The sequence below is a fragment of the Brassica napus genome, chromosome C2 (genome assembly GCF_020379485.1).
Source record: "Brassica napus cultivar Da-Ae chromosome C2, Da-Ae, whole genome shotgun sequence".
Taxonomy (NCBI): Eukaryota; Viridiplantae; Streptophyta; class Magnoliopsida; order Brassicales; family Brassicaceae; genus Brassica; species Brassica napus.
In genome coordinates this window covers 31,699,658-31,769,548 of record NC_063445.1, presented here as the reverse complement: position 1 = coordinate 31,769,548, position 69,891 = coordinate 31,699,658, and the positions used below count along the sequence as shown (strand labels likewise).

The window sequence follows — 69,891 nt, the reverse complement described above, 5'->3', positions numbered from 1 at the left end:
AAATTATCGAACGTTTTACAAAACAGCCCCAAATGTTTTGAATAGAGCCAATTGAGTCCTCTGATCCTTTTATCTTCTTCAAATGGGAAGTCTCTCCATCTCCACCGTGCCTCTGTTGCCGTTCCGGATTCAGACTCAGACCCGACTTGCTGTAATCAGTACGCGAGCGAATACCCGATCATTCAATCACAAGCCGACAAGGATTTGCACGAAAGTTAGAGGTTTGGGAGGAAATGGAAGAGGGCAGAATGATTCGAGGTTCGTTGATGAAAACGGCGGAGTTGAGGACATGGAAGGTTACTTGGATCATCTCTCTCTCGAATACGACTCCGTATGGGACACAAAGCCCTCCTGGTATGTCTCAGTTACAGTTCTCTCATCTTCAGACAGCAAAGCTTAGTTTCTTGTCAATCCAAAGTCGTTCGACTTCGAAATAATTACTGGTCTGAACTCAAATTACGGGGTTCTAGCATCTTCAGACAAAGCTGGTTTCAAAGTCGTTGACTTTCGGACAAACATTGGTCTGAACTCAATTACAAATTCTAACATATTCAGACAACAAAGCTGGTTTCTTCTCGTCACCCGAAATCGTTTACTTTCGAACAAATATTGGTCTGAATAAGTCAGTTATGAGTTTACTAAATTTGGTTCTTTCGCTCTCTAGTAGATGATCAGACAGATGTTACTATATGTTTTTTTCAGGTGTCAGCCATGGACGATAGTGGTGACGGGTTTATCAATAGTGGCATGTAGCTGGGTGATTTTACATTCGGTTTTAGTTTCATCGCTTGCCGTTGCTTTAATTGGCGCTTGGTGGTACATTTTCCTTTACAGCTACCCAAAGGTATGCTTTTTCTTATTCATCACAGGCAATGAATCCGAGTTACACTACTACTACTACTTGTTATAACATCTTTGGACAATGCTGGTTCGGTTCTTTTGAACAAATCTTTGGTCTTGCGTCTGATTGGTTTATGTTCTGTCTGGTTGTTGAATTTGGGTATTTCAGTCTTACTCAGAAATGATTGCTGAAAGAAGGGCAAGAGTAGCTGATGGCTTTGAAGATATTTACGGCAAAAACAAGAAGACTCTGTAGACAAATCCCCACTCCTAATGTTGGAAATGACATTTGCTTACCTGTCGCTTGAACCATGTATCTATTGGCTTATCTCAATTTCATTCACATATATGTTTGGATAACAAAGCTCTTGAATTTTGAAGATCATATCAAACCAAACAACATAAGTTTATAATACTGAAGTGAAAACAAAACAGAGAAGCGAATGATAGTTGATTCCGAGGTCTTGTAGATGATGGAAACGAAACGAATTACATAAGCAGAGAGTCTAATTTGATTTACTAGAAACCCATAAAAGATGAGTAGGAAGTAACCTTTCTTCTCAAACTGACACCAAATGTTTCCCACGGATGATGTGGATCTTAACTGCGTAAACCAAATCTTTGTTACGCAAGAGCTCGCACACGACGCGGTCTTGTTTCTTCAGTTTGTTCCTATCGCAGATCTTTACCCATTTTTTGATGCACACACGTTGGTCCTTCCACTTGGCTGTTTTGGCCTCTAGTTTCCCCTTTGGGTCCAAGTAGTAAATGTAGTCTTTAAACCTTAGGCAGTAGTCTTTCACCAGCTGTGCATGAACCAACTTTGGTATTGAGAAAGCAAAACAAAACAAAATAAAACAAACGTCAAGTTGTTGTTATTATATAACAATAATAATAGCATTGAAAGAGAGAGAATCTATAGGTCTTTACCAGCTCGTATTTCCTGTTCTTCACGCCTGTCTCAAAATGTATATTCGTTGGATCATCCAGATACACCTCCGGGTTTTCGATTATGGCCTTTACTGTAAAGGAGAAAACGTGTCTCAGTATTATTAATCACACAGATTAGTAAGCTAATTTACCTTTCTCCCTTGTCTTTGGGACTCGTTCCACAGCACAAGAAGTATCACCAACTTCAGCCACATCTTTTATCACTTTGGACTTTCCTTGAGAACCTCAATAAGACAAAATAAAAATAAAAATAAACAAGCGTTACACAAAATTATCAAAGTGGTGGGTGAATGTATGTATATATTTTTGTACCTTTCGTCACTACTTTTCGTTTGACATGAGTGGCTGTGTCTTCATCACTATCTGGAGCATAAGAACTGTCACTGCTGGTGGAGTCCTCTTCCAAATCCAAATCCAAGCGACCAAAATCTTCAGCATAATCACTGTCAGAACTCTCCACAACTTCCTTTTTCTTCTTTCCTGGAAGATAGATTCTCAATGTCTATACATAATAGACAAAACAACTCAAGCCATGTACAGAAAAAAAAAAAAAAAGATGAGCTAAACCTTTGTTCTTGGGTATCCTGGATTCAGAACCAGTGTCTGTCTCTTTGACTTCACTGTTTAGAGAATGATCACTGTCCTCTTTGCCATCAGATTCCTCCTTAATCACTTCCTCTTTCGACTTTCCTGTTCAAGAGAACATTTTGTTAGTCTTATATCACATCTAACGAACTAGTGAATGAAGAAAAAAAGCTAAACCTTTGGTCTTGCTTCTGAAGATTGTATTGGCCATTTCGAATTCAGAAGAAGTGCCTGTGTCTGTGTCTTTGCTGTTGCTGAGAGAGTAAACACTGTCTTCTTCTTCTTCATCATCATCAGCTTCCACTTTTGCTTTTCCTGGAAGAAAAAAAACAAGTAGTCTATAAAAGAAAAACCACATAAAAAGACGTCTGAAGAAGGAGGTAACCTTTGTCATTGCTTCTCTGAACTGTATTGGCACTCTCAGACTCAGCATTAGTATCTTCTGTGTCATCGCTGCTTAGAGCACAGATACTGTCTTTTCCTTCTTCTTCTTCTTCAGCCATTGCTCTAGCCTGTTTACATCCATCAAGGCCATAGATGCTGACCTCGAAGATGTTGTCTCCGTTATAGACAAAGGTCATAAAGTCTCCATCGACGAGAGCATTATCCTTAACGAATTTGGGCCACCCTTGTTCCAAGTACACTTCCTCTTCCTCTTGCTTCAGCCTCATGGCTACCTTCCAAAGGCATCCACCAGTGCCCTGGAGAATCACCGTCTTGGGCAGATGACGTGGAAGTTCATCGTAGTAGGAGATGGGGATAAGCTGCAGCCAACAATAAAAATGTATGTTAACTTGAGACTTGTGAGACAAAAAAAACCACAAATCTGAGTTATCAACATATGCTACTAATCTCGAGTAAAACAACTATATTCAAACTGATTTTTTTTGTGTAAAGGTAGAGACTTTACATTCAATCTCAAGGAAAAAAAGCATCTGTCTACAACACAAACCATCCTATCCTATCCCCACACACACAAAGGAGGTGCAGCAAATATGCTGAGTAAAACAAGTCTGTTCAAACCTACATCTCTAGTGCAAATTTACATAATATGAAACTGATTCACATGTAAAGCCAACATCTTTACGTCCGTAAACAGCAGAGGATCTAACAGCTATACCATTCAAAAACAGAGTAAAGAGAGGTGAAACAGAAGAGCAAGAGGCTTTCGCAATTAGCTAGAAAGTATGTTAGTTACCATAGAGTCTGAGCTAAAATGGGAGATGAAAACTTTGAAGAAACGAGGAAGACTATCAGTGGAAGCCATTGCAAGAGGAACTCTGTCTGAGGGAATGAGAGAGAGAGAGTGACAAGGAGAAGACAGGATTTCTTGAGGGTAAAATAGATAGGGGACAGAGAGAGAATGAGAAGAGAAGAGACAAATTTCAAAAGGAACGGAACTCTTTCTTTGGGTCAAAAGAAAAGTACTTCTTTCTATCTCTTCTCGTCATTGATTCGTTGTTATAACTGAAACGTACATCAACCTCTGCGACCCGATGAAAGGACGGTTCAGCCTTTGTGCTATTGAGTATTGACTTAAAGAGTACACAAAGAAAGGACAGTGTCACACAGATTTGGCTCTACAACCGTGAAAGTCTCGTCTCATTTTGTGTAACGTAAACATCAGCCAACCCGGTTTAGTAATTAGTAGGATGCCAAAGCAAGAACAATTCGGTTTCACCACCATCCGGTCTCACTCAAGATCTTCTTATACCTAACCGAACTGTCAATTTCAGAAAAAAAAAAAAAAAAGTTATCTAATTTGAATTGAAACTAAACCGAACTCTATCAAAGTTGACATTAATCTGAATTTATTTATATATAAAGAAAAAAGAGCATTTAATTAGATTTCTGAACATAAATAAATAGTCTCCACGTTCCAGGGAGCGATGCCTAGGGTTCTGGAGACGACTTTGGCGATTCTGGATCTGTGATACGTGCGCGACGGAAGGAAGGAGAGAGGGAGACTATCGAACACTCCTCTCTACCGTACGGAGTCCTGTATTGCATACAGTGTTTTTCGCATTCTATACGATACTTTCCACCCCTGTGGTGTGTTCTTTACGTAACTATCAAGGCTGATCAACGCAACGAGCAACACCATCAGCACCATGAACCGATTGTCAGGATCTCATACAAGAGGAGGAAACGATAAGATGGTAAGACGTCGTACCCAAGAGGATGAGGAAGAGATCATTAGGGTACCCGCTTTTGATAACTCGGATCTCATTGCAAAGTTTAAGCGAACCCTAACTGGAAGGTTGTTCCATCCAGACGGCAGAAGTGTGGATGCGTTGCTCAAACATATGCCCAAAAGACGGATCTGGGATGTGGAGGGTTGAGTTCGTGGAACAAACCTAGGAAACAACAAGTTTCTTTTTGACTTCGATAAGGATGAAGATCTGGAGAAAGTTCTGCTAAAACGCCCATGCCACTTCAATAAGTGGAGCTTCGCTTTAGAACGATGGACCCCGACAATCAAGGAAGATTTTCCAAACACAATACCCTTTTGGGCTTACGTTGTGGGTGTTCCGATACACTATAGGAAGCTGGAGACCTTTGAGAGCGTGGGAAAGGCACTGGGAGCTTTCGATAAGGCTGATATGGAAGGAAGTCGGGTGGGAGTCTTTCTTAATGGAGATATACCCCTGAAGTTTGAGTGTAAAGTTGGATTTGATAATGGGGACGTGGCGAAAGTGACAATACAGTATGAAGATCTCTATAGACATTGCTTCTCCTGCAAGCGAATCTCACACGAAGAGGGAACATGTCCAGAGCTAAATGAAGAATAGAAAGAAAAGAATCGCTTGGCAAGAACTGCGCAACACGAGATGGAGGAGCGAGCAACGAGGGAAGCCTCCTCACAACCCTAACGTCAAAACTTGGGCTCGACCACAGAACCGCAGCATATGCGAAGCAAAGGAACAGAGTACCGCAGGAAGGAAGTAGGTCCTGTGGAGTCCCAGAGAGAGATCAGAAGAGACTAGCGAGACGCTCACGACCTAAGGAAAAAGCTCATAGAGAAGCGAGACTCCATAACGAAGAATGTTTGGAATAGGCTTGATGATGCCAATGGTAATCACTCTGAAGTTCCCCGAAGTCGGGAGAGATACCATCCTTACCAACGCGACTCCGGCGTATATATTAGAGAAAAGACCAGGGATACTGCTTCATCATCAGAATGGAGACCCAAATCTGTGTATGAGAACCGAAATGAGAAGCAAACAGTAATGAGATATGAAAGACAAACGGAGAAGCACTAGGAACGTTCCAGGAACACTAGCTCAAGGAACCGGGCTTCACCGGATTCTCAAAGAACTGTATCTGATGCCTCACGAAGGGCAGGTATCTCTGCTTATTACAGAGGCCGAAACTCCCGAACTCCACCTTCGAGAGGTTACGAATGGAGACCGGTAAACAGAGCTCGTGAAACAGAGGTATCCCATGGCCTTCTGAAGAGAAACGAGGTCTCCAAGGATCCCATACGAAGCTCGGGAGAAAAAATCCAAGGAGACGAAACAACTAGAAGAACCCGTACCGAAACTCGAGGACATGAACTGGAAAATAAAAGCTCAACTGGTCAAGAAGCGAGTAATCAGGATAAAGAGAAGAGCTTAGACACAACTCCACTATCTGGAGAGGTGAATGCGATACTAAATGAAAGCCAAGATACAGGCCATGAGCAGGAGAATGAGGTAGAGAAAGAGGTGGGAGAGACACAACAGGAAAAAAGGAGAAGAGAGGATATGGAACTTGAAAAGAGCATCGAGGAATACGCAAATATGGCGGACTTGGCTATGACTGAGGATATGGTGAATGATGATGATCTGCTGGATGAACACCTAGAGCTAGAACATCCTAGAGACGAGGATATGGAAGATGAGAGAATTGAAGCTATCTCACAACTGTCTCCGGAACCGCAAACTACCAAGTCTCTATCTCGCGCGAGGAAACTAACAGGAAAAGAAGCCCAGACAGGGATTAACGAGGACACAACTAAAGACGCTTCAAAGACAAACCCTGAGAAAAGAGCTTCAACTCAGAATGCAACAGTGGGAACTAAGAGAGGAGCGTGCAGCCCGGACCTTAAAGGAGCCGCAGCATCAAAGAAGCTAGCCAACCAACGACGATTCTCTCCAAAAAGTAAAATGCTGAAGCCTCCTCGAGATCAGGTGATTGCGACTCGGAAAGTCCCTCGACATGAGGTGTATCCTTCTGTTATCAAAAGCAGGAAACCAGTGGCTACTTCAGGTTCGGTGGTGTCCTAGAAACCACCCAGTTCTCATATATGAATGCAATTGCATGGAACTGTCAGGGGGCTGGTGCATACCTGACTAAGCATCACCTTCGAAAGCTGCACCGTTTTTTTCATCCTCGTTTTCTTTTCCTTTCTGAAACAAAAAAAAATTTTAATTTTTTGCAAGACTTTAAATTTGAGTTTGGTTATGATAATTTGTTCACCGTGGAGCCGGTTGGGCTAAGCGGTGGACTTGCTTTGTTTTATATGAATGATGCTGATGTGGAGATTGAATTCTCTAATGCAAGAATGATAGATACTACAGCAAAGATTGAAGGACATAAAGTGTTTATTACCTTTGTGTATGGCGATCCGGTTGTTGAATACCGCGAACAAGTTTGGGAACGGCTAATGAGGATCAGCTTACAAAGATCAGGAGCGTGGCTTATGGTAGGAGACTTCAATGAAATCACTAGCAACTTAGAAAAAAAGGGAGGAAGAAAACGCCCAGAATCCTCATTTCTCCCCTTCAAGAACATGATCTCAGCATGTGGAATGATCGAGTTCCCACATTCTGGGAATATATTTTCCTGGGCAGGAAGAAGGAGGTCAGGTAGAGTTCAATGTCGACTAGACCGAGCACTTGGTAATGAGGATTGGCACCAAGTGTTTTCCCATACAGATGTGGAGTATCTTTTGAGATGGGGGTCTGATCACCTTCATGTTCTAGTGAGAATCAAATCAAAAGAATCCAGTGGACGTAAATGCTTCAAATTTGATAAGCGTTGGTTCGGCAAGGAAGGATTCTATGATACTGTTAAACAGGGATGGGGTCAGGAAGCACCCTCGGTTCCCTTATGTCTACACGAAAAAATTGGTCGATGCAGGAGAGCCATCTCTCGCTGGAAAAAAAGAAACCCTTCTAATAACCAGAAGTTGATCGAGAAGCTAAAACTGGAGATAGACAGAGCTCAGAGTGACGATAGTATCTCATCAGAAGAAGAGCTAGAGCTAAAATGGAAGCTTTGTGAAGCATACAGGGAAGAAGAACTGTTCTGGAAACAGAAAAGTAGAACAATTTGGTTACGGGAAGGAGACCGAAACACAAAGTTTTTCCACGCAAAAATAAAACAGCGAAGAGCTCGTAACCGTATAACGAAGCTGATGGATTCGTTAGGTAATTGGGTGGAATCTGAGGAGGGTATAGAGGCGCTGGCCTCGGAATACTTCGCTAATCTTTTTGCTACCTCAAACCCGAGTGACTGTGAGGAAGCCTTCCGGTTTACTACCGCGAAGGTTACACAGGAGATGAACATGAGGCTGATAAGAGAACCTTCGGAGGTGGAGATAAAGGAAGCAGTGTTCGCTATACACCCAGAAAAAGCACAGGGACCGGACGGAATGACAAGTCTCTTCTACCAGCGTTTCTGGAAACTTATCGGACCAGACATTGTGCGAATGGTGAAAAACTTCTTTTCCTCAGGGGAGCTAGACGAGCAACTAAATCAGACAAATATCTGCCTGATACAGAAGACGGAAAGACCTAAATCCATGAAAGAGTTCCGCCCAATTAGCCTATGTAATGTGAGCTATAAGATCATATCGAAGGTCCTTTCCGCAAGACTCAAACAGGTGCTTCCGAAGCTAATCTCAGAAACTCAATCGGCCTTTGTGGCTCGTAGACTTATCTCAGATAACATCCTAATCGTACAAGAGATGTTTCATGCCCTCCGCACAAATCCAAGTTGCCAGAGTAAATTTGTGGCAGTAAAAACTGATATGAGCAAAGCCTACGATCGGGTGGAGTGGAGCTTCCTGGAAACGATGATGCTCAAAATGGGGTTTGATGAGAGATGGATACATCTGATCATGAGATGTGTATCAACGGTCTCGTACCAAGTCCTCATCAATGGAGAGGCGAAGGGCAAGATTGTCCCATCCCGCAGACTGCGGCAGGGTGACCCGTTGTCACCATTTTTATTTGTTCTTTGTACGGATGTGCTTATCTCTCAGCTTAAGCAATCAGAAAGAGAAAAGAATCTCTCCGGTCTAAAGATAACGAGATCAAGCCCACCAGTCTCGCATCTTCTTTTTGCAGATGACAGCTTATTCTTCTGTAAGGCGACTCAAGAAGAATGCAGCGAACTAATGCGGATCATAGACGTTTACAGCAATGCCTCACGACAACAACTGAATAAGTCAAAATCTTCAGTTCTGTTCGGTTCTAAGGTAGTAGCGTCCTCAAAACATGACCTTAAAAGGTCACTCAACATAAATCAAGAAGGAGGAATGGGTATGTATCTCGGCCTTCCAGAGACGATTTGTGGTTCCAAAAAGCAAGTCTTTAGTTTTGTACAAGAGAGACTAAACGATCGCACGAACTCATGGTCGTCAAAGCTTCTATCGAAAGGGGGCAAGGAGATTCAGATCAAGGCGGTTGCACAAGCAGTTCCATCCCATGTTATGTCGTGCTATCTCCTGCCACAAGGAATAACAAAAAAGCTTACTGGTGCAGTCTCACACTTCTGGTGGAGCACCAAGATAAATAACAAGGGCCTCCATTGGGTGGCTTGGGATAAGATCTGCGTACCCACAGAAGAAGGAGGTCTGGGATTCCGAGATTTTCATGATTTTAACCTCACCCTTCTCGCAAAACAGATGTGGAGACTTCTCAAGTACCCTCAATCCCTTCTAGATCGAGTCATGAAAGGCATATACTACAGACATACAACACCTATGAATGTAGAAAGAGCAAATAACCCATCGTACGGCTGGCGGAGCATTGTAGCATCGAAACAGGTCCTAAAGCAAGGACTCCGTAAGAGAATAGGGGATGGACATGACACAAAGGTGTGGGAGGAACCCTGGCTTCAAACAACTCCGGCGAGACCTCCTAACTGTGTGGGGACTTGGTGGGATGCAGAGTTAAGAGTCCACCATCTAATCGATCCCGAGAGACACGAATGGAAACAAGAGTTGTTGAAGGAGATGGTCGCAGCAGAAGATATCCCCTATATCAGCTCGATTCGAGTGAGCAGAACAGGCCGGCGGGACTGCTACAGCTGGGAGTTCACCAAGTCGGGCCTATACACTGTAAAGTCTGGCTACTCTATAGCACATGACATTCGAGTTGCCGATCAAAGGGCATTGGTTTCAGAACCGAGTACGATAGGACTTAAAAAAGAAATTTGGAAGATCAAAGCCCCAAGAAAACTCAAACACTTCCTATGGCAAGCTACGGCTGGCTTCTTGGCTACGGCACATCAACTAAAAGAGAGACACTGTGCCAGGGAAAGTACATGTATGCGCTGTGGTGCTGAGACGGAATCTATAAATCATACCCTATTTGAATGTCCTCCAGCACTCCAAGTCTGGGCCCTATCTCTTATACCGACTTCTCCGGGAAGATTCCCGTGTACATCACTATATGCGAACATTGACTACCTTCTCCTACGTACAAAGGAGCAAGGGACGAGCGCTGCAATGATGGCCTCAGTTCCGTGGATTCTTTGGTATCTCTGGAAAGCACGAAACGAGAAAATTTTCAACAACAAAGATATAACGTCACTGGATACGATACAACTAGCGGTGAAGGAAGCGGAGAGCTGGACTTTAGCACAAAGAGTACCCGACACAGAGGTGATTATGCAGGAGGAACCGCAAACTACGGCGCCCATACCTCCGACTACGACCCCTCTACAATGGAGCTGCCAATCAGATGCATCCTGGATAAGCAGCAACGATCGAACTGGTCTGGGTTTTTTGTTGTTAAATGCAGGATCCCCATCTTTGTTTGGGGCAGGGAATACCAACCACGACATCCCCTCTCCACGCATAAGCTAAGAGGGTCTTATATGGGCAATGCAAGAGGTACTCAAGACAGGGAACAGAGAGGTGCGCTTTGAACTGGATTGCGAACAACTCGTCAAGCTAATAAACAAAAATGAAGATTGGCCATCAATAACAGCTGAACTTGATGAAATTAAAGCTCTCTCTATGGTACTTCTGGAAATCTCTATCATACATATTCCGAGATATTTGAACATCTGTGCAGACTGCCTTGCCAAAGGCGAAAGATCACGAGTCCTGAACTTCCCTTACATCGAATGCTCTGCTCCAAACTGGCTGGTTGATTATGCTAGCCAAAATAGAGCATTATAGTCTTTACTTAAGCTTTATCGATGTCAAAAAAATAATAATAATAGTCTCCAGAACCGGAGAACCCAAAATTTACAACTGATTAAATATGTTAAGGGACCCTCCTTTGCTTTAGTTACCGAACCAATTAACGAGAGGAAAGAAGAGGATAAGAAAAGTAATTCAACAATAATGCAGAAATAAGAACAATTTGTTATAAACGTGCATGAATCAAATGTCAAAAATGACAGCACCAAATAACGAAAACTTCGTGTGAATATAATAAATGTGGAGCCCACTGTCACTATGCACGCACAATAACTTTATCTTTTTACTTCTATATATACGAACGTTTTGGTTCGATTGTAACTCGTCCCACACACTTCTCTTCTCTCTCTTTATAATAAACTCTCTCTATCATATATTTATCTCATATCAGTGTTATTTCTTTCTTCGGGTATAAAATTTTGCCTTTATTTAAATTTCTCGATACTATAAAATTATAAGTTATTTTATAACACGTTATCTGCACGATCACTCTGCGATTCGAAAAATTTATATGTATCATATTTACTCTGCTATAATGGCCGGTATACCGCCTATATTATTAATAATTTTTATAGTGGACGTCTTAATTATTATTATTTATCTATATTAATGCGGGCGGTATGTCGCCTCGTTAATAAACCTTGATTGCTAATTACACTATAATTATTGGCTTGGCCGTGCCGCCGCATAATTTATTTAATGTTATAATTTTTATATCACCATAATATGATTGATATTTGTTTGTTTATTATATTATTGTTATTATATAAATGTTTGGTCACCTATATCAAATATTATGAAATTTACGGAATTTGGTTGATTGATTATTATAGTATTTTCAGATTGATTTTTCGGTTCATACGATTTAATCCCAACGTTCACAAAGAAAGATTTTCAAAATTTTTCCCCTTTTCAAACGGCTATGAACAATGTTTTTTATCTATAAATACACTCATACTTCACTCATTTACTTCATCCAAAATATTTCATCTTCTCTCAAATATTTTCAAATCGCTCCATTCCGGTTTTTCATTGCAACAAAGATGATTCGCATATTTTTGGTCTTATGTGCAATTTTATTTTTGCTTCTCTGTACGGTCTTTTTATTGGAGAATTTTCTCCTGAAGAATTTACGCTTAATGTCGGTATACTTTTCTATGCGTTGTTTCTCCTTGTAATTGCGTGTATTATTAATATAAATGGTTCGTTTCAAAATTATGAAATTCTAATAAAATATATTATTTTGTGTTTTAGAAATACAAATGGCAAACATCGAGAAACTCTAGTTCCTGGCTCTGAAAATAACTGGTGAAAATTACGTCGGATGGGTCACAAACGTGAAACCATATCTGGTGATGAAAAGATAACCGAAACAATTGTAATCGGTAACAAATCGCCACCCGAGCACATATCCGAAGCGATAATCTTCCTGAGGAAGCATTTAGATGAAAATCTAACGCACGACTATGCAAGCGTAGCAGACCCAGCTGAACCGTGGCAAGCTTTAAAAGAAAGGTTCGATAACCAGAGACAAGTCAACCTCCCTCACGCTCTAGAAGAGTGGAAAAATCTGAGGTTCCAAGATTTTCAAAAGGTTGAGGATTACAATTCCGCTGTCCTGAGGATAGTTTCATTCCTGAAGTATTGTGGTAACTCTGTCTCTGAGGCAGAAATGATGAATAAAACATACAATACTTTCCACAAACAGCTTCACTTCTTGCCCGAAATTTACAGAAAATGCGGGTACACGAGATTTTATGAATTGATGGTTGCGCTCATGTTAGCTGAAAAGAACAATGAGCTCCTAATCAAAAACCACAATGGGAGCCAAAGCATTTCCTGAAGTGAATGCTACGGCGATAGAAAATTCGGAAAGGAGAAACCAGACCAACCGAGGTCATGGTCGCCGTTTCAACAACAAACGTGGAAAAACTTACAATCCCAAATGGAAGGGATCTAACAAGTGGGTAAAGATCCGGACATGTTACTAAGGGTAAAAAAAACCCAAGAGGATATCACCCAGAAGCGTGAGACAGTGTGTTACAGATGTGGCTGTAAAGGACATTGGTCTCGTACCTGTCGTACTCCTCCACATCTCTGTAAGTTATATCAAGAGTCCACGAAAGGCAAAGCTAAAGAAGTGAACTTCACTGAAAACTTTGAAGGGACATCGTACCTCGATGCATCCGACTTCGCAAATGAGCTGGACTAGATTACTCCTGAAGAGAGCCGAAATGCTTATAATAAGACTATTGAATAGTTTTCAATATTGTCATGTATAATTATTACATTTCCTGTTTAAAACAAATAATGATGTTTTAACATCACCTTAATGTATAATTATTGTGTGTTTCCTTATATGATTATTATATGAATGAATTTTATGTTTTCTTTTATTAATGTTTATGACAATTTCAGAAATGGATCAAAATGCTAATGGAGCAAAATCCAAGAAACGGATTCGTGAAATATGCATACCAGATAGTGGAACAACGCACACTATTCTGAGATAAAAGAGATATTTCTCCGATATAGAACTGACAAGAATTGTCGTCAATACAATATCAGGTCCTGCAGACGTGATTGAAGGAACTGGTAAAGCAAACTTTACGTTGCCGAATGGAACAAAATTTTCCATAAATAATGCTCTATATTCTCCGAGTTCTAAAAGGAATTTGTTGAGTTTAAAGACATATATCTTCACGGATATGATACTCAGTCTGCAACTGAGGATCAAAAGAAATACATGTATGTAACTTCTGAGAAATGTGGCAGAAAACACATATTGGAAAAGTTTCCAGAATTTCCTTCGGGGCTACACCATACTTATATCGATGAAATTGAATCAAATCTTGTAGTAAAACGGAACCCAGAAGAGTTCACATTATGGCATGATCGCCTCGGCCATCCAGGCACTACAATGATGCGTAAAATCATAGAAAGTTCACATGGTCATTCACTGAAAATCCAGGAGATTTCTCAAGGGAATAAAATGACATGTGTTGCATGTTCTCTAGGAAAATTGATCGTAAGGCCATCGCCAACCAAAATAGATAAAGAATCACCAAAGTTCATTGAAAGAATTCAAGACAATATATGTGGACCTATACACCCACCTTGTGGACCATTCCACTATTTTATGGTATTAATTGACACATTCAGTAGATGGTTACACGTTTGCCTATTATCATCTCGAAATGTGGCATTTGCGAGATTTCTAACTCAGATAATCAAACTGCGAGCACAGTTTCCTGATTATACTATTAAAAGAGTTAGACTAGACAACCCTGGTGAATTCACATCCCAAGCATTCAATGACTGTTGTATGGTAATGGGAATTAAATTTGAACATTCGGTTGCTCATGTTCATACGAAAAATGGTTTGGCCGAATCTTTAATTAAGCGTCTGCAATTGATTGCAAGACTATTGACCATGAGATCAAAACTTCCAACCTCTGTATGGGGACATGCCATTTTGCATGCAGAAGCACTCATTCGGATCAAACCGAGTGCATACCATAAGTATTCCCCACTACAGTTAGCGTTTGGTCGAGAACCAAACATTTCCCACTTTAGAATCTTTGGTTGTGCGGTATATGTGCCTGTAGCACCACCACAACGTACAAAGATGAACCACAAAGAAGATTGGGAATATATGTTGGTTGTGATTCTCCATCAATTATACGACATCTAGAACCACAGACTGGTGACGTCTTCACGACACGTTTCGCCGATTGTCATTTTGATGAGAAAGTATTCCCAGTTCTAGGGGGAGAAAACAAAAATGTATAAAATGATATCAAATGGAATGTACCTTCGTTATTATATCTTGATCCTCCTACTAAAGAGTCTGAACTAGAAGTTCGACGAATCATGCATTTATAGAGTATAGTAGCTACCTGATGCATTTGCGGATACCAAGACGGTAACTAAATCTCATATACCAGCCGTGAATGCTCCTGCTTGTATCAAAATATCAAATGAGCAAGGAAAAGCAGATGATACACGAGAATCTAAAACACGCTTGCAGCATGGCAGACCTGCTGATTCTAAGAATAAAAATCCTAGAAAACAGAAGGATGTCAAGATTAATGACACATCCAAAATAACAGAAAGTATTTTGGAAGAAACAAATAATGAGGATGCTGAGAAAGTTGAGCATCATGAGTCGGAAAGTAATCATGAAATTTCTATCAACTACATCCATAATAAGAAGATATGGAATAGAAATGAACAAGATGATCTTGATGATGCTTTCTCATATATTGTGTCAAGTGAAATAAATGAAAAAATCGATGATCCATAACCAAAATCTGTCTATGAATGTCAAAAGAGACATGATTGGGAACAATTGAAAGATACAATACAAGCCGAACTTGATTTGCTTAATAAACAAGAAGTATTTGGATCTATTGTGCTCACACCTACAGATGTGAGACCAGTTGGGTACAAATGGGTTTTCGTTCGAAAGTGAAATGAGAAAAATGAGGTTACGAGATACAAAGCTCGTCTAGTGGCTCAAGGTTTTTCTCAAAGACCTGGAATCGATTATGTTGAAACGTATTCTCCAGTTATGGATGCAATCACGTTTAGATTCCTGATGAGTCTAGCAGCTGATAAAAATCTAGAGATGCGTCTCATGGATGTTGTTACAGCTTATCTATATGGATCATTAGATACTGATATCTACATGAAAGTTCCTGATGGATTTAAAATGCCAGAAGCATTAAGTTCCAAACCTAAAGAGTTATGTGCAATAAAATTGCAAAGATCACTATATGGGTTAAAGCAATCTGGACGTATGTGGTATAATCGTCTCAATGATCATTTAACAAAAGAAGGATATGTGAATGATCCTATATGCCCATGTGTTTTCATCAAGAAAACAATATCCGGATTTGTAATAATCGCGGTATATGTTGATGATCTTAACATTATCGGAACTCAAAAGGAAATACAAAAGGCATCAGACTATTTCAAAGGAGAATTTGGGATGAAAGATCTTTGACATACACAGTATTGCCTTGGCCTACAAATAGAACATTCACGAAATGGTATATTTGTGCATCAATCCACATACACTAAAAAAGTGTTGAAACGATTTAACATGGATAAATCAACTCCTCTTATCACCCCGATGGTCGTTAGGTCACTTAATATTGAAAGTGATCCATTTCGACCACCTGAGGAGAAAGAAGAGATACTTGGTCCGAAAGTACCATATCTAAGTGCAATTGGAGCGCTGATGTACCTTGCAAATTGTACACGGCCTGATATATCATTTGCTGTGAATCTTTTGGCAAGATTCAGCTCATCTCCAACTCGAAGACATTGAAATGGGATTAAACATGTTTTTCGTTACCTCCAAGGGACCATTGATTTAGGCTTGTTTTATCCTAAAAGTTCAAAAGGTCAAATGGTTGGTTTTGCAGATGAATGATATCTTTCAGATCCACACAAAGCCCGATCACAAACATGATACATTTTCACGATCGGAGGCACTGCTATATCTTGGCGTTCTCAGAAACAAACGCTCGTGGCTACTTCTTCAAATCATGCTGAGATCATTGCACTCCATGAAGCAAGTAGAGAATGTGTATGACTAAGATCAATAAGCCGACACATCTGTTCAAGCAGCGGGATTGACGAAAATACGGAGCCAACTATTTTATATGAAGATAATGCAACATGTGTTGCTCAAACAAATGACAGATATATCAAAAGCGATAGAACGAAGCATATTCATCCGAAGTTCTTCTCATACACTCAAGAGCTCGTGAAGAAGAAAGATATTGAAGTAAGATATGTCCGATCATGCGACAAGGCAGCTGACCTCTTCACAAAATCACTTCCGACTTCGGTATTCAGAAAACATATCCATAACATTGGAATACGTCATCAGAAGGATCTATGACTACTCATTCGAGGGGGAGCTTACGTAGTTGTACTCTTTTTACCTTACTATGGTTTTTCCCATTGGATTTTCTTGGAAAGGTTTTTAACGAGGCAACATAGACGTTAAGCAAGAAATGATAGTGACACTGGTCTCCAAGGGGGAGTGTTATAAACGTGCATGAATCAAATGTCAAAAATGACAGCACCGAATAACGAAAACTTCGTGTGAATATAATAAGCGTGGAGCTCACTTTCACTATGCACGCACAGTAACTTTATCTTTTTATAACGTTTTCGTTCGATTGTAACTCGTCCCACACACTTCTCTTCTCTCTCTTTATAATAAACTCTCTCTATCATATATTTATCTCATATCAGTGTTATTTCTTTCTACGGGTATAAAATTTCTCCCTTATTTAAATTTCTCGATGCTATAAAATTATAAGTTATTTTATAACACAATTGGGTTTCAATATCTTTAACCAAACCCAAACCGTCAATTTCAAAAAAGAAAAGTGAACATTGACGAATATGAAACTAAACCAAATTCTAATAAAATTTGACATCGCTCGATGCGTCACAAGAGATCATTGCTATGCTTCGTATATTGAGAAAGGTGGCCCTTCTTGACTTCTTCTTATGATTCGTGCAGATGCTGTTGGCGCGGTTAATGGGTACTAAAGGAGAGCTTGCGTCTGGTTTTCATCTTCTCTGATCCATTTCATTTCATTCCCAACGGAGATGGATGTGAGCAAGGGAGATGATGTTGAGTTTTGTTTTTTATTTTGGAGTTTGGGGCCCCGTTGGTTCTACCAAGCTCTGTTTCTTTCTGACGATGTTACTCTTTTTTATGAACTGGCTACAAAGCGTTAAAAAAATAAAAATTTGACATTAATCTGAATTCATAATTTAAAATAGAGAAATTCTATACGATAACACTTTTTAAGTTTTTGTCACAAAAATAACCATCAATAGACCAAAATAAGTTTTATTAAAAAAATTTATCCTATGGTTAACTAATCTAGACTTAATGGTTAGAGTTAAAGAAGTGAGATTTTAGAACTAGGGTTTCAAATTTTTTTTTTTTTTTTAAATAAAAATAAAAATAAGCTATTTTAGTCATTTTTTTAAAAAACTATTTTTGTGACAAAAACATAAAAATGACTATTTGAGAGAATTGTGTTTAAAATGCAACTAATAATTAGATTAACGAACAAGGTTGACAGAAAAAAGATAGATAAAAGTTGCGAGAGGGAAATTTATAAAAGCCAAATTTTGCTCGGTTATAATTCGGTAAACCCGGAAGCAATATAATAATAATCGATACCAGCGAACCGAGAGGGAAGAAGAGGGTAAAAATGTAATTTAGGAAAGAGAATATGTATAAGAATTTGGTTCATGAATTTTCTTAGGCCACAAAGAAAGATAGATCGATCGAGGGCGATGCCAAGCGGTGGAAACGGAGTCGGTAACGGCGCAGGCACAAGCGGAGGTAGTCAGACGTTCAAGCCTTACCGTCACCTGAAAACCCTAGAAGGGCACACGGCGGCGATCTCGTGCGTGAAATACTCGAACGACGGAAACCTTCTGGCATCCGCCTCCCTGGACAAGAGCATGATTCTATGGTCCGCAACGAACTACTCCCTGATCCATCGATACGAAGGACACTCGAGTGGTGTCTCCGATCTAGCATGGTCCTCCGATTCGCACTACACCTGCTCGGCCTCCGACGACTGCACGCTTCGAATCTGGGACGCTAGGGCTCCCTACGAGTGTCTCAAGGTGCTGAGAGGCCACACCAACTTCGTCTTCTGCGTTAACTTCAACCCTCCCTCGAATCTGATCGTGTCTGGTTCGTTCGATGAGACGATTCGGATCTGGGAGGTGAAGACGGGCAGGTGCGTGCGCGTCATTAAGGAGGCTCACTCGATGCCTATTACGAGCGTGCATTTCAATCGCGACGGGTCCTTGATTGTATCGGGGAGTCACGATGGCTCCTGTAAGATATGGGATGCCAAGGAAGGGACTTGCTTGAAGACTTTGATTGATGACAAGTCTCCTGCTGTTTCTTTCGCCAAGTTCTCTCCTAATGGCAAGTTCATCCTCGTTGCCACTCTTGATAGTACTCTCGTAAGTCTCCTTCTTCTTATCAATTCAACTATGTAAAGATTCAAACTTTACTAATTATTACTCTCTTTTCCTGGACACAGAAGCTCTCTAACTATGCTACTGGGAAGTTTATAAAGGTATACACAGGACATACCAACAAAGTATTCTGCATCACATCCGCCTTTTCTGTCACCAACGGCAAGTACATTGTCAGTGGATCTGAAGACAACTGTGTCTATCTCTGGGATCTTCAGCATAAAACTATACTGCAGAGACTACAAGGCCACACTGACGCTGTCATCTCTGTCACTTGCCATCCTGTTCACAACCAGATTGCTTCTTCCGCAAATCATTTAGATAGAACCATCAGGATTTGGAAACAGGAGGATGCTTAGAAGAACATGAGTTTGATTATTAAAACAAAAACATACGAACAATGTAATTTGCCTTGTCAGATTTGATTATACACCTTCATGGTGGTCATGAAACCATACTATCACATGTTATTAATATCCACACTAATGTACTGAATCAATATCAAGTCCCCTGCTATTAGTGAATTCAAAAACTCTATAATTTCTCTCTCGGATTCAACATTCAACAGTAAGGAGGGCAACATCAAGAATGAGTTGCACAACTTGTTACGCTCAGTCCTTTACCTTCTCTACAGAGCAGTCTCGAGCTGACTGTCTTTGCAAGTATGCCCCATCACAAGTTTCCTTCATGAGGAGCTTTTGCTAATAGAGACCAATGTGCATATAATTTCATTTCTACTATTAGCCCAAACCAAAAACTAACCACAGAAAAACTTCCATAGATTCTGGATGTGCTAGACAGTTCCATATACTTAAGTTTACGAAAGCCTTGTAAAACATTTCCAAATATTATTATTTTTGGTTTTGTCAAGCACATGCACTACCAAATGAAGACATAAAGATATACGACAATAAAACTTATGGAGCCATACCCTAACAATAAATTGGGCCATTGCATCACCTAGGTTTAAAGTTTTAACCTTAGACAAGTTAAGTTGGGTTGGGACAGTTAGTCACAAAGGCTTCGATGTCGTAGTCCATTGTATATTAATTGATAAGCATTGCAACATTTTTTTGTAACCACGTGTCATCACTAAAATGATTCTTAGAATTCTTAGAGAAATATGTTGGTCTATTTAAATATATAATAATTTTTTATTAAACTAATTATAAATTTATTATTATTGTTTTCATTATTTCCTTAAATAAAAATTACAAAATTTTCTAATGTAACTAAAGTACATATATCAATTAATGATTTTGAATGATAAAGATTTGATAAAAATTAGTGTTTCTTCTATCATATTTTTTTAATTTAAAATTATTTAAATAAATCAAAAACCACATTAGCCATATAATAAAAATTTCGATTTTTCTGTATATGTTATATTTTGAATTTTTTAAAACGACTATAAATTATTAAAACTGTTAAAAATATCACGTTCAAATTTTTTGATCTATGATTTTATTTTTTAAATAAAAATATACAAATGATTACAATATCATATAAGCATAAAGTCTCATTTAATAAGTATTAAGATTAAGATATATATATATATATATATATATATATATATATATATCATTTTACATTAAAATATATACGATATAAAAATACATAAATATTTTAATTTTGAAATTTACTTTCAAAAATTGTTTTGAACAAATATTGACAACTTATATTTTTTAAAAAATTATAAATTACTAAACTATTAATCCCACAAATTGTTTTTGTTATTAGTTTTAATGTTTTTGCTATAAAAGAAACAAATGATAAAAAAATGGAGAATTTCATGTTTACCACTTTCATGGTATTATTATTCATCTTTACCATAACAAAAGAGACATTTTCAAAAATATATTCTTTATTAAGTGGCAAAAGACTCTGATACCATTGTTCTCTATAAATATAACAAATAATTATTTAAATAAAAACTAAAAATAAAATATTATATTTTTTAATTATACTTTTTCCAATTCAAACTTTTTTATATTTTTTTTTTATTTTTTTTGGATTGTTTTTTTTTTCCAAAATTTCTTTTTGAAAATCAAAAATTATGTTTGAAGCTATTTTTTAAAATTTTATATATGTTTTTAAGTATTTATTTATATATTTATTAGAATTCAAAATTTCACATTCCAAAAACTCTATCGCACCCCTCAACTCTAAACCCTAAGTCTAGATACGCTAATCCTATGGGTATAAATGTCTTTTACTCTTCATTAAAAGTGAGAAAAATGGTTAGTGTTAACATGAAAAGTGGTACTATGAATGTGGTATTTGTGACAATTTTTCGAACTTTTTTATAAATTTTCTTTTTTTGAATTTTTTTTTGAAAATTAAAAATTATGTTTGAAACTATAGTTATATTTTCTATAATATAATTTTTAATATAATAATTAAAATATGTTGTTGTATTTTATTTTAAATAATAATATCAATATTTTGATATATTTTAATTGTAAATCTAAATATTTATTGCTATTTATTGTATTATTTTAAAGTAATGTATTATTTAAGTTTTGAAAAATAAAAAAAATACAGCATAACCAAAAACCAAAATCAAAATCTAGAAACCAAAAACCAAAAGCTGAAAACCAAAAACCAAAATCCAAAATCTAAAAACCAAAAACTAAAATCTAAAAACCAAAAAAGTAGAAAGTATTGAAACAATCATCACCTTAGTGATTTCTGTTCTTTCTCTGCCTAAACAAACCCATCTTTTTCTTCTCCGTGAAAAGACTTTGCGATGCGCGTTTCCAGGGATAGAGAGCAGTTTATCAAAGGATTTGGCCGTGGCTCTAAATGACTCTGAATCCCCACAGGTTTATACATTAACCCTTATCTCTATAATTGAGAAGCAAAGCTCGATGCTTTTGGTGTATGTGTTGAAACTTCTTCTTGTGGTACAGTGGTGGATTTTTTAAGCGAGAAGGGATCACTTTCGGGCACTAAGTGTTGTTTCCACTGAATTTCTGCTTTCTCAAGTGTAGGTGATCTGACAAGGCGAAGGTAACTAATGAATCTGACATGAGTTGTGTTCCAGAGTTTTGAATTTGGAGTTGTCGTATGAATGGCTTATGTTTCTTATTTTTCTTTGGTGGTAGCTTCATGGAGAGCTTGATGAAGAAGACAGGGGCTAAGAGTCCTTTGGTACTTTCTTATACCTTTGGTGATACTGGAAGAAGACAGATGGAGTTGGTTCAGAAGCAAGGGAAGAGAGATAGATGAGAAGCTTGATGGTGGTGGAAGAGCAGAGATGTCAAGGATGATTGTGAAGGGTTATTAGTGGTAGATTGATAGTATGTTTGATTGGTTTTGATTGTTTGTGTAAAGAAAAAAATGTTTTATGGTTTTGTAAACATGTAAATATTTATTAGTTTTTACAAATATTTGAAATATATATTACATTAAAAAATCAATTCGTAATTATTTTTAATAAATTTATGATTAATTAAAATACAAATTAATAACACAAAACGTTTGCTATCATTGTATAACAAACTGCTATAGATAAAATCAAATTAATGAGTTTTAATAACATTTATATCATGTTATTATAAATATTAACAATTGCATAGATAATAACGCTATCATTGTTTACTTAACTATAGCATACAACAGATCTGCTATCAAAAGGGTTGGACCTACTATAACGGGCGTTGTCAGAGCGTTTTAAGGAACGCTATTTAAACGAACTAATAGCGTTTAATGGCCGCTATTAATACCCACATTTCCTCTAGTGAGGGAATGCATGATACATGTAGGATAAACACATATCATGTTATATGCAGATTATACTGTATTTTTTTGCCATTCAACATTTAAATTCATCACTTTATATGCAGTCCAATCTGCATGCCGATTATTATTGTAAAGAAAATTTTTGATCCGCAAAAGCCAAGAAAAAGTGCTAGAATTTATGCGGAGGGCCAATGGATGAAAATCTAAATTTTTTTTTCTTGCCACCAACTATTTTTCCATTAACTATTAATAAACAATTTACATTATTAACTCATTGTATTCACTTTTAAACTAAACAAACAAATATTTAAAAATAAAATTTAATATTTTGTTTATGAAATTATTTTTTTTCAGACGAATTCATTTTATAACATATAAATATCAAAGAAAATTACATAAAATTATATATGTTTAACGTATATGTATTTTATATATATTGTTGCAATAAATAGGCATATATGTTATTTTGTATCATCTAATTTTTTTACTTCACTAAAAATTATATATAATATTTACATTGATAAAAAGCATATATACTATAGTTCATTTTATTTTATTCTTGATAATAAGTAATATAATTTAAATAACTAATACTTGCTTATAAGTTTTTATTTTATAATATTTTATATAACTTAGTTAATGAATTCATATATCTTATTTGGTAATTTAAAATTTATTAAATATATTTTAGAACTTGTATTTTTCAGTTTAGATATTTCATTTTTATTATTTTTATTTTTATAATAAAAAAATATGATAATTTAGTATTTACATTTGTTTTGTATAGTATTGTTTAGGCATGTTTAATTATATTTATCTTTTTATAACAAACTAGGGTCGGGCCGCGCTCCTGAGGTGGTGCGCCGAGGAGAGAGGAAACATTTATATATATATATATATATAGATAGATAGATTTAGTTATATAAAGAAATTAGATTTATTAAAATCTGAGTATATATTTCTTACTCTAACTTCTAACTATAATATTTTATAACTATTAAAATAAAATAAGAAAATAGTAATATCATAAATTTATTAAATAACTATAGCACAAATATCTACCAATAAAAATTATGTTTTATTTAATTTGATGAATATAATATTAAAAATAACCTTTTAACTTAAAGCAAAAAAAAAGAAAATTATTAAAATAAATGTTTAATTTATGAATATCATATTAGTAAAATAAATTATGAATATATTATTAATTTTATTAGAAAGTCTACATATAAGTATACTAATATATTTTAATTATTCGGGTTTTTTGGTTAATTCGGTTGGATTGCGGCTTTTAAATTACATATATTCGGCTTATTCAGATTACCAAATCCAAACCTATTTTCTATTTCGGTTCAGTTCAATTTTAATTGGTTTGATTTTACTAGATTGAACATTCTTTGATGATATGTATTTGATCTGCATTTGCATTTGATTTGCATTTCAATTTGATCTGCATTTGATCTGCATTATTAGTTTGATCTTCATTTTTTTTATATGCATCCCATTCCAAGCCATTCTCTTTCTTTCTTCCGGCTCATCTGATTCTCCCTCCTCTGTTCTTCCTTTGACATTCTCTTTTTTTTTTTACATTTTTTTCTTATACTTTCGTTTTTCCTATATTCTCTTTATTCTTATAGATTTTATCTTTAAAAACATTTCATTTTCTTTTCTTCTTTGTAATATAATTTTAGTTTTTAGTTTACTCAATTTAATAGAGAAATTAAATCCACAGTTTCATTCATTAATTTTTATTTTGAATTTTTAACAACTATCAATTCTAGTTTTTTTGGATCCCGATAAAATTGAAGATCCACTAGGAAATAAATACTATTTGATAAGTAAGTAAATAAGGTGACATAAATGTATAGAAGATTAACTCGTGATATACACCATTAACGGATAAAATATTATTTAGCATGTAATATGTTATGTTACATATCCAATATATATTAACGATTAACTCTGTAACATATAACAAACTATGTAACAACTACATGTTTTGTTAACAAACTATGTAACAACCACATTTATTATCTTGATTGGTTAAACCGAGAATAAATGAGCTGAAACTTTTTTTCACCATTTTTATTTTACTCTAATTGTGCTATAGAATCACACTCGAAGAATAGAAGCTTAAATACGGTAATGGTTAAAGGCATAGAAACCAATTATCCCTAAAATAAAATGTGGATAAAAGTGGGTCAAGTTATTTTGTATAGTTGACCCGAAATGCAATTAAACGCACACACATAACAGTAAAGTTACAGGTTTGTTTATAAATTGAGATTTGGGAGTAGTCAGTTACATGAAAATCTTTCTCTCGATTTCGAACAATCGTGAGATATGGTTGAGACGAGACGTAGCTCTTCCGCTTCCAAGCGTTTCTGCTCTTCCTCTTCATCCCCTGAACCGTCTTCTTCATCTCCACGCCCTTCCAAGCGATCTAAGGTCAAGATCGATGCGGCACTGGAACCTGTGCGTTGCTTAGCTGATTTTGTTTTTTCTTCTTGTTTTGAATCTGATAATTGGATAACCTAGGCGGCGGCGGGGTCTACTTCGGCAAGCGAGGAGAATCAAGGACCAGTTTCGGATCCTGGAGAGCCGGAGCTTGGATCCTCTGATCCGCATGCGGAGAAGACTGTTGCCACTGATGTGCCGGTGATGGAGAATTCTCCTGGAGACGACGAAGTCTTGGCAGGTTTCACGCCTTGTCTCTTTCTCTTTAAGAAAGACTTTCATTTCATTTCTAATGTGTTTGTGTATTTAGGTGAAGTGGTGGCTGAGGGTGAGAGGTCGAAGGCGGGGAAGAAGCGGCCTAACGCTCCATGGGCGAAGCTACTTTCTCAGTATCCTCAGGTGAGTCAAGTTGCATCGTGATCTGTTTTATGTCTGCAAAGTCTTGTAAGGAAATATCTTGTCGTTCAGTTCAGGCTCAACCAGTTTAGTGTATGCATATGTCCGGTTCTTTCCGACACTAGTATCTTGTGCTTGTTCTTAGCAACCAGGACTCTGTTTTTCTTTAGTTTATTACATTTCACTTATCTTTTAACTCTCCTGACTCCTGAAGTGTTTCTCTGCAATTTCAGAACCCTCACCGTATCATGAGGGGCCCTGTCTTCACTGTTGGACGCCTGGGTTGTAATTTATCTATCAAAGACCATTCCATGCCCACCACCCTGTGTGAACTGAAGCAGGCTAAGGTAAAGGACATCTTCTTGGCATTTTTTTTTACTCGAAGGACAAAGGACGGTTGCTTACTACATAATACTTGTGCAGCACGGAGCTCCATCCGTTGCCTCCCTAGAGATAACAGGGAATGGATTTCTCGTTCAGGTGAATGGCAAGTGTTACCATAAAAGTTCTTGTGTTCATCTCCGTGGTGGTGACGAGGTGATCTTCAGCGTTTCTGGGAGACATGCTTATGTATCCTTTTTGGAGTTGTCTGGAAATTAATCTATTCCCTTGTGTTATAGATATAATCTTCTGGCCATTTGTTTTCCTTTGCTTTCTACGAACTTTCCTTAACTGTTGTGTAGATATTTCAACCTCTCAAAGATGAAAATCTAGCTGCTCCTGACAAAGCTTCTTCAGTGAATTTATGTGAAGCTCGAGTTGCCCCTCTGAAAGGGGTTCATGTTGAGACAAGAGCAGGAGACTCCTCAGCTGGTGATGGGGCCTCTATATTGGCATCTCTTTCAAAGTACCGTAACTTACGTCTTCTACCACCAATTGCTAAATCTGCCAAAAGGCAGCAAAATCCGGAGGTTCCTGTGATACCTTCCAGCTGCAATGATTGCATTTCAGATACTGACATGAACGATGCTGATAGTGACAATGATGATGCTGCTATTGCTTCTGTGGAGAAAGCTGCTGCTTCAACCTCTGACACTGCCAGTGAGAATCTTAATGCCGATGGCAGTGGATTGGATCCTTTTCAAGAAGCCGATGGTTGAAACACTCCTGCTTCTGGTTATGAAGTTAGATCGGTCTTGGATATAAGGGGCATCTCTAAGTTGCTGGATGAACGGAGGGAAGTGAGTGAATCCCTTAGAGACTCTTACCTTTCATCTACTATATCGACTAGACGCCAAGCGTTTAAGGATAGTCTGCGAGGAGGAGTACTCAAGGCTCAAGACATAGAGGTTTCTTTGGAGAAGTTCCCATATTTTCTGAGGTCTGGCTGCTATATATTATGTTAGATTTCTACCTTACATCTGGATTTGATGGTTTGATAATTAATTGCTAAAAGAAATTTTGAATTCTCACAGTGCTACAACGAAGGATGTTTTGATAGCATCGATGTATGTCCATATGAAAGGTGGAAGCAAGTTCTCAAAGTATGCATCAGACTTGCCTACAACGTGTCCCCGTATCTTGCTCTCTGGACCAGCAGGTATGAGGTTTTACTATAATTTGCTGTCTCCATTTCTGTAGCCAAGTTTACCTTAGTATATATGAGGACTGACATACCTTTTTTCTAACCAAATTTTACCATATGAAATATATTTAGGCTCTGATATATATCAGGAAATCTTGGCAAAGGCGCTTGCAAAACATTTTGGGGCCAAAGTGATGATCGTTGACTCACTATTGTTACCTGGGGTGATCTTCTTTCCCCACCTTAATTTATCTTTTTTGCTAGCATTTCGATGTTGTTTTATTTATTAAAACAGTTTATTTTTGTCTCGAGCAAGTGGGTATTAAGCTTAGATGCTATAGCTGTCACAGTGTCCAAGCTCTTTTTATAATTAGTAGTTTGGTCGGTTGATTTTTTATTGTTTCAATGGCTTCAGGGATCACCAGCCAGGGAAGCTGAATCTTCTAAAGAAAGTGCTAGGCGTGAAAGGCTCTCTATGCTTGCAAAACGAGCTGTTCAGGCTGCACAAGCATTGCAGCATAAGAAACCAACTTCAAGTGTTGACGCTGATATAACAGGTGGATCAACATTAAGTTCTCAGGCTTTGCCAAAGCAAGAAGTGTCAACAGCAACTTCTAAAAGTTACACCTTTAAAGCAGGTATGATAGTTTCAGTGATTTGATTGTTCACTTTCTTTGCTGTACTGAACAAGTACTTTTATCATTTTTAGGTGACAGAGTAAAGTTTCTAGGTCCGCCATCTTCTGCGGTTTCTTCTCTTCAAGGCTCACCACTTAGGTATTGCTATTCTTTAAGTTTTTACATCTGCTGTATTCAAAATTCAGCTCTAACGCTTCTCCTACTATTTGCTTATAGGGGACCGACCATTGGTTTCCATGGAAAAGTAGTCCTTGCATTTGAAGACAACTGTTCATCAAAAATTGGGATTAGATTCGAAAGACCTGTGCCAGATGGCAATGATCTTGGTGGCCTCTGCGAAGAAGACCACGGTTTCTTTTGTGCTGGTAATTGGCGGATTTTTAAACTTTGGCTCAGTTAAAATATACTCCATTATTTTACTAATATCGTTCTGTGTGTGCAGCTAGCTCACTTCGGTTAGATGGTTCTTCTGGTGATGATGCTGACAGACTTGCCGTTAATGAAATCTTTGAGGTACAATTTACTCTATAAGTAACGGGAGAGTACTATTTAATCAGTCCTTTTAGGTATATGATTGTTAACCCTTTTGACTCGTACCATAGGTCGCACTTAGTGAGGGTGAAGGAGGGTCACTAATATTGTTCCTGAAAGATATTGAGAAATCGCTGGTGGGGAATAATGACGTATATGCAACCTTGAAGAGCAAGCTCGAGAATTTACCGGAAAATATTGTTGTCATGGCCTCACAAACCCAGTTGGACAGCCGAAAAGAGAAAGTAGGAAACGTGTTTAATCTTATATTTTTCTCTTTTGGTGCCTATAGGCCATTTAAACTGTCTTTATTTGTATAGTTGATTGTAGTTTTGATGGTTCTTTTTCAGTCCCATCCTGGAGGTTTCTTGTATACTAAGTTCGGCTGCAACCAGACGGCGTTACTAGATCTTGCATTTCCGGTATGATGACCTAACTTGTCTTTGTTTATTTTCCACTTTTGAAATTGCAGTTCATTTTTTTAGAGATGTTGAAAGTGATTTTTTCGTATCATCTGCAGGATATTGGTAAACTGCACGAAAAGAGCAAGGAAGCATCTAAATCAGTGAAACAAATAACCCGCCTGTTCCCTAACAAAGTCGCCATCCAGTTACCTCAGGTCGAGACCTTCATTCATTTCTTCCTGTATGGGTACATTTGTTATTTTCTTAATTTCACTTTCTTATGCTCGTAAGACATAATAGGATGAAGCTTTGCTCTTGGACTGGAAGGAGAAACTGGACCGTGATACAGAGCTTTTGAAGGTTCAGGCTAATATAACCAGCATCCTTGGAGTGAGCACCTTATCAAGTCCTTGAGCTATCTAAAACGTTCCTGTTTTCTCTTTTCTTTGGCTTATGTCTTTGTTAATATATATATATGCCTACAGATCCTCTCCAAAAACCGTCTGGACTGCCCTGACCTTGAAACCTTGTGCATCAAAGATCAAAGTCTTCTTCCTGAAAGTGGGCTTCTGTCACTTGTGTTATTTTATTGTGTTCTTTCTGCTTTGATGTGCCGTTTGGGTGATTAATCAATTATTGTATATTTTCTAGGTGTTGAGAAAGTGGTTGGCTGGGCTTTTAGCCACCATCTTATGAACTGTTCAGAACCTACAATCAAAGACAACAAGCTTGTTATCTCAGCAGAAAGGTAAGCTTTCTTATATATTCTAAAATATTGTAAGCTAAAATACAGCGTAAATTTGAAAATAGCACTTTGGCATATGTTGTAGCATTACATATGGCCTGCAGATGTTACATGGGGTTCAGAACGAAAACAAGAGTCTAAAGAAATTCCTCAAGGTAAATATATTCTTAACTTTATATCTTTCTTTCTTAGGTATTTGGTAAGTTTCGGATCTTAGAGTTGCTTTGCTATGCTGTTTCAGGATGTTGTTACTGAGAACGAATTTGAGAAAAAACTCCTATCAGATGTCATTCCCCCCAGCGATATAGGTGTTTCGTTTGATGATATTGGGGCTCTAGAGAATGTGAAAGACGCATTGAAAGAGTTGGTGATGCTTCCTCTTCAAAGACCCGAATTATTTGGCAAAGGCCAGCTAACGAAGGTACCCTTCCATCGCTCTAAGTTCTCAGATCTGTTTGTTTCTCTCTCTTTGCTGGACATCAAATATGTAGATTGTGTTTTACTGCAGCCTACAAAAGGTATTCTGTTGTTTGGACCTCCTGGTACAGGGAAGACGATGCTGGCAAAGGCAGTAGCAACTGAAGCTGGCGCAAACTTCATCAATATCTCGATGTCCAGCATTACTTCAAAGGTTTTCCTCCCACAGAGATCTGAATTTTTGTCTATGTTTTCTTTTTAAAAGATTGTATTTTGACCATCTAATATGAATGCTTTGCAGTGGTTTGGTGAGGGAGAGAAGTATGTCAAAGCTGTCTTCTCGTTAGCGAGCAAGATCGCGCCAAGTGTCATTTTTGTTGATGAGGTATGTATGTGAACTATGATGAGATTAGAAAGCGTTCCCTGTTTTTCCTCTCCTTTGAATCGAATCTTTTATGCACTTTCTCGATCTGATGATTGCCGAACAAAATATTATATAGGTTGACAGCATGTTGGGAAGACGTGAGAATCCAGGGGAACATGAAGCTATGCGTAAGATGAAGAACGAATTCATGGTAAACTGGGACGGTTTAAGAACAAAGGATAGAGAACGAGTTCTGGTTCTCGCTGCTACCAACAGACCATTTGACCTGGACGAAGCAGTTATCAGACGGCTTCCGCGGAGGTAAACCAACCAACCAACCATCATTAATTAGTCTATACACTCTGTCTCTTAATGAACAATATTCCTCATGTTGTAACTATTGATGAGTATCCGATGCATGCTTCTGTGTAGATTGATGGTTAATCTTCCAGACGCGACGAACAGATCAAAGATCTTGAGCGTTATTCTATCTAAAGAAGAAATGGCACCAGATGTTGATTTAGAAGCGATTGCAAATATGACAGATGGGTACTCAGGAAGTGACTTAAAGGTCTCTACTTTGTTCCTCTCTCCTTGAATCTCAGTCTCTTTGCTCTGTAAAAGCTTACTTACATTCTCTCATTTGGTTGCAGAACCTTTGTGTAACTGCGGCACATCTTCCAATTCGAGAAATACTGGAGAAAGAAAAGAAGGTTTGGTTTCCAACTTAGTGCATTTACTTACAGAACTCTCATCCTTGTCTTATATGCTGAGTTTTGGTTGCAGGAAAAAACTGCAGCTGAGGCTGAAAACCGTCCAAAGCCTTCATTGTATAGATGCACAGACATTCGTCCACTGACAATGAATGATTTCAAGGCTGCCCATGAACAGGTAGTTGAGTTGTGTTTATATAATATAAAAGAATGGGTCTAAATGATGTCAAATATAGGTATGTGCGAGTGTGTCTACAGACTCATCAAACACGAACGAGCTTCAGCAATGGAACGAGCTGTATGGAGAAGGAGGATCAAGGAAGAAGACTTCCTTGAGCTACTTCATGTAGTAGAAGAGATATTTGTTCGTTTTCTAAATCTCATTTTGGTTATTTAAGATTTGTGTGTACAGAGAGAGATAGATAGAGAGAGAGAGAGAGAGAGAGAGAGAGAGAGAGAGAGAGAGAGAGAGAGAGAGAGGGGGTGTGTGTTGTTCGGTTTATTGTCTAATTCAGTTTCCTTTCTCTTAACATAAGAAGAAAAAAAAACATTCGCTGTATAATAATCTAATACATGCGCATGTATATAATATAGAGAAGTTTCGGATCTTTTAAAGTTAAGGACGTGACTCTAAAACCCTGATTGTGCGCGGCTTTGATGATGATTTTTATCTGTTGGCCTAAAGCGATTATTTTTGTGAGGTCTGGATTAATGCCTGAACGTGTATCATGGTTGATATCTAAGAAATCTCGTAACAAAAACATGCTTGTAGCCTTGTACATCGGATTGGGGGACCAAGAGTCAACTTGAGTATACTTTCCACACAGATATATGCGTATTAAGCAAAACCTGCAGCAGCAACATCTTTACTTTCAATCTTCCTCTTTGATAGAACAAAGTAATATCATCAGAGAGAGAGACGCTTTGCTAACTGTTATTGAACCCCCATCCTTGTGTAAGAATGCGTCTAGCAATAACTTATTTTCTTCTTTCGCGTTGCTGGCTAATGGCCATATCTTGGTACAATATTATCACAAACAGAGCCCGCTCAATAATTTTTGAGGTCATTGACAAAAAATAAATAATGGGGTCTTTTAGTAAAACTTTTAAGAATTTTTAGCCGGATATAAATATTTAGAGAAATTTCGGAGGATAACATTTTTAAGTTTTTGTCACAAAAATAGCTTTCAATCAAAAAATGATCAAAATAAGTTTTATTAAAGAGTAAAAATATATTTATACCTAGGGTTAACTAATCTACACTTAGGGTTTATAGTTAAGAAATAGAATTTTGAGAATAAGATTTCAAATTTTTAAAAATAAATATTAAAATTTTCAAAATAAAAAGAAACTATCTTGGTTATTTTTTTTATTGAATGCTATTTTTGTGACAACAACTTAAAAATGGCTATTTGAAAGAATTGCACTAAATTTTAATATATGCACTATTTAAAATATTTGTTTATTTTGCATGAAACTTTTTAAGAATAAATTAATGTTTTGTTATATAAACGTTAATTTAGTTAAATAGATTTATAACTAAATTGTATTTATTTATTAAAAAAAATAATTCACAAAACAAAATGCTTTCTGTTTAGAACTCCTGGTGACTCGGTGGTAGGTAACCTTGCCACACAGAACCATATAAGTTTTAAGTATATCGCGCACTTACACAAAAAGGTAAAGTATCTGTTTTATCAAAGTTAAAGAAAAAAAAGAAGTAGCTGTATTACTATTATGTATACGCAGTCATTTTAGGTACAAAGAGAAGAGATTTTAGGGAAATCTAAGGAAGAAGAAACCCGAATTGCCCCTAAAACCTAAATTAAGTTAATCTATTACGCGGCCCTTCCGAATACTAGTAACTAAGCCCAATGGTCTTAACCGTTAATAAAATGCAATGGGTTGACAAATTAAAGAAAATTAAAAACGCAAATCGCGTCCACGCCGCAAATCCCCAAACGCTAAGACACTTAATTTTGGCGGCAAAATACAGACCTAGGGCTTTCACTCACTCTCTCTCTCTCTCTCTCTCTCGCTCAGCTTAGGGTGAGTTGATTTTGAAGAGGGTTTAATCGATTGTAATTTAGGGTTTAAAAAATGGAAGGAGATTCGTCTCCGTTGATAAGACCCATCAACAGAGCCGTCGTTCACAGAATCTGCGCGGGACAAGTCATCTTGGACCTCTCCTCCGCCATCAAGGAGCTTGTGGAGAACAGTCTCGACGCCGGAGCCACCAGCATAGAAATCAACCTCCGTGACTACGGCGAAGACTACTTCCAAGTCATCGACAACGGCTGCGGCATTTCCCCATCCAATTTCAAGGTTACAATCTCCGACGAATTGCTAAAAAAATTGAACCCTATGTATACTCAGTTTCCTGATTCTTCCTGCCTCAGGTTCTCGCGCTTAAGCACCATACTTCGAAGTTGGAGGATTTCACAGATCTTCAGAGTTTGACTACGTTTGGTTTCAGAGGAGAAGCTCTGAGCTCTCTATGTGCCTTGGGGAATCTCACGGTGGAGACGAGAACAAAGAACGAGCAAGTTGCTACGCTCTTGACCTTTGATCATTCCGGTTTGTTGGTTGCTGAGAAGAAGTCTGCACGCCAAATTGGTACCACTGTCACTGTGAGGAAGTTGTTCTCCAATTTACCTGTTCGAAGCAAAGAGTTTAAACGCAATATACGCAAAGAGTATGGGAAGCTTGTTTCTTTATTGAATGTGAGTTTCTATACTGATTACTTTCATATATGACTTGTTGTTTGGCTTATTAGACCTGTTATAGTTTCTGCGGCTTGATCTTCTCTCTTTAATGTGGATGATTACTCAATTTTAATTGCATCATTCTTGTAAACACACAAGTTTTCAGGATCCTGTCAAGTAGATTTTACTATGTAGCCTTTTTAAGCTCAGTTTCGTATCCTATAATCAGCTTTTCTTTTGCTGATTATTAGTTAGTTAGTTTTAATGTTTTTGAACTCTCTCTCGTCCTTATTTTAAAACTAACTAATGCTGATTACACATTAGAATCAGCTTTTCTTTTGCTGATTATGTATTTACTTCTGCTGACTCTCTTCTTCAGCGATGACCATTGACTTCTTCAATAATTTTGCTTTGTGCAGGCATATGCACTTATTGGGAAAGGAGTGCGGTTTGTCTGCTCTAACACGACTGAGAAAACCCCAAAGTCTGTTGTTCTGAGCACACAAGGGAAGGGTTCACTCAAAGATAATATCATTACAGTATTTGGCATCAGCACCTTCACAAGTCTACAGCCTGTAAGTATATGTATATCAGATGACTGTAGAGTCGAAGGGTTTCTTTCCAAGCCTGGACAAGGTACTGGACGCAACTTGGCAGATCGACAGTATTTCTTTATAAATGGTCGACCTGTAGATATGCCGAAAGTCAGCAAGTTGGTGAATGAGCTTTACAAAGATACAAGTTCTCGGAAATACCCAGTTGCCATTCTTGATTTTGTTTTACCTGGTGGAGCATGTGATTTGAATGTCACGCCCGATAAAAGAAAGGTCTTCTTTTTTGACGAGGCTTCTGTTATGGCTTCTCTGAAGGAAGGTCTGAACGAGATATATTCCTCTAGTAATGCGTCTTATACAGTTAATAGGCTCGAGGATAATTCCGTGCGACCAGATAAGGCTGGAGTTTCATCTCTTCAGGAGAAATCAAATCTCCTTTCAAAAGGTATCGTGCTGGCTGTCAGTTCTAAAACCAGAGATGGGAAAGCTATTGAAAAGGAAATATCTTCCTCGAGGGAGGCTGAGCTGGATAATAGTTCAACACTGAAGGTTTTCAAATTTGATATTAAGACACGTGGGACTAAGCAAGGGAAAGGTTCTTTATCAGTCCATGATGAGTCCCTATCTGTAACTCACCTTAACAAGACAGCTAGCAAAGGTTTGCCTGACGTCAATGTGATTGAGAAAGTTACGGATGGAAGTAAAGACTTAAACAATCGCGCTAGCTTTGCACAGTCAACTCTGAATACTTTTGTTACTGTGGGAAAAAGAAAACATGAAAGCATAAGCACCCTCCTCTCTGAAACACCTGTCCTCAGAAACCCCCCTCCTGGTTGTCGTGTGGAGAAAGGCAAATTTGAAGTCCGTGCTTTGTCTGCAAGATGTACGATGGAAGGTGATCAAGTTGGTGGTATGGCCGTCTCGAAGCAAGATGTGACGCCAAATGAGGTGGACTCTGAAATAGCAAATTTGACATCTCCTAGAACCCATACTGACAATGTAGAAAGACACAAAAGAGTAAGTACGCTTTTGTAGTAAAATATATGTCTTAGTATGTTGCTGATTATTTATGCTACTCTTACCATTGTTTCATCAACAGGAGCACGAGAAACCATTATGTTCTGAAGAACCAACATCAGAAAACACACGCACCGAGGGAGATACGGAAAAGATTTTGGAGAACGATTCACATTGCAGTCAGCCACTGCGACCTGTTGCCACAGTGCTGGACTCCTCAGCTCATTCAGCCTGTCCAAAAATGTTTTCAACATTAAAATTTAGTTTCCAAAACCTAAGGAAGAGGAGGTTAGAAAGGCTGTCAAGATTACAGTCCACATGTTATGTATCTAAAAGTTTGAACACGCCAAGGCCTAAAAAGTAAGATTTATTTGCTTCTTCTTTTGTTTGCCTAACTGCAGTCAGGGGACTATGATGCTTTTAAATGGTAAGTTACAGGTGCTTTGCCGCTGCAACATTAGAGTTATCTCAACCGGATGATGAGGAGCGAAAAGCAAGAGCTTTAGCTGCAGCTACTTCCGAGCTGGAAAGGCTTTTCCGAAAAGAAGATTTCAGAAGAATGCAGGTTCCTATCTTATTTGTTGGAAATAAATTATTAAATGGTTGATGAGCGTTCGCCTATTTCAAAACGATTCTGTGTTTTTTATTTATTTCGTTCTGCTCTATCCTAGCTTCTGTGGAGAAAGATTTATCTGTTTGCGCTGTGTGATAGGTACTCGGACAATTCAATCTTGGTTTTATCATTGCAAAATTGGATCGAGATCTGTTCATTGTGGATCAGGTGTGTCTTCTTATATGCATGCTTTCAGTCCCTTTTCCTCCTTCGGTTTTTTTTGTTTTTTTTTGGTTGAGCTATGGAAAATGGAAGCTTTCGTTTCAGAATTTGGTCCTATGTGCATGGATGGACAAAAGACTATTTATTGTTTTTTATTTTATGTGCAGCATGCTGCCGATGAGAAATTCAACTTCGAACACTTGGCAAGATCAACTGTCATGAACCAGCAACCCTTACTCCAGTGAGTTGCTTTGTGATCTCAGTTTAGATGATTGATTCCATTTCAGTGCTTTCACCTTCACATGTTGCTGAGAGATAGTTGAATCAGTTGCTGTATCTCTGCCCCTACTATTCTTGTCACTCGTATATCTATTCACTTTTTTCTCCAAAACCAGGCCTTTGACTTTGGAGCTCTCTGCAGAAGAAGAAGTTACAATATTAATGCACATGGATGTAATCAGGTGAAAGATCACAGCGTTATTTAGCAAAATGTTCTTATTTTCAACATGGGTTTAGAGATTTAATAATTCTCCAACTACACTACTTTCTAGGGAGAACGGGTTTCTTCTTGATGAGAATCCGAGTGCTCCTCCAGGACGACACTTCAGACTGAGAGCGGTTCCCTATAGCAAGAAAATCACTTTCGGGGTCGAAGGTACCTTTTTTTGTCTTACTTCTGTTGTTGCATCACATGTTCTTCTTGTTTACATATTATATTGCATTGGGCAGATCTTAAAGACCTAATATCAACTCTTGGAGATAACCACGGAGAATGTTCGGTTATAAGTAGTTACAGAACCAGCAAAACAGATTCGGTTTGTCCATCAAGAGTCCGTGCAATGCTAGCATCAAGAGCATGCAGATCGTCTGTGATGATCGGAGATCCACTCAGAAAAAACGAAATGCAGAAGGTAAACCAATCCCCCCCCCTTCTTCTTTAGTAGCTGATGAAGGAATCAGTCTCTACACAGAAGTGGACCTTCACCATTCTTCTACATATGTTAGATGTCTCAAACTCATAGTTTCAGAAACTGATTTTACTTTCCGGACATCTTATAATAAAAATCCAATGCTTTTTTGGTCTTTTGTGCAGATAGTAGAACACTTGGCAGATCTGGAATCTCCTTGGAACTGTCCGCACGGACGACCAACGATGCGTCATCTTGTCGATTTGACAAGTTTGCTCACATTACCTGACGACGACAATGATGATGGTGCAGCCATTTCATTGTCATGAGTCTTGGCCAGTGGTCGGTCATAACAAGTCAATTATTAACTACAGTTGGTCAATGTAAAATGCTATTCTAGTATATTAATTTCTTGGTCGGGGATCAGAAGTGGTCAAATTTACTTTCTACAGTTAGCTATGTATAACTTTGTAATTTTCAAAATCAAGTTTTACAATACCATAAACTCCTCCATTCACTCATAAAAAAAAGAAAGATGCTTCTGCAAATCAAATCAATTCAAATAAATTTGATTTATTATATGATGTCCGGAAAGTAAAATCAGTTCAAATAAATTTGAATAATATTGGGTTTGATTTGAAGATAACTGGAAATTTTGATAAAGTAGGTCAGTGTGCTTCAGAATTGAGTCTGCTTAAACCCTAAATTGAAACCGTTCATCTTAACCATTAAAACATTTGAAAAGCCTTACTTTTTAATCTTTAACCGTTGATTCGTCGGGACGCACGTAATGTTAAGTAGACTAGCTCGTGCAGGATAATAACTTCCAGCACTATAACACAATGTATGTGGGGAAACTAAAAGAGAGAGTCCTCCTCTGCGGATCAAAAATCTAATCTTTGCGTCACCGTTTCAGTTCTTCTCTCTTTCTCTAGGGTTCTTCTTCTTCTTCTTCTACAAGCTTCATCCACTAAACATGAGGTAAATAGTAATCCTTTTCTATGATTATTATCATCTCTTGGATCTCCGCCTCACTCTTCTATCTGATGAATCCTCTGCGTTTACATTTTTCTTCATGGGTTTGTCTTGTTTCTCTATATTATCGATGGATTTAAAAGCTACGCTTTCATTGGGTTCCTGAGAAATAGAGAATAAAATTAGGGTTTAGGGTTTATTGTGTTGGGTCCGGAAGCTCTCTTTACATTAATTGTTTTGGCTTCAGTTTCTTCTTGCTTAAGCCTGAATCTTAGATCTGTTGAATTTAGGGTTTAATGAAGTTTCAGTTTAGGGTATAGAATCAAATGACAGTTACTTACCTGTGTACATATGTTTGGTTGATTGGTTTTTTAATGTATTTTTTACAGTCGTCATCCCGAAGTGAAGTGGGCAGAGACCACTGACAAGATTTTCCTCACCGTAGTGTTAGCTGATTCCAAGGAGACTAAAGTTAATCTCCTCCCAGAAGGAGTCTTTGATTTCTCTGCAAAAGCTGGTCCTGAAAACCACGTTTATGAGCTTAAACTCGAGCTTCACGATAAAGTCAACGTGGATGTGAGATTCGTACACTAACCTGATTGTATACTCCACCCATCTGTTGCATGTAAGGCTCTAAAACCTTTTCTTCTTGTTTCAGGAAAGCAAAATCAACATTGGAGTGAGAAGCATATTCTGCATAATAGAGAAGGCAGAGCCGGAAAGGTGGAACAAGCTAATCCGTGGAGGGAAAGCGCCACACTATGTCAAGATTGATTGGGACAAGTGGGTGGATGAGGACGATGAAGGCAGTGCTGGTTAGCATTCTTCTTAATGATTCCATGTGTACGCTCTTTGCACTTTATGTAAACATCTGGAGGTGTTTTGGTTTAGGTGCTGGAGATATGGATATGGGAGGAATGGGTGGAATGGATTTCTCGGTTTGTCTCTAGCTTTTGATGTTCTCTTAGCTTAATATATATCTAGCTTTGACAAGTGACTTCATGGTTGATTCTTGCTTCTTGCAGAGCTTGGCCGGAATGGGTGGAATGCCCGGTATGGGTGGAATGCCCGGACTTGGAGGACTTGGCGGTATGGGTGGACTTGAAGGACTTGGCGGCATGGGAGGCATGGGAGACATGGAAGAGTTTGAAGACAGTGATGATGAAGGTAAGGGTTTTCAAAGATCTTATTAGTTTATGTTTGGTAACGTCTTCTTGATGAACTGAGAGTGAATACCTGTTATTCAAGTACTCAGTATTGCATGTGCGATGATGTTAAGTAGTCTCGGAAAAAAAAAACTCAGACGTTGGTGCATCTTTGATGAAATGTGTTATTTTTCAATTGCAGAAGAAACAGCAAAATCAGGAGACAAGAAAGATGAAGCTGTTAAGGAGGAAGCGAAACCAGTAGATGTTAAGTGAAGAAGACAGTGTTCCTTCCAGAGATGATTACTTTCAAAGTTTATTAGCTAAGGGTTTACTATTAGCTTCTTAAGTTTATCAAACCGTCTGATTTACTTCCTCCTTTTAAAATGTTGTTACTCTTGTTTTGCTTTTATGGATTTGGTTACAGTTTTTAAGTATCTTTTCATTTTTGGCATTGACTTTGAGTTTGCTAGGAAGCTTTTTCCTATGTCCATCAAAACAAAAGCGGACATATACAAACAGCCCGAAACATTCATTTGTTACCAGCATGTTAAATATGGCCTACCATAAGTTATTACGGCGAACAAGGAACAACTGCTTGTTCGTTTGAATTTAACTCTACAGTAGTTGTAACTCCGAGGGTCTCAGTTTGCTTTTTTGTGTTTATTGTCCTGCGATTAATTGGTTGTAAAAGTCGTTAAGTCGCAATTTAGACAATTCAAGTTTAAAATGTCTGCGACTGGTAATTTTACAAGGTATCGACCAATTTAATTGCATGTTGCACACATACATGGTTGCAGTCAATATATTTTAGACTATATATAGATGTTTAATACGCAACACAAGCGGGAAAATGGGCATTTAATTCCCGAAGTATTTGAAATCGGCAGTTTTAATACTCAAGTATTGCTTGCGCATACTTATTCCCCAACGAATAGTTGACTGCGCAAAATTGAGAACAAAATAGTCAACCGTTAACTGATGAACGGAAAAATAACGGTTTCCGTCAACTTTTTAACGGTGGAATATTTTAATCATGATTTTGCGCAGTCAATGATTAGTTGAGGAACAAATATGCGCATATAATACTTGAGTATTTAATTTACCGATTGAAAATACTTAAGAAATTAAAAACAACACTCTTTTTTTTTTTAGAAAATCATAATTTGAAATATTCTCAAGTTAGATATAACCAATATACGAGAGTTTTATCTATTAGACAATTATATGTTGTACATTGGATCTCTACTTTAGACGATCATATATAATTATATGTACTTTACACATTCATATATTGTACATCAGCAATACAATGCAAATGTAATTATCTTATGTTATCTTATATGCTTTTATAAACTAAATAAATCATTTTCCGGGATTAAATATCTTGTATATTATTTCAAATTATGAACCTTTCTAACTATGAATTATTTTAAAAATCATCTAAAGCGATATAAACATGAAGTACATCAACAATACGATGTAATTGTAATTATTTTGTATTATTTTATATGTCATTGTAAAAAATCAACAATCCATTTCTAAAGGTAAATATCTCGTATAATGATTTTATTTAACTTGAAATATTTTTACTTATGTTTTTTTTTAAAGGGATTGATGTTAGTGACTTTCAATCTTATACGAAATATAAAGAAAAAAATGAGTTTTTAATTCCTCAAGTATTTTCAATCGGCAAATTAAATACTCAAGTATTATATGCGCATATTTATTTCTCAATTAATCATTGACTGCGCAAAATCATGATTAGAATATTCTACCGTTAAAAAGTTGACAGAAACCGTTATTTTCCATTCATCAGTTAACCGTTGACTATTTTGATCCCAATTTTGCGCAGTCAACTATTAGTTGAGGAATAAATATGCGCAAGCAATACTTGAGTATTAAAACTGCCGATTTCAAATACTTCGGGAATTAAATGCCCATTTTCCCCAACACAAGCCAATATATTTTTTTTGTCAACAATTTCATTGCTTGAATATGGTGATTACAATGGCTTAGCTATAGTTCCAGGAAATTATAATGTTGACTATTGACTCTGGCCTTCTTAGCTAGCTGATCAACATAGTGAACTTGATCTATACAGTAGAGATGTGACTGAATCTAAAATCATTTTTCACAGCAGAGATGTGACTGAATCTAAAATCATATACAAAAAAAAAAAAGAATGTAAAATCATTTTTCGGAGCTAGATACATGAATAACGAGATGTTATCACATATATGGTTGCAGTCGATATATTTTAAACAGTATAGATGTTTCTAGACAAGAATCTTGAACATGTTGTGAACTATTAGCTCACGATATCGGCAAGACATGTTCATCTTGTGTTACGTAGTACCTCGTTAAAAACCTAGTCATGGAAAAATCTATTGGAACAAAACCATGACAAGGGAAAAAGAGTACACTGCCGTAATCTCCCCCTGAAAATAGTGGATCTAGCTTTCTTGTCACAGGTCAAGCATATGCCGCATTCTGATAACATAAACGTGTTTTTGGAATGTTGTAGTCGGAAGAGCTTTTGTGAACAAGTCAGCCGGATTGTCGCATGACCGTACATATTCAATGTCTACTTCTTGGTTATGTGCTTTGTTCTGTCGCTCTTAATATAACCTTCTTTGAGTTGAGCAACACAAGCCAAATTATCTTCAAATATTTTCGTCGGCTCTTTTTCGTTGACTATTCCACTTGTTTCTTGTATGTATTGGCTCATTGACTTAAGCCACACACATTCTCGACATGCTTCGTGAAGCGCAATAGTTTCTTCTTGACTTGAAGAAGTTGCAACCAGAGTTTGTTTCTGGGACCGTCAAGAGATCGCGGTTCCACCAATTGTAAAACCATATCCGGTTTACGTTCGACTTTATAAATAGCATGTATCTGTAAAACCATACCAAACTCGGGGTTTCTAGGATAAATCAATCCTATATCAATACGTACCTTGGAGAGAACGAATATGTTCTCGACGCCGTTCTAATTTCCATAGATAGGAAATGAGCTATATCTCACAAAGACATTAGTGTCTAAAAGTATATTTAAACGAATACAACTCGCAAGACATATAAGCTCACATATGCTTTATCATCATTAGCATCTCCAAAGTACTTATTTATATAAGATCTTACCAGGATCTTTTAAAACAACTCTTTTAACATCGAGAGATCTACCAACCATTGGAGTACTCAAAGGAGTCGCTCTATCCATATATAAGCGTTTCAATAACCTTTTCGTATAGTTTGATTGATTCACAAATATTCTTTCTCGGAGATGCTCTATCTGAAGCCCAAGACAAAACTTTGTCTTGCCGAGATCTTTCATTTCGAACTCCTCTTTCATATGAGTTCGAGCATCATCAACCTCATTTTGAGTTCCAATTATGTTCATGTCATCTACATATACAACAATGATCACAAAGCCAGATGACGATTTCTTTATAATATGTATAGTGATCTCTGTAACTGACCGAACAAATCTCCCTGGATTTTTCTTTCAATGCCCCTGACATTTTCAATCCCACGGGAAGTTTCATATACATATCGTTATCCAACGATCCATACAATATGCAGTCAAAACGTCCATGAGATGCATTTCAAGATTTTTAGACGCCGCTAGGCTCATCAACAATCTAAACGTAATTGCATCCATTACCGGGGAATACATTTCCTCAAAATAAATTCCCGGTCTCTGAGAAAAACCTTGGGCAATTAATCGGGCTTTATATCGTGTTACTGTTCTCACGACTACCCACTTATACCAACAAGATTTATATTCTCAGACGTTCTGACTATAGGTCCAAAGACATTCCTTTTATTTAGGGAGAATAATTCAATTAGAATGACCTTCTGCCACTCCTCCCAATCATGTCTTTTAACATTTCAAAATGGACCTTGGATCGGGATCATCACTTTTATGATTGATCTCTTTGGACAGAAAAAGAGAACATTCCATCAACATCTTTTATCTTATAACTTTTCATCAAGGGCGTAGTTGATGGAAATCTCATACTTTTCTGTCCTATTTTCGTCATCTGGATCATCTTTATTTGGTTTATCTTGAACCTTTTCATCTATGCCTTCTTTCAGACATTTTTCAGTATCAGGTTCTTCCGGAACCTTTCCACTTATGACTTCTTTCAGACATTTTTCAATATCAGGTTCTTCCCGAACCTTTCTGCTTTGCTCAATAATTTTCTTTTTCTTTCGGGGATTTTTTTTAATCTTTAGAACCCGCTGGCCTCCCCCTTTTTTAACTGAACCATAGGTTCATTCATTTTGTTACCATCAGTTTGTCTTTTAGGAACATCAACTCTTGATGGAACATTTCAGCGGGTATATCATTTCGTATATGTGAACACATTTGGTAACTGATTTGCCAAGTTATGCAAATGTACATTTCCTGAATTTCCAGCTCTCTTTGATTCGTAGGGGGATCAAGGTGTAACAACGATGGTGTACACCAAGTAATCTCATTAGGAATTCTACAAATTCCTCCCCCTAACGCTGGAAACCATCCTCATTAAAATGGCAATCGGTAAATCGTGCCGTAAATATATCACTAGTTACCGGTTAAAGATACCTTATATACGGCTTGTTCTAACTCTTCTAGAGTTTTATACATTCCCGAGAGCATCTTTAACTCTCCAGGGACTACTAAATATCAAGATGCAACTCAAGTCATTTATGTCCTGCCAGACATTTTAATATACTGCATCTATTTTTAAATATTCTCCAGTGACCTTGGAACAAGCCGGATTTCATACCGCAAGGTCATCTTTTATTTCATTCTCCGGAGAAATATATACCTTGGACTTTTGGTCCAAAAATCTCTTATTTTTCTAACGAGCTTTATATCGAATTGATGGCCAATCAATTCACTCTACCCTCATACATAGAGGTGGATTCATAATCCTTATTTATATAGCGCTTTTTCATTTTATTGTCGGCAATCTATTTTCTCTTTGGTTCCATCTTTTTATCTGCACTAATATGGTTAATCGAGATCTCTTTATCATCAATTATTTACTTAGGTACCTGACTATTATTTATACGATATCAACGGTCTCATCATGAGATTCATCCTTTATTCATATATTTGCTCTTTTTCGAGGACTCTTTGAAACCAAAGTGGTCTATCATGTCGTGCCATAGACTCATATATCGTCCGTTTAGGACACATTTTATCATTGGAGCATTTTCAGCTAGAATATGAGATTTCATTATTTCATCAAAATGTCTGGCAGGCATTTTGTAAATGGATTATCCTACTTTTCATTGTAATCCATTTCACATATCTCATTCCATCAGCTTATCATATGCTTCTAGCAAACTTGCGAGCATATTTCTAATTATTCATATACTTTATCCCTCTGGATTGTATATGTCTTTATTACATGCACAACTGCATTACACCCGATCATGGGGATCATCTTACTTGAATTACTTTATCAAGTTCTTTTTCTAGTGCGAACATAATTTTTTAATGTTCCACTCACTAGGATTCTTTAATTCTCCCCCTCGAGATGATGACACTTCATGTCTAAAATCTCGTATTGAATCCCACTCTAGAACCATTAACATATTCAGTTTTCCCATTTGAGATGAATTATGTTTCAAATCCTTTAGAGTGAGATCTTAATTTGGGGCATGCTTAAAGAAATCACATATTATGAACTTGTTTGATGATTCATCACCCATGATGGTTTCCCTTATTTTCTTGACATGCTATATGTGAAAAACTTCTGGTTTTTCAATATTTCACAATAATGTCAATAACATTATTGGAGATGGCTATATATCAGTAAAACTTCAGGTTTACCACTCATTTATAATTTTGCTATCTTTTTTCTTATGCATGTCTTTTCATGATAAGCTCTTCTAGAGCCAATAATATGTTTATATTACTAGATACTATACTTATTTAATTTGAGAGAGAAAAAATATTTGTTACCTTTAGTAGTCATGACGATGACCCAATACCTGTCATATTTATCTCCATCCTGAATCTTAAAATCTTATTCAGGAAGATAATTCTCATATCACATCGATATTTTATTTTCATTTTCTGGACTAACCAGAAAATCTGAATCATCAAGATGAGTATTCAAGCTATGAAAAATGGTTCTGGCTCATAAGAGACGAAGTTTAATATACTTCTTTTCTCTTTTTCTTTTTGATTCTCGATATAGATCGGTTAAATATTTGGCGTACGACAACTACGTACCCAATTTTCTTTATGGCCGTATCTATAGCAAACCTTTTCTGTTTGTTTTTTATCATCCGACCACTTTCATTTTTCGTGGAAGTTCTAATTATTTCATATGGACAGAATCTTCTTCCTCGTCCTCTTCCACGACCATGATAGCGGCTTCTACCGCATCCAATTCCTCGTCCTTTTCTAGTAGGACCGACTTGATGGTTTAGTATCATGATTTCATTTTTTTTTCCAGTTTTCGCGGAGGATTTATATCAACTCCGGCTATTTAGTGAATCCTTTCTTTCAAGGATTTATTTATCAAAGATCTTTTAGATCTTTTCTCATGATACACCTCATCTTATAAATCATCATTGAATTGGTGTAAATACCATGGCTTTATCTTTTTCTCATCCGATATAGTTTATATCGATGATTTCTAAAAGCTCATTTTCTTTTAGGTGTATCTTGCACCCACTGCACAAGTCTTATAATTATTTCTCGTAATATCAAGGGCATTTATTTTGAGCTTTGTCAAATTTAACATGATAACCGTATCCATAGAATAATAATATATAAAGACGGAAATTTAAATGCATCAATTAAAACCATAAAATAAATGCATAAATTAAATTGCAGAAATTTAAAGAGCAATAAATAAAATTGGAGGCTTAGCCTACCACATGATCCGAGGAGTCTTAGACTACCATATTGATCATTTTTCAAAGTCCGAGGAGACATGGTCTACCATTTTGACTTTTACTTATTTCAAGGTCCGAGTAGACTTAGTCTACCATTTTTGACCCTTTTTTATTCACGGAGGCAACGCATACCACGTGATCTCTGATCGTGAAGGCATAGCCTACCATAACGATCAGTCGGGAAAGGCAGCGCCTATCATCCCGATAAATAGACGGAGAAGGCCTACTTTCTCACTTTGAAATAATAATAAAATTTAAATAAATTAAATATGTTGAAATACATAAATTTAAACATTACCTCGGCTGGTTTAAGAACTTTCGGATAGATAAACCTCAGTTGGTTAGAGCTTCGTGCTATAACGTGTTGTGAACTATTAGCTCAGGATATAAATGATTATGTATATACTTGTATTTCTAGAGAAAATGGAATAACAAAGGAGAGAGTGAGAGTTGGTCGTGTGAGAGAGAGAGAGAGAGTTGGATTTTAACTTATTTCCCATTTCTTCTTTTACGTTTCATATATATAGTAGGGGAAATTACGTGTTTACCACTTTCATGCTACCACTTTTCATTTTTACCACCACTAAATGGATATTTTCAAAAATACATTCTTCAATAAGTGACAAAAGATTTTTATGTCATTGTTCTTTATATATATAATAAATAAATAAAAAGCTAAAAAAATACGAACCATCAATCCTAAACTTTTTTTAATTTTTTTTTCGAATTATACTATTTCGAAATTAAAACCTTAAACCCTAAAACTCAACTCTAAACACTAAACCATCAATCTTAAACTTTTTTTTTTTGAAATACGAACTCTAAACCCTAAACCATCAATACTAAACTCTATTTTTTTTTAAATACGAACCCTAAACCCTGAAACATCAACTCTAAACCCTAAACCTCGAAACCTCAACTCTAAACCCTAAACCCTAAACCCTAAACCTTCAACTCTAAACCCTAAAACATCAACTCTAAACCTTAAACCCTAAACCATCAACACTAAACCCTAAACTATCAACATTAAACCCTAAACCCTAAAAAGTGAACTCTAAACCCTAAACCCTAAACATAACTCTAAAACCTAAACCCTAAACCTTCAACTCTAAACCCTAATTCCTAAACCCTAAACCCTAAAACCCTAAACCCTAAAACTCTAGAGTTGATGTTTTAGGGTTTAGATTTGAAGGTTTAGGGTTTTAGGGTTTAGGGTTCGAATTTCAGAAAAATATAGGATTTAGGGTTTATGTTTAGGGTTTATAGTTGATGTTTTAGGGTTTCGATTTGTAGGTTTAATGTTTAGGGTTTAGAGTTGATGTTTCAGAGTTTAGGATTTAGTGTTGATGTTTCATGGTTTCATGGTTTAAGGTTTAGAGTTGATGATTTAGAGTTTAAAGTTGATGTTTTAAGTTTAGATTTAGGGTTTAGGATTTACGTTTAGGGTTTAAAGTTGATGTTTTCGGGTTTAGATTTGAAGGTTTAGGGTTTAGAATTGATGTTTCAGAGTTTAGAATTTAGAGTTAATGTTTCGTGATTTAGGGTTTAGAATCGATGATTTAGGGTTTAGAGTTGATGTTTTAAGTTTAGATTAGTTAAATCATATGTTTTTTTTGTCAAAGTAAATCAAAAGGTTATAAATGTTTTTTATCCTTCATTAAAGATGAGGGTAAAAGTGGTTAATGCAAACATGAAAAATGGTACTTTGAAAATAATATTTTTGGCAATTTCCCTATATAGTACAAGAAAAAGATGCTTAGTCATATAGTATACGATCATGGTGATAGATGACTTGGTGACATCTGTCCCACGAGATGAATAATCAATTATATAATAGAACATATATTGTTGCAATGTATTTTGATCAAAAAAAAAACATTGCTGCAATGTATATTAAAATATTAAAACAAAAGTTAAAATCTCGAGAGAAGTAGAACTTGTTTCCGTACTGGAGTTATAACCAAACGAAACAACATAACATAAATATGATCCTTAGGAGAATCTTCCTACAAAACCAAGCTTCTTTTTACCTGATTATGAGATAACTTTTCTCTGTTTGTTTACCTGTAATATGTAGGTGAAAGATTTAGAGAAGGAACCAGAGTGTGTTCCAAATAAGTTAAAAGAGAGAGAGTGTAGTTGTGCAGCACTACCGAGCTGGACTCCTGCTTCTGCTCTTGCTCCTGCTACGCATAGGGCTCTTGGCTGGACTCAGCTTGCTAGGGCTCTTACTTGCTTCCTTCTGAACCTGCACCACGGAAAAACGATGATGAAGACGAGTGCAATTAGCTAAGATATATCACAATAGTCTATTGGTAGTATGGCGAAAAAACCCTGAATATATTGTTGTTATTATATTATAATAATACAGAGCTGAGTGGGGGGGGTGTATCTAGATTAAATATCACTTACAAAAGGCAGAGGAGATGTTGACCTTGAACGAGATCTGCAAAATTCCGAGAAACAAAATCGAGTTTTAAAATCCTAAATACGTTTTCCGTGTATAAATATCTGTTTCATCAAGAGCCTTGATGCCTCATTCCATGTCAGAGATGTAAAATGATAACACAAGAAAGAAAAAATAACACAAACTTTAGACGATTTCTAGACACACATGCTTTCCTAAGTTAAAACCGAGGGGCAGAGATGAAAGTCTAGTTCTATCAAACCCTGTGTCCTGAGCACAGCATCAGTTCCATGAGAATCCTGAAAGCTTGGCGAATTTGCAGGTAATGAACACTATAACAATACGATCCAATGACTCTCCACTGTTACCCATCTAGCAGCAACGGATACAATCAGAAAACAAGGAGACAGGAAAGTTTCATTTCCAAAACTGTTCATCTTAGAAAGAGCATATACCTCAGAGAGACAGAAACAGCTGTGTACAAGCAACCAAGAAATCCATGATCCAGATATTAATTTCAAATTTCAAGTTGATCGTATCTAGCAAACAAAACCATTCTCAGCAATCAAGAAGAAAATAGCTAATGCCCTTCCCCAATGACTAATGACTGCTTTTAGTGAGATATCAACAAACAAACACCAAAGGAAGCACTAAACCAATATGCTATGTTTAGATGTTATCTAGTGAATAGCCTAAACATGAAAATAAGAAACGAAACATACCCTCGCGGAGGTGGTGACCTTGACTTTGAGCGGGAACGAGGGGATCTTGACGTAGATTTTGCAGGCGATCTACGGGAAGATTTAGCCTTTGGGCTCCTGCTCCTGCTGCGGCTACGACTGTGGCTCCGCCCACGGCTGCGACTACGGCTACGGCTTTTAGAATAAGATCTTCCACGGCTGGGGCTTTTCGAATCCCTCCTTGAATCATATTCTCGAACCTACAATGATATGAGGAGATGTTAAGTGCAACAAAAAAAAAAAAGAAGAAGAATAATGCTCTTAGCATAGTTAGCATTAGTATGTATACCCGGACATATCCACGAGAAAACGCATTCCTAAACTCTGTGTCATCGAGCTTTTTAATCTGTAGACAATGAAGAATATACTCATGAGCAATCAAGGAAGAACCTCCAACAATATTAAAGAATAGGAACAAGAAGAACATCTCACCGCATACTTCATGTCCTCGTAGCTGGTGTAATCTACAATTCCAGTTGTACCTGTTTATAACCAGTCCAAGATTGAAACAAGCTCCAGGTTACTTAACAGTTAAAAACAGAAAAATACACATATATATATATATATATATATATTATCGGGTAAGAAATGAGGACTAACAACCTCTACCATCACGGTAGACTTGAGAGAAACAGACTTCTCCTCCTTTACGCATGTGATCCTACACAGCAACAAGAAAAGTGAGTATGCAAACGAACGACATTTTAAGGAATTTGTTGTCCACACTGAAGTTGGTGTTAAAATGTTAACCTTGAGGTCTTGCCAGGAAGCAGATGAAGGCAAACCTGACACAAGAACTGTATGGTGGATGGAAACTACCAAATTAGAGATGTCTCCAAAAAAAAAAAATTAGAATGCTAAACATATCATACATACCACGGAACTCAGATCTCCTAGATGGTCCACGCCCACGGTCTCCACCATCACGACCGTAACTACTACGAGCATCATTAGATGAACGCCTCCCACCATGTGCTAGCTCCACCTGGGCAACATGGATCAGATAAAACTTCAAGAAATCAAACTTTTTAGAGTAGTGGGATGAAGAACAAACCCGTAAACAATGGCCGTCAAAGTCATATCCATCACGACCATGAATTGCATCATCAGCATCCCGAGGATCCTCAAACTAGATTGGATTAAATGAATCATTTTACCTGTCAAAAACTGCCTATCTCTAAAAATCAACAAGGAGAGAGGAAGCTGACCTCGACGAAGGCATAGCCAGGAGGCCTTGGTGGGATCTTCAGATCGATTTGAACAACAGGTCCATACTAAGGATGAACCATTCTTATCAGATCTCAACAATTCAACAAAACCAATTGAAGTGGTGTTTTACCTTACTGAACAAATCTTCAACCTCTCTCTCCCGGATATCGCCTGGAAGGTTCCCCACGTATATAGTTCTACTTGAACGGCTGCTCATTTTCTCTTCCTTTCTATCCGAAATTCAAAAAAGCGATTCAAGAAACGCAAATTATCGAAACGAAGAAGCGTTCTCAAGTCAGGAAATAAAACCCCAATTCTGAGGGAAGAAGAAGAAAGAGAGGCGTAAAGTTTTCACCTGAGAGAACACTGAGATCTGATGAGTTTGGGGCGAAAATGCTCCGGTGGAAAGTAGAGAACTTGGCCTGTTATTGGTTTATATATTTTGATCCATTTAAAAATCTATATAGTATTTATAAATCTAAGTAAAATATGCAAATCTGGAAGTTTTCTTTCGGATTTGAGTCTTTGTATTTTTAACTAAAAAATTCAAACAAATCTATTCAAATCCTTTATAAAATTAAATATATTAGTAAATCCGTACGATTGAATAACACTTGATTTGATACAGAATTTATGAATCATTAAACCAATAACACATGATTTTAATATAAATTTGAAAATCATAAAACCAATACCACTAAATTTAATTCAAATTTTCAAATCCATTAAAATACAACCATCAATAACGCCTACTTAGTTAGTAGGGCTTTCTAATTGGCAAGCCCGCCCGATGTTTGTTAATAGGAGCAGAGTACAGCACGTGAATCACGTGACCTTCTTACTATAGTTTACACCGGGGTAACTGTGTAAAGTAAATACATCTTTACCCATTTGGTTAAAATGATAATACACAAAATACTGGGAGGATTTTACTTATGCATTTTCTTTAGTACCATTATTCAAAGGGTTTTTAGTAATTAAAACCCTCGACTAAAAATGAATGGTAAAAAAAACTATCAACTAAATATCTAGTGAAATAAATCTCCAGCTTTAATTCCATTAACGTATGTTACCCTCCGTCTAAAAAATCGTGACGGAAGGTGACATACGTTAACGGTTTATAAGTTGAGGGTTTATAATGTTGAAAACTTAGTTGAAGGATTTTTTTACTATTCAAAAATAGTCGAGGGATTTTATCACTAAAAAGCATGTTTTTAATTTTTTTTTATCATTTATACAATTTTTTAGATTGATTTAAAAGCCTTTAAAACTCATTTATAAATTTTTATACATTACTTTATAACCGATTTATAAAGCTTCATAAATATTTTAATACTTTTACATATGATCAATACGGTTTAGCAATGATTTTACAATTTTTTTACAATTTCTGCTATTTGTTAGGATAAAATAATCTAATATTATTGACTTCATGGATGAATTATTCTACTTAAGACTTAATATAACTTAGAAAATTTAAATTATTTGATATTTGACAATGACGATATAAACACTTAAATTTCCTTATATCATTATTGCCAAATATCAAATAATTTAATATTTTAAAGTTATATTAAGTTGTAAGTAGTGTAGAAAATTATTAATTTAGATTGTATAAATTAATTTTATAATAAATTAATGTATTAAAATTTATAAATTAGTTTAAAGGCTTATTAATCAAATCTAAAACAATGTATAAATGATAATAAATATTTTAAAACATTTAATGATTTTTAGTGATAAAACTCTCCCAACTATTTTTGAATCGTAAAAAAAACCCTCAACTAAGTTTTCAACATTATAAACCTTCAACTTATAAACCGTTAACGTAGATCACCCTCCGTCACGGTTTTTTAGACGGAGGGTAACATACGTTAATATAATTAAAATTGAGGGTTTATTTCACATGATTTTTAGTTGAGGGTTTTTTTACAATTCATCTTTAGTTGAGGGGTTTAATTACTAAAAACCCTTATTCAATTATACCATCCATTAAATGACATTTTCAAATATACCCTATTCATTAGTGACTAAATGACCTAGGTGCCCCTGAGTAAACCATATGTAATCGAGAAAGGGAAAGAGATAAGGTTTGGGGTTCGCCGTCGTCGTCTTCATCCAGCCTCGCCGTCGTTGTCTTCATCGAGATCCATCATTGTCTCCGTCGAGATCCACCGTCGTCTCTGTCGAGATCTGTCGTCGTCTCCGTCGAAATCCGTCGTCACTCTCTCTCACACAGCCGGCGACAAGAGATTACGAGAATCACTCTGTGATATGATTCTGGATAGCACAAAGGAATGGAATCATGAACCTGACCATGGAGAGCTTGTCGCTGTTGAAGAACCTACACTTGAAGAGTGTTTGAGCCAAAATAAAGCTTCTATCATCAAAGACACCTTGATCTACATTCAAGCTGATCATCATCTAGGCAAGTAGCTTGTGTGTACTCTTTTTCCCTTGATTGGTTTTGTCCCACTGAGTTTTCTAATCAAGGTTTTTAATGAGGCCACAAGCTGCTTCTCTTACCTCCTAGATGATTGATCTTGGTCTGTCCACATGAAGACATTATGTTATATTTTAAGCTATGCTTTTATGTTATTTAGTTTTCGAAAACTCTAGTCTTTGTTGTGTTTCCAAGGGAGCCTTTGTCTTGATTTCCCTTGTATTTTCGAGACCTTCTGCATGTACAAGGCTTCTCCTTTATATTGTGGTCGTGGCCCCCTTGTATCAGTATCCATCTTTTATCAAAAACCTTTGTTTTCTCTTTTCTTCTTGCTTGTCGAGTTGATTGAGTGTTGGTGTGTAATATCCAACTTCTGGTGTGTAATATCCAGAGATTAAGGGCTCTAGTTTGGTGTGTCATATCCGATCTATTGCGTAGGAGTATCAAGGAGCCTTTCCGCAGCCTCTTGTGTCACCATTCGATCCACATACCTTGAGAAACTTGAGTCTTTTGATTCGTTTCTGCAAGGATTTTCCCATCTGTTCCAGAGCATCATCCTAGGATCTCATTACTCTGTCTTGCGGATCTTCACTCTGTCTTCGCGACGTTCTCGATGGTTTGGGCTGCAGATCTAGTTTGAGAGAGTAGTTTTGTGTGGTTAAAGGTTCAGATCAATCCTCGTTTGCTCTCATTGGGTTGGAGAACCGGCGAATTGAGGTGTTGTTGGCTTCATACTCGGTGGTTGTGGGCTTGTTGGTAGAGTTACATCACCGGTGTAGGTCATGGGTCTCGTTTGGTTCGTGTTTCTCCTGTTTGCAGCCTTAACTAGGATGTTTAGAGTCTGGTGAAGTTGTTTAGTTTAGTTAAGCTTGGTTGAGGTTGTTGATGCATTGGAAGAGCTTTGTGGAGAGAGCGTGTGGATGGGTTTCTATCGGGTTGCTTGGAAGACTTCTCTAGTCTCGAAATTGTTTTTTGGTGCAAGGTTGCAGGTTAAGCCGGCTCCGATGTGGGGTGATAATTCTTCCATCGATTCTGGTGCATCATTTTTCGGATGGTCAATGATGGTGACTAATGCTCGTTTCTCCTGCTTTGTTCCTTCTTTTCTGCATCAAAGTGCTCTTGTTTTCTGCTGTTATGCTCTTGTTTTAGGAGATCAGGTTTCTTATGTTGTTATGCTGTTATGCATTGTTCCTTCGTTTCTCCTGATCTAGTTTCTAAATTGTCTTCGTTTCTGCTCTTGTTTTAGGAGATCAGGTTTCTTAAGTGTTGAGGAGTTTGGATGGTGTCTCTTCACGGGTCTTCAGTTAGGTTCTCCTTGGTGTGACTTTTGGCTATGTTGCCTCTACCTGGGTCCTCCTTGTGGTGATCTCTGGTAATGCTTCGCTGTTCTTCCTTGTTCTGTAGCTAATTTATAAAATAAATTATAAACCCTTACAAATTGGTGTATGAATCATAATAAATGATTTATAAGCCTTTATAAATCATTTTATGGTTTATTTTGATTTTAAATTACCAAATTCCTTGCATATGTGAAGTTACCAGCTATTTTTTACATGAAATCTAATATTTCTACTTTCAAGTACACTGATGCTCGTTTATAGTTAATACACACAATTCAGATGCAACAAAAAAGAGAGAGATAGAGATTGGCATAAACATTATAACTATTTATAAATCATTTATAATTGTTTATAAATCATGAGTGGATAGATAAAATCATAAGCTATAAGATATTCTTATAACTGATTGGTTAACAAAGAAGACACTCAAAGACTCCGTTGTGCATTGCCAAAATGTAAAGTCCGTGAGTTTGTGAATAATGGACATATTCCTGATCTTGAACTGTGTCCAGCAGCAATTCATTTCTTGAAAAAGAGAAACATTATCTTCGGTGGCTGGCACATCCTGTGATGTTTGCCAGAAAGATAGGTTCAAAGCTCCTTGATGTGCAGATGTTCGTCACAGTTAGGATAATAGGCGCAGTTCCTGTCACCAATATGAATTTCTACAAGCTGCTTCGTTCAAAGACTCATGTGGTCTTGTATCCTGGATTGTATGTGAAGCTTTGCACAGAAAGGTAGTTAACAGTTTGTGTATTTTCTACATGTATGGCTCTGACACATTTTTGTAGCTCATTTGTAAGGGATAATAAATCATTTATAGGACTTTATCAATATTGTTAATCATTTATAAACGTTTAAAAGGTCTATATATCACTTTTAAATGATAATAAATAATATATATGTTTGTAAAAGTCTACAAATCATTGGTAAATATTTAAAAATCATTTATAAATAATTTATAATGGTTTATAAACCATATATAAGGGTTTATAAATCTTTTATAAAATACTAGGTCGGTTTCCGCGCTACGCGCAGATAGTTCCTCTTGTATATTCCGACCGATTTGTTGTGTGAATATCAAATATTGTAAAATTTTCTGTGTTTTTAAACTATTTAGTGTGTACGATATAGTATACGAAAAGAGACATGCTCTGACTTTTATTATTTGAATTTTGCATATACCTTTTATTCGTCGCATTTTATTTTTTATAATATTTTTTTTTTGTTAGTTGGACCAAAATATCAAAATTGAATTCAGAATACATAAACAGTTCTCAAGATGTCGGGAAGTTATTCTTAATTATGTTTTTTTTGATTATAATCTTATGAATTGTACATTGGAAATTTAGCTCTAATTCATGTATTAATTGAACTTTACTCTTGTTTTTCTTTCGATGTTTTCATTGTTGTGTCAAAGTAAAACTGTGTGGCTGATAATGAAGCGAATAATAGTTTTCATGCAAATAATAATTATTAATCAGTATGTATCAGACTTTTAAGTTTGCGTTTGTATTTTGATTTTAGTTATATATATTTTGGGGATATACTTGTCACCATGAGAATTTTATATCTCCAATAACTTATGATTTGAACATAAATTATTGGTTGTCCCATAGTGTAAGATCCACATCTTGACGATTAGGGCCAACAATGAAATTGTGTTATGTCAAAAGATTCTAAGCTTTTTTTTTTTTTTGATAAAAGATTAAAGATTCTAAGCTTGCTTCTTAGAAAGCAATCAATAGATTTTAAGAAAAAATCAAAAGATTTTAAAGAGCTTAAGAAACAACCTATTGCTTTAAGTTCTAAGCTTGCTTCTTAGAAAGCAATCAAAAGATTTTAAAGTGTGAACAATTTGTTTGAGACTGGATCATTGAGTATAAAAATTGCTACAAATGCAAAAGGATTTCAAGAATGGTTTTAGAGACTCTTGTAGCCATTCCTAGTTGTGGACTATCACCATATTACGACATGTATTTTATTTAGGTATATACGCTTAGCAAATTACAAATATGTTTTCAATATTAGTTTCATAATCCAAATGAAATCAAAGTAAATACTTTTTCTTACTTTCTATAATATTTTAGCTAATTACTATATTTTAAACTTGAAATTTTTATTAAATCTTAAATATCTTTCAACTTTCAGAATGATACAAACCAAGATAACTAAAATAGGTAAATTTCACAGAATTACTAAATGTAGTATATAAGATTAGACAAAAAATAATAATTTTATGTCTTCCAATGTTTGTTGGACTCTATATTTTGTAATACATGCCTAGCAAATTGAATATATTTTTAAAAAAATTGAATATATTTAATAATGTTTAGTCTAATAATGCAGTGATGAAAAGAAAATCATCATTATCTATTATGTCTGTTATCATTGATTTAAGACAATTTTTAATTACTTAAAAATTGTGTATATTTTCTTTATTTGTCTCTTATTTAGTTGATAAAATATTCTTAAAATTGTAGAGTTAAGAAAATATTTACTCATTCTTTTTTTTGCACTTCTATTTTACATAGATCTTTTTCCGCGTGTTTAAATTTTTCTCAATTTATAATTTTTATTCTATTTTTATTGAAAATTCTCCTTTAACCTAATAGCTTGCCTTATTTTTGTTTTGTTCATAAATTTTAAATATTACTCAATCCATTTCATAATGTAAAATGTTCTAGAGAAAATTTGATGTATGAAAATGTAAGATGTGTTGATATTTTTAAAATATTTTTAACTTTCATGAAATTTGGTTAACTAACAACACTACACTTTATTATTTTCAATTGATTAACTTATTTTAAATGTATATTACTAATAATATTTAAATAAAAATTGATTAGTTTTATGAAACGATCATATAATGTGAACCAGCGTACTACTTTAAAGCCTTTTTATCATCAAATTTTTGGCTTTGTGGTGTAATCAAGCATTGGCATTTGTTGCTGACTTTGTAAGTAACTCTGACTGCATTACTATGAAGTTAAATTTTAGTCTATTGTACTGTTTAGAAACCTGACGTTATGATTTACGGCGATGGAGACTATTTAGTGTTAGTCTGAGAAATGAATCAAAACAAACAAATACATGTTGTTGTGTGTCTCATTAGAGTTTCATTGTGCTTTAATATTGAATCCATTTTAAATATATGCAAGATAAGAACACGGAACTGGTTGCCCGAAAAGCCATTAAACCATTCAAGCTGTTAGTCTATCACTAATTTGGATATGGTGTATTTTTTGTTTGAGATATACTATATTTTGTTAGCTAATTTTATTTTTGTTTGTACATTGAATTTGCATTTGCATGTAATAGTTGTGTGAATGTTCTAAGATTTTGAAAATGTTGTTTGTGAGAAGGTAATTGCCATTGGACAGATGAAAGAGAAATTTATGTGGATGTCCGTGAGTTCGAAAGATTGTGAGGGTGATTTAGTTTTAAAATACTGGTGGCTTTAATAGCAAAAATCGGTAATGAAATTGTTATTGTTACCGACAATTCAATAGTATGAGATGTATATGAAATGGTTTGATTATTTGTGGAAACTCATGATCAGTAAATCCGCATATGATTTATTTTATAGTTAGTACGAACATAAAGCAGTAGGAATAAATTTTTAAGTTACATACATGGCTAAGGATATTTGTTAGTCAACCCGGTAATTAGAAAATGTCATACGCTAAATGAATGGCTCGTTGATCAGTGGAAAATATTTGAAAGAAATTCAAATATGATTGTCTTTATAGTTCAAAAGAAAGAAAAAGGCTAAAGTTGAATATAAAAATACATCAATGCTTATGTTTCATTCTGGTAGCACCAATATGATGAACACATACATATTACACATAACATATCAGGTGCAATATTCATTTCCTTAACAATATTTTTTATAGTTATTTGATACTGATTTTCATTTTTTAATATATGGAACATTTGGTGTTTAAGATTTATTAAATTTGGAAAAAAAATTTTATTAAATTTTTAAAAAAAATATTTTTAGAATTTTAACCAAGATGTCGACCTAATTTTTTCTGATAGTTTTTAGTTTTTATATTAATTTATTTTGTTTTTGATAAATGCAAATTTTTTAAGTTCTATATTTTTAAAACAAATTAAAAAATGTTGTGTTGATAAGGCTGAGAATTTAATGTAAAATTGCGTTATATGTTACGTTTAAGTATTTGTTTTTTGATAACTGTTAGCAGTTTGTAATTATTTTCTATGAACAGCATATATAACATTTCTTCGTAAAAACTCAAACCTTAGTGTATCCTCTATTCGAATCTCCCTCCGATAGCTAAGCAATTGACTCAGAAGCTTGATAATCTTGACAGCCGTTTTGTCTCCTCACTTTCCTTCTAACTTATGGGCTTTCCATGCAAAGGCCCAACCTTCACTAACGGTCCGGTAACAGATCAGAGAACCAATTCCAGCAATGATTGATGTCGGTGGTTTGCAGGTCCTGCAATGAAGTCTAGCTTCCCTGTTTTCTGTACCTTGTTGCTTTTTTTTTTTTTTTTTTTTTTTTTTTTTAACCAGGTGTTGACCTTGCGGCCCACCACCTAGGCCCGGCGCCAGCCTTACCTTGTTGCTCTTGCTTGCTTGTTTTTGTCTAGCTTCCGCTTTGTCATCTTTTCCTTTGTCTTGGCTTTTGCATGCTTATAGATCCTTTCTCTGTGATCGGGAAGGTATCTGATTCTAGGAACATAGATGGATCTCTTGCCATCGATTTCTATATTTTCATTCAAGCCATTGTAAAACCTAGCTTTACTGTATTGTTTTATCGAGGCATGACCACGAAGACCAACACCCAACATAATCTGTCTGATTGTCTCTAAGACATGAGCAGCATTGAGTTCTTCAGGGATCTCAAATTCGTCTAAGTCCCAGAAGACTCATGAGTCATGACTCATTCACTGACAAAGACAGGGTCAGGCAAAGATGCAGTTACCACACGTACGGAGACAACAACAACAAACACATATACACTCAAGACAGAAAAGAGAAACCTTCATACGTGAATACATTATCTGTAACATATGAAATTCCAAACTAATGACCAGTGATTCAGTGAATCATATCAAGTATAATTATGTGAGGTGTTGATTTTTCTTCACGTCTATCTCTCTTGTTGTTGTTAAGAGGTTCTTGTTCATCTTCCCATGACAGGATATCTCTCAGATTTTTAGATTCATTTAGACCATCTCCTATGTAGCCACTTCGTAATTTGAAATCTCATCAGATTTATATTATGAGGAAGTTCAGATGGAGTATGCAGTTGGCGAGTCCTTGGCTTCTCTTGTCACAATCAATCAAGCGCTCTTGATTTCAATGGTTAGAACCTTCAGCATCAGCTAAATATTCTCTTGAAAATTCCTCGACATTTCTGTCTATCTTAGGATCACTACAAAGCTCACCATCATCAATCTTACTGTTTCTGTCTTATGAGGACTTCGTTTCTAATTCCTTTGTCTGCTTTCATAAAATCTACTGACTCACAATGGTTTGGTTTGAGTTTGACATATATTTCACTGACCATTCACACCAAGAAGAACTTCTTCTGGACAGGCATGCCTTAATTGACACATATGTCCTTCAAGACATGATAATTGTTATCCTTGTAACAAACTACAATCTAAAAAAAATCACAGAACATGTCATTCTTGTCCATATAATACACCTGATAATCTGTCTAAGAGAACCACTGTTAGCATTGATGTTATCAACTCATAGCTTCTTTCCAGCCTCTTCAGAATCTCCATAAGAGTGGTTTCCATCATTCTCTTGAGCCCATTAGTTGCCGGTTCTTGTATCATAGAATAACTCACACACGTTGTTATTGTTCCTCCTAATTTCCGGGACCTTTTGCTCTTCATCTTCCAGCTCTCTATCGAGCTTCCAATGGTATGGTCATTGTCTGAAAATTGAAAACCACAAGATCTATAAACATATAACGACCATCAAAACAGTTTGAAAGCTACAAAGCAGAAACCAGTAAAGGACAACAACTAAAAATATTCAAAAGCTAAAGAATTTAGTTACCTGCTCTCATCCTTTTAGAAGAGTAAAATTTGGATAAAGAGAAGTCAATATACCAGAGGTATATCTTTAAGGCTTGAAGCACCAGTTAGAAAACCAATCTACATGTCCAAGCGGAACATTTATATCAATTAGATTCACACAAAAAGAAACAGAGAACAAAAACAAAGAGAAAAAAAGTATAAGATGACATCGTAGTTAAAGCAATCTGTTATACAACTTACTAAGTGTGGCAAGGTATACAAAGAATGAAGAATCTTTCGCAGTCCCAGAAAAAAGAAAAGAGACAAAAAAAAAAAAGGTTTAAACTTTTTTTAAAAAGCTGTAGTTCAACCCAAAAAAAAAATCGATCAGTCGCATGTTCAGAGGTATATCAATAAACAATATGAATTTGCAGGGTATGAGAATCCCTCATAAGCTCCCCAGTAAGACTTTTTCTTTCTAAAAACAAAAAAAAACAAAATCAAGATCAGGTTTACCGGAAACATGAAGGATCAACGACGGAAAAATCTAACCCATAACGATTGATACACAAAAGAAAACAGAAAAGATCACTCACGTTAACATCCACCATGAGCAGATCCATCCACATAAGCTCCCCACCACACTTAACATTCTTAGCCTCCCAGAATCGAAGCTCGACAAAGGATGAGCACCGCCCGGACTTCAGATTGGAAAAAAGACCTTTGAGTTAGCCATTAAGAGAGATGAGCGCAAAGATATGAATATGAGTGAGATGTATAGAAGAGAGATGCAGATATCACGATTCGCAGTGGAGCATATTTATACACGATCTCGACGAGGAACAACGCAAACGAAAGTTTCGTAATGGGATTGCGAATTAAGACGATTTAAAACGAATAAATCACAACGCAACGTTACAGAAACTGGATCGTCCCTCCGCCGATCGAAGAGAAAATAAATTTCAGCCAAGATCTGAGGAAGGGCAAGCTCGAGTCGGCATTTTCTCGGGTCTCCGTCTCTCAAATATGATGGGCTTCATGGCCCAAACTCATAACACGACAGATTTTTAAAAAACGCAAAGCCCAACTGACGTGTCAAAACGTTATAACGTGATTGGTCGATTTTCTTGTCCGACATGGACGTCCTATCTGATCAGTATTTTTGCCTTTTATTACTTGTGTGATTATAAATCATTTATAAGAGTTTATAAAAAATTTATTAGTTTTTATAAGACAATTGATAGATTGTATATAACGATTTATAAATCTTTTATTAAGACATTTATAAGATTTTATAAAACAATTTATAGATCATATATAATGATTTATAAAACCATTTATTAGGTTCAATCTATTTATAATTGGTTATCAAAACAATTTATAAGGCTTTCTAAATATCTTTTAAAGTATAATTCATTTATAGGAGGGAAAATTGCAAAACTAGCACATCTGAAGTACACTTATTCATGTTTACACTATTAAGATGTCCATTTTTAAAAGCACCTAAATTTTAAGGAAACAAAAGACAATTATATCATCTAATCTATTTCTACTCATGGTGAGAGACGAGATCAGTTTTAAACCGCCTTCATGGGTGGACTACATCATCTTCGTCGGTGCCTACCGTGCTCCGTCGGATCAAAAGTAGCTGGATCGTAATTGACCATATATAAAGTTTATAAAACACATATGTATTTATATAACTATTTATAAAGGTTTATAAAACCATTTATAAATTTTATAAGAGCTTATAAAACCTTGTACCAACCATCTATAAAGTTTATAAAACACATATAAATATTTATATATCTATTTATAAAGGTGTATAAAACTATTTAAAAGGGTTTATAAAACTATTTACAAGAACTTATAAGCTATTTATAAGAGTTTATACATTTATTTGTAAGTGTTTATAAATCTATTTATAAGAGTTTATAAATCTATTTATCAGGGTTTATTCCAAAGATTATAAGAATTTAATAATCTTCATAACACAATTTATAAGAGTTTATAAATCAATTTAGAAGTGTTTATAAAGGATCATACAAGCCACTCTTTATGACCCTAAAGGCCATCAAGATTCAAGGTTTTGACAGCGACAGTAAGGCCAGTGCCAGGCTTAACAGGAGCAGTTACGTTCTCCCCACCCATCCTTTAAAGACACAACCAAAGCCACCTTCTCCGAGAAGACTTTCGGGTCTGAAATTTCTAGTAGCCAACTTGAGATTATAAGAATATTTAACGTTATTTATAAGGGTTTATAAAATCATTTATAAGGATTTGTAGAATTTCAAAAGGTAATTCATTTATGAAGTCTTAAAACATTTTATGAAGACTTATAAATTGTTTATAAATGTTTATTTACCATTTATAAAGAGTTTTTATATAATTTCTAAGAATTTATATATCATTGGAGTATCAACACACAGGGTTGGTTGATCCATCTTCAAACCCCCAGATGCAAAGTTCAAGAGTTGAAGATCATTTATAAGAGGTTATAAATCACTTGTAATGGCTTCTAAATCATTTATAAGAGTTAATAAATTGTTTATAAATGTTTATTTACCATTTATAAGGGATTTTTATATAATTTCTAAGAATTTATATAACATTTATAAAGATTTATATATCATTGGAGTATCAAACACATAGATGGTTGATCCATATTCAAAACCCCCATATGCAACTTTCAAGAGGTTGTAGGCATGAGTTATTGAGTTTCATGTGTTTACCAAAAAATTGATCTCGTGAGTAAAAAAATGCAGCAGAATATAATGTATAGCCTTCCCTCTCTATCACACCAACAACCAATAATATTTTGTATTTCCTAGTCATTTCGGCCAAACGTTCAACTTCAGAGCCTAAGATGGATCAAAATAGGATGCACAGATGCCAAATGAATGTACTTTATAGTTTACAAACACTAACTTGAGGCTGAAACTTAAGTCCGTTCATCTATTAACTTATTAAAAACTACATCTTTGATCTCATCAACAACTGTATAAAAACTACAAGTTTAAACTTTACTATGTTCCCTTCCCAGCTTCCTCAACGCCTTAGCTCCAAACTCAATCCCATGAACGAAGCTCTTATTCATGGGAAGCTTTTTTCCAACGGTTGGACTCTCCATTCCCAGAGGAGACCTCCCTCTCTCTGACAACACTTATGGCTTCACAAGCTGTTGCTTCTTAACCCCATCAGCAAACTTTGCAAAAGAAGTAGGCAGCGAGTAACAGCTCGTAGGTGAATTATGGATTGACTTTGTCTACCACAAAGAATAGGCAAAGGGGAAGAGGATTCGACTTTGTCTACATGTATAAACTGACCTAGATGAAGCTTATCGCTGAGAATCAAATCATCGTGCTCATCAGGGAGAGAGACGTAAGTGGCGTGTGAGGAGTCAGAGACTTTGAGATAAAAGCCTTGGTTTGGGAAAAGCTCACCTCCTGCTAGAGCAGGGACGATGCTAACGACTTGTAAGAGAGAGGACATGTGTGTTGGGAATGTCCTAAAATCATTTGTACTTACTCTTGCTAAAGTCGTAACGTCGAGGTTCGACAATAGTATAATATTAGGTGGTTATAATGTTTTGCTAGAAACCGCTTATAATCTATGAATTGTGAATTCATTACTAATATTATATGATCCTACAGGGTCACACACCTAAGCAAACTGGATCATTAATATATATATTAGGTTCATACTAAATATTATATATGATATAATATATGTATATATATTCACATACGAGATGTGAGTATAAAAGAGGGTCACATTACTTTGAAATAATAATGATGGTCATTATTATTAAAAGAACAAAGTTAAGTATGGGCTGAGCCCATAGGCAAACCTAATTGATTTAGGTTACGTGTATATATACCAAACACATATTATGATATGTGGAGTTTTTTTCCCTCGGCCGCAACTTAATTATAAAGACGAAGTGCTCCTGAGTTCTTGAGAGAAGTCTCAACGGTAGTAGCATCCCGTATCGATCCAGTTTGTGTGCGTGTGGATACCAGTAGAAGCACGACATTTGGAGTGCTAGAAATCTCGATTTGGTTTATTAATCCTTTCGTTGTAAAACTTCCAGGTATATTCAAAACCCTAAGATCTAGATTTATTTTAGTATTTGCATGAGATCTAGGCAAACTAAATTCGTAGGTTGATTTATAAATCGTTATAAACCGGTATGAATTCCAACAATGGTATCATAGCCTACTTGCTTAATACTGAAATCAGATCTTATCTAGTCTATAATTTGGTATAGATAAATAATCTTATAGTTTCAACGATAATTAAACTGGCAGTTATCAATTTCGCATAAGCGTAATCTGATTCGTGCGTAAGAACAATATGTTGTTAAAATAACCATTCAGCGTTAGTGCTTCTCTTTATTGAAAGATGCATGGTTATTTGTTAATTCATAATAGTTTTGTTTGATGTGATCAATCCAATTATTATAATTAACCGATTAAGAATATCTAGATATACGCGTTGTCATGTGATGATCTTGTTCATGTTGTATAGAAGTTGCATGTTGCGTACATATAATTTCAAGAGGCAATCGTATTATTGTAATACTTGAATGTGTGTTTATTAATTAACCTAAAACACATATGAGATGTGTATATACCAATTGAACCAACGATTGGTTTAGGTTGTTTAATACAATTGGTTTGATCGTTTGATCAGATTTTAATTAGATTAAATTCTGAAATCAAATATATAAATAATTAATTATTTTAATTAGATTAAATTTATTTAATTATTTAATTCAATTAAAATACATATAAGATATGTATTAGTTATATTTATATTTATATTAGATATAAATTTTAAATATATTCTAAAATTGAATTAAAATTTGTTCTTCAATTAATTTCAAGTATTTTTGATGTCTACCCAATCTTATCTACTATCAAGGCTTGTTTCGTTGTAAGATGGGTTTGCCAAAGCAAGGTGTCTGCAATTACATTAGTGAGGTAGATGGTAACAGTTACCATATGAATATAAGATTGGTTTACTTGACTAAGCTATCAAAACGGTTTTGGGCTTAGAGACATAGGTTGGATAAAACATAAGATGTCGTCTGACAACCAAGAATTATATTTGATATAATTAGCAAAGTGTTGCTTACCTAAATAGCTAAACATTCGGGCGATGAGCCAAAGCTCACTCAAATTTTAGTGAAATATGGTTCTTGGATTATTATATTCATTTGAGGAAATTGTTTGAATATAATATGAGTTTTCTTAATTGCTGAGATTTCTCTAATTCATGAACATCATATTAATATTCGCTATTCTTCTATTCCAGCAATGTTAACTCCTCACAACCCATTTTCATTCCAATATGCCCTTAAGAAGGACAAATTGAATGGATCAAATTTCTTCCTATGGTATCGAAACCCGAGAATTGTTCTCAAACAAGATTTTAAACCCTACTTGGAAGATCCGAAAAAGAAAAAGACTTTTGAAACATTGTCTAGAGGTATTTATGTTATAGAAGTAAATGTTACTACTTCTGGTTCTACTTCATGGGTATTGGATACCGGCTGTGGTGCTCATATTTGTACGAATATGAATGGCCTAAGCAACAGTAGAATTTTGGAGAAAGGTCAAGTGGACCTACGAGTGGGAAATGGAGCAAGAGTTGCTGCATTAGCTGTGGGAACATTTCACTTGTGTTTACCTTGAGGCTTGGTTTTAGAACTTAAGAATTGCTACTATGTACCTGCTATAAGTAAGAATATTATTTTCATTCCTTGTTTGGATTTGGAAGGATTTCAGTTTTCGATCAAAAACAAGTGTTGTTCCTCTGATCGTAATGATATCTTTTATGGTAGCGGTCCATTAGAGAATGGACTTTATATTCTAGACCAAAGCGTGTATGTCTATAATATCGGTACCAAAAGATTCAAGTCTAACGATACGAATCTGACTTTTCTTTGGCATTGTCGTTTGGGCCACATAAATGAGAAACGCATTCAAAAGCTTCATAGTGATGGACTTTTGAGCTCATTTGATTATGAATCATATGAAAAATGTGAATCTTGTTTATTGGGTAAAATGGCTAAGGCTCCTTTTACTGGACACAGTGAAAGAGCCAAAGACTTGTTGGAACTTATACATACTGATGTATGTGGACCAATGAGTATACATGCTAGAGGAAACTATCAGTACTTCATTACATTTACTGACGACTTCAGTAGATATGGTTATGTTTATCTAATGAAACATATGGCTGAATCTTTTGAAAAGTTCAAAGAATTTCAGAATGTAGTACAAAATCAGCTTGACAAGAAAATAAAAGCTCTTCGATCTGATCGAGGTGGAGAATATTTGAGTCAAGCGTTTATTGATCATCTGAGAGAATGTGGAATTGTTTCACAACTCACTCCTCCAGGAACACCACAATGGAATGGTGTGTCCGAAAGGAGAAATCAAACTTTATTAGATATGGTTCGATCTATGATGAGTCATGCAGATCTTCCACCATCCTTTTGGGGATACGCTCTAGAAATGTCTGCGTTTACGCTGAATAGATGTCCATAAAAATCAGTTGAGAAGACTCCATATGAGATGTGGATTGAAAAGGTTCCAAATTTGTCTTTTCTGAAAATTTTGGGTTCTGATGCTTATGTCAAATGTATGTTTAAAGATAAGCTTGGACCAAAATCTGATAAATGCTTCTTCGTTGGTTATCCTAAAGAAACCAAAGGTTATTACTTTTACAACTCCACTGAGAACAACGTGTTTGTTGCTCGTAGTGGCGTTTTTCTTGAGAGAGAGTTTTCTTTCTAAGAAGAACAGTGGGAGTAAAGTACAACTCGAAGAAGTTTGAGAAACACAGGAAATGTTTCATCCTCTCAGGAAGACGATCAATTAGATTTACGAAGAGTCGTAGTATCAACACCTGTGGAACCTGAGGTACGTATGTCCGAAAGGACACGTCACAAACCTGTTAGATATGGGGTTTGGGTGACAGATCATCATGATCTATTGATAATAGAGAGTGATGAACCTACGTCCTTTGAGGAAGCTATGATGGGCTCAGACTCCGATAAATGGTGAGAAGCCGCAGAATCCGAAATGGACTCCATGTCAGTAAACAAAGTGTGGACTTTGGTTGATTTACCTGATGGTGTTAAAACCATTGAGTGTAAATGGCTTTTCAAGAAGAAAACTGACATGGATGGTAATATACAGATATACACAGCTAGACTGGTGGCTAAAGGTTACAAACAAATTCATGGTATTGACTATGATGAAACCTATTCACCAGGTGCATTGCTTAAGTCCATTCGGATTCTCCTAGCAATTGCTGCTCATTATGACTATGAGATTTGGCAAATGGATGTGAAAACAGCTTTCCTTAATGGAAATCTCGAAGAGGATGTGTACATGACACAACCTGAAGGTTTCACAGTCCCTGGAAGTGCTGGGAAAGTATGCAAGCTTCAACGTTCCATTTATGGTTTGAAGCAAGCATCTCGAAGCTGGAATCATCGTTTTAATGAGGTTATCAAAGAGTTTGATTTCATTAGAAATGAAGAAGAACCTTGCGTTTACAAGAAGACTAGTGGGAGCGCAGTTGTTTTCTTAGTGTTGTATATAGATGACATACTTCTCATTGGAAATGATGTTTCTATGCTTAATTCTGCAAAGACTTGGCTTGGAGGTTGTTTCTCAATGAAAGACATGGGAGAAGCTGCATGTATTCTTGGAATAAGAATCTATAGAGATAGATTAAATAAGACTATTGGATTATGTCAAGACACTTATATCGATAAGGTTTTGCATAGATTCAAGATGCCTGATTCCAAGAAAGGCTTCTTGCCGATGTCCCATGGCATAACTCTCAGCAAGACTCAGTGTCCATCGACACATGATGAGCGAGAGCGCATGAGTGGAATCCCATATGCTTTTGCTCTAGAATCTATCATGTATGCCATGCTCTGTACTCGTCCAGATGTTGCATGTGCTTTGAGCATGACGAGTCGATACCAATCTGATCCAGGTGAAAGTCACTGGACAGCAGTCAAGACTATCCTCAAGTATTTGAGAAATACTAAGGATAAGTTCTTGGTCTATGAAGGAAGTGATGAACTTGTTGTGAGTGGTTACACTGATGCCAGCTTTCAGACGGACAAAGATGATTTCCGTTCACAATCTGGTTTCATCTTTTGTCTTAATGGAGGAGCAGTGAGTTGGAAGAGTTCCAAGCAAAGCACCGTAGCAGACTCAACAACTGAAGCTGAATACATCGCTGCTTCTGAAGCAGCAAAGGAAGCTGTTTGGATTCGGAAGTTCATTGCTGAACTGGGTGTGGTTCCGAGTATTTCTAACCTATTGGATCTCTATTGTAACAACAATGGAGCCATCGCACAGGCGAAGGAACCTAGATCCCACCAAAAATCCAAATACATTCAAAGGAGATATCATCTCATTCGTGATATCGTCGATAGAGGAGATGTGAAGATTAGCAGAGTCTCAACGGATGCAAATGTTGCTTATCCATTGACTAAACCTCTTCCACGACCTAAGCATGAGAGTCATACTACTGCTATAGGCATAAAGTTTCTTAAGATGTGATCTTGATTCTAGTGGGAGATTTTTCTATTATGATATGATGTTCAGGTTTACATACATTTGGTTATGTTTTAAAATTAAAGAAATTGTTTCAGATTTATTTTATTATTGGATAATTAAATAAAAGTCCCAAAATGATTTATATCACTCTTATAGGTCATCAAGTACGTAACTTGATCATGAAACCCTATATGTGAGAGATGTTCTAAATTGTTGAGGTCCCTAGTCAAGGTTGTTAACTTGGGACATTAACAACCGAGTATGACTAGTATGTGAGGTGATTGATGACTAAGTTTCATGGAGTCATTCAATATGTGGTATTGAAGTCAATCACATGGATATGTGTTAGAGAACACATGATCGGACTGACCCGATATGAGAACTCTACAAGATTGTTATATGAGTGTCATAAGAGTTTCTCATTATGACTATAGAGTATAGTCCTTAGACCTGAGTTCATCATGATTCTTTACTTGTGGATTAGTTCACTTTGATCTTGTCAAACGTCAGCCGTAACTGGTGATTTTAAAGGCATTGATTAGGTGTTCTATGAAGTTTGTAAAGAACATGGATGGAACAAGATGGGATTTGTCCCTCCCATATAACGGGAGATAAATATCTTTGGGCCTATCAAAGATTTGATACTGAGAAATGCATGGCCGTGCTCAAACGAGGTGAATGTCAGTCGTTTGTTTTATCAGTATAAATCAGAGTTCGATAAACGTGATCTAGCTTAATAAGGATGACACTAGTTCTTGCCTTATGCTGAGATCGAGATATAGAGACAAAAGGATTATGAGAATAGATGATTCTAGTACAAGTGGGATATTGTTGGGAATGTCCTAAAATCATTTGTACTTACTTTTGCTAAAGTCGTAACGTCGAGGTTAGACAATCGTATAATATTATATGGTTATAATGTTTTGGTAGAAACCGCTTATAATCTATGAATTGTGAATTCATTACTAATATTACTAGGTGCATACCCGCGCCTTGCGCGGGATAAGGTGATAGAAATATAATTAAATTTACAATATGTTTCCTTCAGAATTTTCATTGGACATTATTTATAAATTCTACAATATGTTATATGTATTTAAGCATATAGTACGTACGATCAATTAATGTATTTTCGTATATATTTATAAACATCAAAATAAATTTCTTATTAAACAAATTTTACTGTAATTTAAATGATATATATATTTCATTATAAATTAATACATGCAATTAACATATTAGAATATACGAAAATTTCTGTTACAGCTTAGTTATTTAATTGGGCCTCTAACAATTTGATTAGTTGGGCTTGTATAAACATTATATATAAATTAAGTTTTAATATGACGTGATCTTCTTCTTCCTTGCTGAAAAATCATCAACGCATTTAC

General features: G+C 36.0%; 7 protein-coding genes, 2 long non-coding RNA genes and 1 pseudogene across 13 annotated transcripts in view; 7 read left to right on the top strand and 3 right to left on the bottom strand.

Moving 5' to 3' along the window:
- The window catches only part of BNAC02G27250D, a 1,582-nt gene extending 382 nt beyond the window's left edge, over positions 1-1,200 (top strand). The window contains exons 1-3 of the mRNA XM_013788660.3: positions 1-354; positions 703-844; positions 1,010-1,200. The exon at positions 1-354 is cut by the window's left edge and continues 382 nt beyond it. Coding sequence (XP_013644114.1) covers positions 83-354; positions 703-844; positions 1,010-1,096 — 501 coding nt within the window. The 5' untranslated portion in view covers positions 1-82 and the 3' untranslated portion in view covers positions 1,097-1,200. The remainder of the gene's footprint in view (positions 355-702; positions 845-1,009) is intronic.
- A 42-nt stretch (positions 1,201-1,242) lies between these two features.
- Positions 1,243-3,870, bottom strand: LOC106348842 (B3 domain-containing protein At4g34400). 2 transcript variants are annotated; one of them, XM_013788659.3, is made up of 8 exons: positions 3,575-3,870; positions 2,762-3,140; positions 2,554-2,691; positions 2,359-2,481; positions 2,104-2,271; positions 1,923-2,015; positions 1,771-1,862; positions 1,243-1,661 (listed from the first exon to the last, which is right to left on the bottom strand). In XM_013788659.3, exons 1-8 carry the CDS (start codon positions 3,641-3,643, stop codon positions 1,401-1,403), a joined length of 1,323 nt encoding a protein of 440 aa, XP_013644113.1. In that variant the 5' UTR covers positions 3,644-3,870; the 3' UTR covers positions 1,243-1,400. The 2 variants fall into 2 exon arrangements, with proteins under 2 accessions (XP_013644113.1, XP_048604129.1); XM_048748172.1 differs by having other exon boundaries at positions 1,243-1,646.
- A 662-nt stretch (positions 3,871-4,532) lies between these two features.
- On the top strand, positions 4,533-5,168 carry LOC106350748 (uncharacterized protein At4g02000-like). Its single transcript, XM_013790600.1, has 2 exons — positions 4,533-4,659; positions 4,738-5,168. The coding sequence occupies exons 1-2, from the start codon at positions 4,533-4,535 to the stop codon at positions 5,166-5,168; spliced, it is 558 nt and encodes a 185-aa protein (XP_013646054.1).
- Positions 5,169-17,990: 12,822 nt separating this feature from the next.
- Positions 17,991-19,362, top strand: LOC106348841 (COMPASS-like H3K4 histone methylase component WDR5B). 2 transcript variants are annotated; one of them, XM_013788657.3, is made up of 2 exons: positions 17,991-18,823; positions 18,904-19,362. In XM_013788657.3, exons 1-2 carry the CDS (start codon positions 18,092-18,094, stop codon positions 19,195-19,197), a joined length of 1,026 nt encoding a protein of 341 aa, XP_013644111.1. In that variant the 5' UTR covers positions 17,991-18,091; the 3' UTR covers positions 19,198-19,362. The 2 variants fall into 2 exon arrangements, with proteins under 2 accessions (XP_013644111.1, XP_048604128.1); XM_048748171.1 differs by having other exon boundaries at positions 18,060-18,823; positions 18,907-19,362.
- Positions 19,363-21,430: 2,068 nt separating this feature from the next.
- On the top strand, positions 21,431-22,270 carry LOC106352236. The gene is made up of 3 exons (XR_001271557.3): positions 21,431-21,663; positions 21,751-21,850; positions 21,946-22,270. It is a non-coding gene; the product is annotated as an uncharacterized LOC106352236 (long non-coding RNA).
- Positions 22,271-24,818: 2,548 nt separating this feature from the next.
- On the top strand, positions 24,819-31,392 carry LOC106348840 (annotated as a pseudogene).
- Positions 31,393-32,763: 1,371 nt separating this feature from the next.
- LOC106348839 (DNA mismatch repair protein PMS1-like) lies at positions 32,764-37,236 on the top strand. 2 transcript variants are annotated; one of them, XM_013788655.3, is made up of 11 exons: positions 32,764-33,097; positions 33,172-33,495; positions 33,897-35,048; positions 35,131-35,408; positions 35,487-35,613; positions 35,761-35,829; positions 35,991-36,064; positions 36,219-36,284; positions 36,375-36,478; positions 36,553-36,734; positions 36,917-37,236. In XM_013788655.3, exons 1-11 carry the CDS (start codon positions 32,873-32,875, stop codon positions 37,058-37,060), a joined length of 2,745 nt encoding a protein of 914 aa, XP_013644109.2. In that variant the 5' UTR covers positions 32,764-32,872; the 3' UTR covers positions 37,061-37,236. The 2 variants fall into 2 exon arrangements, with proteins under 2 accessions (XP_013644109.2, XP_048604125.1); XM_048748168.1 differs by having other exon boundaries at positions 35,481-35,613.
- Positions 37,237-37,549: 313 nt separating this feature from the next.
- Positions 37,550-39,305, top strand: LOC106381627 (co-chaperone protein p23-1-like). Its single transcript, XM_013821555.3, has 6 exons — positions 37,550-37,712; positions 38,096-38,282; positions 38,365-38,521; positions 38,598-38,644; positions 38,732-38,873; positions 39,054-39,305. The coding sequence occupies exons 1-6, from the start codon at positions 37,708-37,710 to the stop codon at positions 39,125-39,127; spliced, it is 612 nt and encodes a 203-aa protein (XP_013677009.1). The 5' UTR covers positions 37,550-37,707; the 3' UTR covers positions 39,128-39,305.
- An 8,269-nt stretch (positions 39,306-47,574) lies between these two features.
- Positions 47,575-50,563, bottom strand: LOC106348836 (serine/arginine-rich-splicing factor SR34-like). Of its 2 annotated transcripts, none has more exons than XM_013788651.3 (13): positions 50,471-50,563; positions 50,246-50,345; positions 50,115-50,180; positions 49,961-50,035; positions 49,783-49,891; positions 49,657-49,703; positions 49,510-49,567; positions 49,339-49,388; positions 49,196-49,252; positions 48,889-49,106; positions 48,172-48,205; positions 47,913-48,007; positions 47,575-47,823 (listed from the first exon to the last, which is right to left on the bottom strand). In XM_013788651.3, exons 2-13 carry the CDS (start codon positions 50,330-50,332, stop codon positions 47,820-47,822), a joined length of 900 nt encoding a protein of 299 aa, XP_013644105.1. In that variant the 5' UTR covers positions 50,333-50,345; positions 50,471-50,563; the 3' UTR covers positions 47,575-47,819. The 2 variants fall into 2 exon arrangements, with proteins under 2 accessions (XP_013644105.1, XP_013644106.1); XM_013788652.3 differs by having other exon boundaries at positions 50,246-50,341; positions 50,471-50,555.
- Positions 50,564-59,428: 8,865 nt separating this feature from the next.
- LOC106352235 lies at positions 59,429-61,001 on the bottom strand. The gene is made up of 3 exons (XR_001271556.3): positions 60,503-61,001; positions 59,947-60,044; positions 59,429-59,821 (listed from the first exon to the last, which is right to left on the bottom strand). It is a non-coding gene; the product is annotated as an uncharacterized LOC106352235 (long non-coding RNA).
- Positions 61,002-69,891: the final 8,890 nt, after the last annotated feature.

Coding starts and splice junctions, on each gene's coding strand:
- LOC106348841 (XM_013788657.3), top strand. CDS start 18,092: ATGAATTTTCTTAGGCCACAAAGAAAGATAGATCGATCGAGGGCGATG. Junction 18,824..18,903: donor CCACTCTTGATAGTACTCTC/GTAAGTCTCCTT, acceptor TCCTGGACACAG/AAGCTCTCTAACTATGCTAC.
- LOC106348839 (XM_048748168.1), top strand. CDS start 32,873: ATGGAAGGAGATTCGTCTCCGTTGATAAGACCCATCAACAGAGCCGTC. Junction 35,409..35,480: donor AACACGCCAAGGCCTAAAAA/GTAAGATTTATT, acceptor TTAAATGGTAAG/TTACAGGTGCTTTGCCGCTG. Junction 36,285..36,374: donor ATGCACATGGATGTAATCAG/GTGAAAGATCAC, acceptor ACTACTTTCTAG/GGAGAACGGGTTTCTTCTTG.
- LOC106350748 (XM_013790600.1), top strand. CDS start 4,533: ATGGTAAGACGTCGTACCCAAGAGGATGAGGAAGAGATCATTAGGGTA. Junction 4,660..4,737: donor GTTCCATCCAGACGGCAGAA/GTGTGGATGCGT, acceptor GAACAAACCTAG/GAAACAACAAGTTTCTTTTT.
- LOC106348842 (XM_013788659.3), bottom strand. CDS start 3,643: ATGGCTTCCACTGATAGTCTTCCTCGTTTCTTCAAAGTTTTCATCTCC. Junction 2,016..2,103: donor ACGAAAAGTAGTGACGAAAG/GTACAAAAATAT, acceptor TGTCTTATTGAG/GTTCTCAAGGAAAGTCCAAA. Junction 1,662..1,770: donor AGAACAGGAAATACGAGCTG/GTAAAGACCTAT, acceptor TCAATACCAAAG/TTGGTTCATGCACAGCTGGT.
- LOC106381627 (XM_013821555.3), top strand. Junction 38,283..38,364: donor ACGATAAAGTCAACGTGGAT/GTGAGATTCGTA, acceptor TTCTTGTTTCAG/GAAAGCAAAATCAACATTGG. Junction 38,522..38,597: donor GGACGATGAAGGCAGTGCTG/GTTAGCATTCTT, acceptor GTTTTGGTTTAG/GTGCTGGAGATATGGATATG.
- LOC106348836 (XM_013788651.3), bottom strand. CDS start 50,332: ATGAGCAGCCGTTCAAGTAGAACTATATACGTGGGGAACCTTCCAGGC. Junction 49,389..49,509: donor AGTCTACCGTGATGGTAGAG/GTTGTTAGTCCT, acceptor GGTTATAAACAG/GTACAACTGGAATTGTAGAT. Junction 49,253..49,338: donor ACGAGGACATGAAGTATGCG/GTGAGATGTTCT, acceptor CATTGTCTACAG/ATTAAAAAGCTCGATGACAC.